Source organism: Lactuca sativa, chromosome 6 (genome assembly GCF_002870075.4).
Source record: "Lactuca sativa cultivar Salinas chromosome 6, Lsat_Salinas_v11, whole genome shotgun sequence".
Classification (NCBI taxonomy): Eukaryota; Viridiplantae; Streptophyta; class Magnoliopsida; order Asterales; family Asteraceae; genus Lactuca; species Lactuca sativa.
Genome location: NC_056628.2, coordinates 56,175,383 through 56,247,471, shown reverse-complemented (window position 1 = coordinate 56,247,471; position 72,089 = coordinate 56,175,383). Strand labels below are relative to the sequence as shown.

General features: G+C 37.6%; 1 protein-coding gene across 2 annotated transcripts; it reads left to right on the top strand.

The window, feature by feature from the left end:
- The first annotated feature begins 36,843 nt into the window (after positions 1-36,843).
- Positions 36,844-39,702, top strand: LOC111905388 (uncharacterized). Of its 2 annotated transcripts, none has more exons than XM_023901088.3 (5): positions 36,844-37,261; positions 37,368-37,692; positions 37,808-38,019; positions 38,097-38,358; positions 39,199-39,702. In XM_023901088.3, the coding sequence occupies exons 2-5, from the start codon at positions 37,387-37,389 to the stop codon at positions 39,535-39,537; spliced, it is 1,119 nt and encodes a 372-aa protein (XP_023756856.1). In that variant the 5' UTR covers positions 36,844-37,261; positions 37,368-37,386; the 3' UTR covers positions 39,538-39,702. The 2 variants fall into 2 exon arrangements, with proteins under 2 accessions (XP_023756856.1, XP_023756855.1); XM_023901087.3 differs by having other exon boundaries at positions 36,849-37,261; positions 37,385-37,692.
- Positions 39,703-72,089: the final 32,387 nt, after the last annotated feature.

Below are 72,089 nucleotides of genomic sequence, written 5' to 3'. Positions count from 1 at the left end.
TGATTGATTTCTATCTCAAGTTTGGCCAACCGCAGTACCTAACTTAGAATGCACAGAAGATCATTACAGTCAAGGTTCTCAAACCCTCACCTTCTGGGAGATTTGCAAATGTCAATATCAAGATCACTCGTGGTACAGCAAACACAGTGTCGACTATCTCTCTTGCAGATCTTCCTAATCTTAATCCCCATGGTTGGATTTTGCTATACAACATTCTGCTCACTAATCCGACGGAATATGAGCCGATTCTTGAACACTTAAAGTGAATGTTGGCCTCCTACATCTATGAAGTTGCAACTATGGATCAGGAGATAGCAAAGGTTATGAACAAGAAGCCAACAGTCAAGCCTAAACCAAAGCCAGGGGATGTGAACAGAATGAAGATGGGTCAAATTGATTCAACACATCTCACTCTGATGTTTACTAAAGGTGAAGCTCACAGATTTTTTTTTTGCTCTGGTAGATAAGCACTTATTCTCTACTGATTGCTTGGAGCACATCATCAACATAATACATCGGTGGAAGCAGAATTCAGAGGCGGACAAGAAGAATTTTACATACATGCTTCGGTGGTACATTACTTTTCGATATCATCTTTTGGCCATCATACAGAGGATGTTTAAGACTATGAAGAAGTCTTTTGTTGCTAAACAGAATTGAGTTTTCGGCTCCAAAGACGCAAAGGGGGAGATTGTTGAGTCCGTTTGTGTTGCGTCTTGATCCTTATGTTTTGCATCCGGATTGAGCCTGTCCATCCATGATTTTCTAGATTAGTTAGTACGGTTGTTATATATATATATATATATATATATATATATATATATATATATATATATATATATATGCATGCACGTATGCATTATATACAGTTGATTATCACGTTCATTGTTTTGTAACCCTAGAACACCTCTACAGTTGAAGTTCTTAATCGAGCTCTTCTGAGGTGTTGAAACATTAATCATACAACATATTCAAATCCATACTCGTGTTCTTTATTACGTTCTTAATTATTAGCTTGCTTAGAATCTATCGATCCTGATAGAACTCTGTTCTAACATCTTGTCCAGAGTATTTTAGGGTTCGGTTCGCGTTGAACCAGCTTCGCTTGGGAGCAAAGGACTAGTGGAAGTTTGTGACAATCAATTTTACTCCTGCAGATAATACTATAGTGACTTTGGAGAGGTTTACTTTGATGTTCCGAGATGAGTATGTTCCCCCGGTGGAGAGGGAACGGTTGGCCCAAAAGTTTCTATCTCTCAAGTAGAAGACAAAATTGATGATTAAGATTACACGAATGTTTCACTTGAGGGCGTTGTTCTGCCCTAGGCATGTGTCGACTGAGCAGGCAGGCATGATTCGGTATTTAAGCATTCTGAAGAGGGATATTCAAGAGTTCGTGGCGAACTCGTCCTATTGGACATTTTACGAGCTTCATGAAAATGCCATGGGGAGGGAGATCGAGCTGGAGACTCAGGCCAGGGAGGAGGCAGAGTCTCAGGGGAGAGACCAGAGGTCGACGTAGTCGCAGCCGGCAGCGAATCGGGCTAAGCCCACTGATACGAGGATTGGAGGCCAGAAGGGCCGCACTTATGGAAAGTGCGGCAAGAGTCATGAGGGGTCGTGCCGAGCAGGGATTTGCTACAAATATGGAAAAAAGGGACATATGACGAAGGATTGCCCCAAGGGGTTTGCAGTTTGCTTCCACTGCAACCAAACCGACCATCAGAAGGCCAAGTGCCCCTAGCTTCTTCAGGGATCAGTACAGGGATCTGCACTTGCTGCTTTGCATGCTACTAATAGTCGTCTGGTTAAGGTCGAGGTTCTGAGGGCTCATGGGAGAGCTTTTCAGCTGATAGCAGAGACACAGCACCTGATATCGTGGCTGGTACGTATTTCCTTATTTATCTATTTTGATATTTATTGTGCTTATTTTGTGTTGTATTTAGGTACATTTCTTGTGAGTTATGTACCTCCTTTAGTGTTATTTGGCTCGGGTGTGAGACGATCCTTTGTGACTTTAGATTTTAGTCATCACATCAGTATCCGACGTGAGGCGTTGAGTCGACCTCTGAGGGTTTCTATAGTTGACTAGCATGTGGTTTTTGGTACTGATGTATTTCGAGGATGTGTGCTGGAGATTTTTGGTATCGATTTTCCGAATGATCTGGTACCGATTGCGATGGGTGATGTATGTGTCATCGTGGGCATGGTAAGGTTGAGCCGTTTTGGAGTAGTGATCGACTGTGAGCGCTAGTTGGTGACTATACGAGACCCTAGTGGGGGAGTGTAACACCGTAAATTTCAAGATAAAATTTTGAAATTAAAATAATCATTTTAATCTTAGAACACTTGTTTAAAATCTCATTCATAATTGAATTACAAAACATAGCTTCATTTTCACTTGCATAGAAAACCAGGATCCTCCAAAATATGACTCTTTCTCTGATGTGTACAATCAAGCCGGTGCCGTCCCGTGATACTGAAAGAAACCTGAAAACAACATAACACAAAACACTGTAAGCACGAAGCTTAGTGAGTTCCCCAAAATACCACACACATAACACATATAAGCCACTCGAGGCTATAACTCTATGGGTCCGTGCACCCAAACACTGTGAACCCTCAGGTTCTAACTCTGTGAACCTTCCGGTTCTAACTCTAGGAACCCTTCGGTTCCAACTCTGCAAACATGCACAGCATAAATCACATAGAAATAATGCAGTACAACACATAACATGCATAGCATACAAATACTCTGTCACATAACTCTGGTTACCTACTCAAGGTAAAGTATAGTGAGAAAACTCACCTGGCAAGCAGAAAGCAGATATCTCCATACTTGAATCTCGAACTCGCCACCGCCTAACACGTAAGGCAAAACTCTCATGACTATAACTCTCGAGACTAGAATCAATCCTCTCAATGCACCTTCTTAAGGGTAAAAGAATATTTTACCCCTCTCTTGGCCCAAAGGCCACATCGCTGACCAAACCCTAAAAGTCAACGGTCAACCCTTGGTCAAAATCAAAGTCCTCAGTCAAAGTCAACCCCTGACTGACCCTACTCGCCGAGTCAACCCTATGACTCGCCGAGTTCCTATAATCAGAACTTCACTCAATCCGCGACCTAACTCGCCGAGTCACTCCGAGACTCGCCGAGTCCAACAACTCTGAGTCCACTCGCACACAACTCACCGAGTCATCCCTTGACTCACCGATTCTCGACTCAACCAGGGAATATCGGGACTTTTCGACAAGACTCGCCGAGTCCAAGAACAGACTCGCCGAGTCTAAGACTATCATCAACCTACTCGCCGAGTTGTTCATACAACTCGCCGAGTTCCAGGCCATCTTCATCCAACTCGCTGAGTTGTTCTTCCAACTCGCCGAGTTCCAGCTCATCTTCAAGCAACTCGTCGAGTCCACTCATGTGACTCGCCGAGTACCACCGGTCTGAATCCACTCAGAAGCATTCCAGGCCATGCAAATGATCCAAAACATAGGTCTAGTCTCATACAACTCATCCATCACGTAAAGTGGCAAACTTTACGTGAATCCAAAGAGATCTAGGCCTTATTCACTTATAACTAGGGTTTGGGACATGCAAGCTTCACTAAACAGTCCAACACAGGGACTTTCATGCTCTCTAATTCTTCTCCATTTCAGATCTGAGGTAGCAACCTCAGATCTAACCTCTAGACTTCCAATTTCATCCATAGGCAAGATCCCACAAACCCCAAAATGAAGAAACAACATACAATCAGTCCAAGAACGAGATATTACCTCCAATGGACGCCCCAACTGCAATGAAATTCGAATCCAAGCAAAGCCCCTTGCCCCAAGCCTTCAATCTCACAAGATTCCTTCAACAAACTCCTCCAATGCTCCAAATACACTCCAATCTTCTTCAATCACACTTTCTAGGGTTTCTAGACATCAAGAGGGAATAAAGAGGCTGGGGGAAGGATATAATGTTCTTTAAATAGGGCTCAACCCCGAGAATTAGGGCTTTCTCCACTCAGCGCCTACTCGCCGAGTCCATCTCATCGACTCGCCGAGTCGGCTACTTAACACGCGACCAAGCCGCGACTCTACTCGCCGAGTCCATCCATGGACTCGCCGAGTCGCTCTTTCCCAAATAACACTTTTAGCCCTTCAACTCTACTCTTGCTATTCCGGGATGTTACAGGGAGTGCTTATAGTGTATGGCGAGGATACCAGATGTGAGTTAGCCTTCTACTCTACTGCCAGGGCGAGGCAGAGTTTACAGCAGGGTTGTATGGGCTTCTTGGCATACGTGATGGATACGCAGGTTGTTTCAAAGAGGTTGAGTTCTATCTTCGAGGTCCCGATAGTGTGCGAGTTCCTGGATGTATTCCCTGAGGAGTTACCAGGTGTGCCTCCCGAGAGGCAGGTGGAGTTCCGGATTGATTTAGTTTCGAGCGCGGAGCCAATTGCGAAGGCACTTTGTCGCCTTGCACCACCAGAGATGCATGAGTTATCCTCACAGCTCCAGGAGCTGCTAGGGAAGGGATTTATCAGACCAAGTAGCTCGCCGTGGGGAGCGCCAGTCCTTTTTGTCAAGAAAATGGATGGTTTACACTAGATGTGTATAGATTACCGAGAGTTGAACAGGCTGACGGTCAAAAACTGTTATCCACTTCCGAGGATCGATAATTTATTCAATCAATTACATAGGGCATCTTGGTTTTCCAAGATTGATATGCGATCTAGATATCACTAGATCAGAGTATGTGAGGAGGATATGTTGGATTAGGTGTCTAAGTTCATAACTATTCTGGGATTTACTTGACCCGATAAGCATGGTCCATTTGGGTTGCATGGCATCATGCATTTGGATAGACTAAAATGAGAGAAATAACACTTAAGGTTTATTAATATATTATAAGTTCTAATATATTAATAATATTATTTAATTAGTATTGATCAAGATTTAATTTGGTATTAATTAACTGATCAAATAGAGACTAATTAAATATATGGGTTGATTATGTAAATCATCCATACTTCTATAGTGGGCTAATCCTCCATGGATTATCAAGTTGGGCTAAAACCCATAGGATGCTCCATGGATGATTCATGGTGTCTTTGAACCCATGGATCATGGAAACGAAGAGCCATGTCAATTAGGGTTTACTTGGTGTAACCCTAATTATGACACACTATATAAGAAACATGTTGTAGACCAAAATCGACACTAGTGTAAGAAACAAGAGGGCATAGCTGATTCTATGTGTGTGACATTTCTCTCAAGTTTATTCCAAGTGCATTTGGTGTTGTGTGAGACATTTGAGGCATCACACTTGGGGTGCTAGGCTCACAAGGTTCTCAAGCAATCCAAAGTACTACAAGGTATGTTTTCTTACTATCTTTTATGATTAAAAGTTCCCTTTTATGCTAGATAGGTTAAGAACCTTGGAAAATCAATTTTGCATGTATCATACATAAAAAAAAATAGATCCAAGGTTTCTAGGGTTTCATGTACACCATAGGAGTGTTAGAATGCTCAAAACCCAACAGTGGTATAAGAGCCTAGGCTTGTTTTCTTGTTATGCTTACAAAATTGGCTGAAAAATCGAAGTTTGTTGTTGTTTGCTCAACAGACTAGCCGAGTCCATGAAGGGACTCGACGATTCCAAGGCTAAACTCATCCAAATCACCGAGTTGGTTCATGCACTCGATGAGTTAGACCCCCAGACATCATATCTTCGACTATTTTGGCTGGAATTGGACTAGAAACATTACCCTAAGCTGTTTTTCAACTTATAAACCTGTTTTTGATGTGGTCATGTTCATGTTAATCCAATTTCAATGATTATTGTCAATAGATTCATGTTTTGTATTAGTTTAATGATCAGGCTAATTACATGAAAAAGTTTGATTAAATTATCTTGTTCTTACGAGTTGCTTAGATTATTAGAAAAGTTATGTGAAATTGTTGTTTTTCAATCCAAATTAATCTAAGAGTTGGTTCTAAAATGTGTTCTTGTAACTTGTCCTCAAGTTATATGAAAAGTCACATTTAAGATTCATAAAACTCATAAATATTTCCATAGGTTAATGAAAAAGAAAAGTCATATTCTTTTAATAGTTTAAAGTCTTCCATAACTTGTCCTCAAGTTATGGAACTTGAAGAGTTTTTTTGATTAAAACTACTTTAAACACATAAGTTATGGAATTGAATAGTTTTGAATAGATTCAAAACTTGCCCTCAAGTTTTGGAATTTGAAATTTTTTCCCTTATGAATACTTTAATTTCAAGTTAAACCCTTAGAATTTTAAAGAGTTAAAATTCAACCCTTATACTTTATAATATTATAAGTTAGTAATATATATATGTATAAGAGTAAAGTCAGTCTTACCGCTACTACGCCTCATTCACGAAGCCGGTCTATAAGGTGGGTATAAGGTTGTTGCCTATAAAATGGCAACTTAATGGGTGTCCACTCTCACCCACCGCTTGCTTGACTGGTGGAGGGTCGTTAGCCGAACGGGTAGGACAAGGACTAGACTTCTCCCTTCATTAAAATTATTAACGATAAATATAAAGCAACTAAATGTTTTTATAATTCCCAATCTTAGTTACTTTAGGAAAATGTGAATATGGTGCTAATCCATGAAATTACACATTGCACTTTGCTTAAGTCGGTTAGTGGAGCACGTGTGGTTAACCGGCACACTAGCTGGACTTAACAAGGTAGGCAAAGGATAACTTAGTATTTATCATAGTATCGGTGGAGCGCGTGTGGTTAATCGGAACATCGATTGAGGGGTAAATATTAAGGCTACCAAGTAATTTGCATGGTTACTTCACACCTTGTTTTTTGATCCTTGGCATCACAGTCACAAGAGCTGAAGGGCACACTCGAGATTGAAACATGCCATTGAAAGTTCAATGAATCTCAAAAGATCTAGGAGTTTCAAATCCAATTAAAACCTAATAATTTATTTCATTTTTCATGGTGGAAATTGGTGAATCGACATTAACCTACCTTCAAATATTATATAGCTTGGATTACAACATCCCTCTTCCAAGTTATAAAATATTGTGTTGGGTCCTAGCCTTCATATTTCATATTGGGTGTTATATTAAGGACTTTAAATCAACTAACTTGAACATCTCCCATTGTAGATGTCTGGTTCCCAAATTTCATGGAAATCATACTTCTCTACCTCCACCTCCTCTATTTATTCTCCCTAACCCACAAGCTCGAAGACTTGAAAAATTCAAGGTCACTCAAGCCCTACTAGCAATGAAACATAAATATGGAAGACATGTGTGCAGTCATGTCTTAGGAATGAAGTCACACTTTGACAGGTTAAGAATGTTGGGTGTCATTGTCCCAAGGAAGTTGGTTATTGACTGGGTTCTACAGTCACTTCATGGGTCTTATAGTGAGTTCATTAAGAACTACCATGCGACAGATCACGACATGACCCTAATAGATCTATCTTATTTGCTTGTTACTGCTGAGTCATAAATGATGTGGCGCAATGGTCAAGAAAATATGGGTGGAAGCTCTATTTCTCAAACTTCCATGCACATTGACAATGGTAACATTGGAAGTCTAGAAAAGCTTTCTCTTTCCCAATGGAAAGGGATCGGCCTTCGTCAACCCATTTGACCAAAAGGTAAAGGGAAAAACTAAGTCTGTGATAGTCACGTGTACCATTCCTAAAGAGTCTATATGTTTTCATTGTTAAGAGAAGGGGCATTGGTTGCGAAACTGCCCTAACTACCTGAAAGATCTAAGAGAGAAGGAAAAATCAAAAAGGATTTGACTCTGCTTCAGGTAAGTCCACTATCTAACTCTGTTAAGTTCCTTATTGATGATTCTTAATACAAAATGTGACTTAATTACATTTTTGTGTTTGGCAGGATCAAGCAAAGGGAAGGAAACTTAAAGAAAGTGTATGTCGAATCTGATCGCGAAGATGGATCTCAATCGCATGGTTCGAAGATCGGATTCTTGAGCTACTACTTAGAGAGTTATGATAGATTGCTAGGAAATATGTAATAGCATAGTTTCCATTAAAAGTTGCATTGTAAGGAAAAGTTTTTTCCACATTTTTAGAAATAAATAAAATTTTGATTTTATTTTAGTTTATATCTCCTTGCAATGACTTTTATTGAAAATTGATGTTTATATGTTTCTAGCAATAATGGAAATGTGAATTTGATTCTTTAATTTGTGGTAGTGTCTAAAGTGTCTAAATTTGTCAAATAAGAAAGATTCTTATCACCCAACGGTTCAATTGGACAGAAACCTGGAATCATGCAAGTTGTATAGCATGATGAATGAGAATTTTCACCTTTGGAAAATTAAGACTAATTCCTTGTTCACATTTATATGTGAGTCTAGTGAAGGACCAAGGGATACAATACACATTCTTGTGCACTGGTCAAGGTCCACCACAAAAAGATCGTTAAGAGTATTCGTCATGATTTACTAAAGTTGAGTAAATATGGTTATACTTACCAGCTTAAGTATAATTCTGAAACATTGGAAAAGTTTCGATGTTTTGCAGGACGAATGAGAAGAATCAAATTAGGTAGAAGGATAAAAGTTTCTCAAATCTGAAAAGATGGGAGAGTACTCTTATGATTAAGAAACCATATCATAATTGGTTCTCTAAGGACATCTTAGTGCATTCTTATGGCTAATAAGAGGAATCATGAATTGTTGAAATGGTTGAATCAAGAAGATGAGTCATACTTCATTCCAAAAACAAGTCTTAGAGTCATACTCCAAGATTGTGACTTGAGTGACATATCTTAAAGAAAGGTTTATAACACTTGTCAAATGTAAGAGTAAATGTGTCCTACTCTTGTACATTTGAAATTGGTAAGTTGTGATGTTTTAGATAAACCATAGACCAACTCAAGGCCAATTGTGTGAAGTGTTTGTCTTGATAAAGAATCTACATCATCTCTTGAATATTTGGCATGTGAGTATTATTAAAGAGGGTAGTGGGAGTCTTAAAGATCTTGAAAAACCTTCTAGATCTAATCAAGAAGAAAAACATATAGTTTATCACTAGCACACGACTTGATATTTATAACCTATCGTGTTGACATATTCCTATTTCTTTGTCCATTCCAATTAAATTTGGCTTTGCATATGAGTTCTGAGAGTTCTCAATTGGTTGCATAACAACTTGGAAGCAATGGCAGGCCCTTGTGCTGCCAAATGGAAAGAAGTTAAGACTGCACAAGTTCAATCCATAAGAGTTTGCATTTGTCACTAACCTTGTCTTGTGATTAATGTTTTGACAAATTCACATTGATAGGAACACATACACCAGAAAATCTAAGTGTCATAAGGTTTATCTCCGGTTCATGAAAATGATGGTGAGGAAACACTTTCACTAAGTAGATTTTAACTAGATAGCAATTGTGATATTTGCATTCTCAAAGTCGTTAGTGGAGCATGTGTGGTTAACCGACACACTAACATGGACTTGTGAGAAATGGCAAAGGTCTAAAAAATTGAGACTATGATTACGGCATCCCTTTTCATAGTTCTGAAATTGTTTAGACACACATATGTGCTATCTAAGGAAAGGTGTATGTTTTTTGATAAAGTTTTATCAAAGCATCTCGTATCAGAAATATCAACTTTGGTAAGAAGGTCAATAAAGTATTGATTTCTAGAAGTCATCCGGATTCTGAGTACATGTCAAAGCTAGTGGGAGCATAAGCTTCATGCTACTAATCATCATGCAAGTGGGAGCATGATAATTATAATAAGTGTTGCAAGTTAGCAATGTTAATTATAGAAAACAAAAGGTTTCAATTGGGAAAAAGTTGTTTTGCTATAATTAAGGGAGAGGAAATTATACTTCACTTCAATTCTAAAAGCTTAGATTGAGGTTTTAATCATATTTAGTCAAGGATATATATATATATATATATATATATATATATATATATATATATATATATATATATATATATATATATATATGAATTTCATGCTGGAATGGCACAACATAAGGAAATTCTATATATGGGTCCATTATTTGCGTTCTAAAATTCGATTATGATTACGACATCCCTTTTCATAATCTGAATTATGAGAACTTAGCAAATAGAAATAGAAATATTATAGCAAAACACGGGTCTAGTATCATGTCTTTATGAATCCCATATGCTGTGGATATAGGATCGATTGCATGTGCTATAATATTCATTTGTTCTAAATATTTCCAAATGCCTAGAGCATTAAGAGGGAAAAAGTACTAGAACTAGATATGACTAATTTGATTAATCAATTATTGAGGACAATCTAAGGTTTACCAAAGATTTGTTGCTCACGGACAGTTGGAAGTATAATGTTAATTTTGGAAGGACCATATTGACATATTCTGAAAAGAGGCAACTCTTGTTCAGGAGTAAAAGTCAAAGGGGAATATGGAAATGTTCCCATAGGGGGGATTATTCATTAAATTTGTGTAAGATTAGGAAACTTAATGCAAGGAGAATGTTCAAAGGCAATGAGCTTTGAATATGAGACTTCGGTTCCATGGAGTTGGTCTCCATTAGAATACTTTGTAATATCTGTTGACAAGTCTTTGTGACATTGTTCATAATCATTCCAAGAGGACCAATGCATATAAGTTTAGAATCAAACATATTTAGGTAAATGGCAGGAATTTGGAATTCCTGCATTTTTGGTAAGGATTTGGGATTGTTAAATGAGTATCATTGGAATTATGTTCAATCGATCTATTTCACAGAGTAAAGATCATAGACAAACTTAGTGTGCATACTTAGTGTATGCCATAACTATTGTTTGGAAAAACATAGTGTGCATACTTGGTGTATGGCATGACTAGTGTTTAGGAGAAACCATAGTGTACATGCTTGGCGCATGAGAAAACTATTGTTTTAATTCAAGTATAAAGTTGATAATTTGAAATGGTATGCAATGAGTGATGGTAATTAATATGGTGATAAATAAAGGATGTGTTATTTATATTCGTAAGTTCTGAGACAATATTAGATTCGATTATTCTTGTGTTTCACTTTGCATGTTTTGACGTCCATAATAACTTAGTCGCTCTTCCTAAATGACTAAGTTATTCAAACTATCCACAGTCGGTCATATGTTGGAAGTAGATATGAATCAAGACTGTCATGGGCTGGCTTGTAGAGGTCTAACATGTCGCACAAAGTGGTGCTACAACACTCATGAGTGCTCATAAGTTTTGAGTATTAGATTCAACCCACGCTCACTGGTATCACTTCATGGAATTTATCTCGAGTGATCATGAGACAGTAATATTATATAAGTCTTCAAACCTATAGATATGACTTTTTGCCTATGAGTTGGTTGTGCATTGATCATACAAAAACGTATTGGTAACTTGATGTTATAAAACGTGCTTTTGTGTGTGATTCAACAAGTAGTAGAACAAGCACATGACTCGAACAAGCACACGAGTCGAAGTTTATCTGTTCCTTCTTGGATTAGAAGCGATATCTGGGCCCCTCGATGATTTTGTGTTGACCCATGTACCGGACCCGGTTAGAACTAAGTTGATGTGTTCAAATAAGTTCTATGTCAAAAAATCGAAAATTGGGAAAAAAACTGCTAGACAATATGTAAGACATTGTTCCATGTATTTGTCCGCTGATATCTAGAACAGAGGATTATATGATCACTTATATTAAATGGAATATCATCGTCACCTTAGTTCTGCGAGACCTTGAAAGAGCTACGATTGCTGATCGGTTCCTGAAGTTATTCTTGCAGATATAGTTATTAGACTTATCCAAGTGGGAGACTATTGGATTAGGTGTCTAAGTTCATAACTATTCTGGGATGTACTTGACCCGATCATCATGGTCTATTTAGGTTGCATGGCATCATGCATTTGGATAGACTAAAATGAGAGAAATAACACTTAAGGTTTATTAATGTATTATAAGTTCTAATATATTAATAATATTATTTAATTAGTATTGATCAAGAATTAATTTGGTATTAATTAAGTGATCAAACGGAGACTAATTAAATATATCGGTTGATTATGTAAATCATCCATACTTCTATAGTGGGCTAATGCTCCATGGATTATCAAGTTGGGCTAAAACCCATAGGATGCTCCATGGATGCTTCATGGTGTTTTTGAACCCATGGATCATGGAAATGAAGAGCCATGTCAATTAGGGTTTACTTGGTGTAACCCTAATTATGACACACTATATAAGAAACATGTTGTAGACCAAAATCAGCACTAGTGTAAGAAACAAGAGGGCATAGCCGATTCTATGTGTGTGACATTTCTCTCAAGCTTATTCCAAGTGCATTTGGTGTTGTGTGAGACATTTGAGGCATCACACTTGGGGTGCTAGGCTCACAAGGTTCTCAAGCAATCCAAAGTACTACAAGGTATGTTTTCTTACTATCTTTTATGATTAAAAGTTCCCTTGTATGCTAGATAGGTTAAGAACCTTGGAAAATCAACTTTGCATGTATCATAGATAAAAAAAATAGATCCAAGGTTTCTAGGGTTGCATGTACACCATAGGAGTGTTAGAATGATCAAAACCCAACAGGATATTCAGAACACGGCCTTTAGAACTCGTTATGGGCATTACAAGTTTGTGGTGATGCCTTTTGGGCTCACCAACGCACCGGCAATGTTCATGGATCTCATGAACCGAGTGTGTAGGCCTATGTTGGACCGGTCGGTGATCGTGTTCATCGCCAACGTCTTGGTGTATTCAAGGTCCAGAGAGCAGCATGGGGAGCATCTACGAGAGGTTCTTGGGGTTTTGAGGTCGGAGAGGCTTTATGCCAAATTCTTCAAGTGTGATTTCTGGTTACCAGAAGTCCAGTTCTTGGGACACCTTGTAAATCAGAATGGGATATTGGTACATCCGGCCAAGATTGAGGCAGTTATGTGATGGGAGGTGCCGAGATCCTCATCCGATATCAGGAGTTTTCTTGGATTCGTCGGTTACTATCGGAGATTTATCAAGGATTTCTCCAAGATTGCAGTTCCTCTCACCAAATTGACCCGGAAGGGTGTTACTTTTGTTTAGGGGCCTGATCAGCAGGCATCATTCGAGACTCTTCACCAGAATTTGTGCGAAGCTCCGATGTTATCCCTTTCAGAGGGAGTGGATGACTACATGGTCTATTGTGATGCATCTATTTCAAGGATAGGTGTAGTGTTGATGCAGAGGGGTCACGTGATAGCATATACATCGAGGCAGCTGAAGCCTCTCGAGACGATGTATCCCACCCATGATTTCGAGTTGGGGGCAGTGGTGTTTTCCCTCAAGATTTGGCGCTATGATTTTTATGGCGTCTGGTGCACCATTTACATGGACCATAAGAGCCTAAAGTACCTGATGGATCAGCCTAACCTGAATATGAGACAGAGGAGATGGTTGGATGGAGTGAAGGACAATCGTGGGCTTATGACTTTCCATGGGCGGATTTAGGTGCCCTATACAGGTAGAGCTCATCGTGTATTGTTGGAGGAGGCACATTGTGACAACCCAAAATTTCTGTTTGTACAAACCCTACAGTCAAACACTTCAATAAAAACTCAAACTCATTTCTGCTAACTTTTAGCACTTTTAGTGTCCGTTTGAGTGTTCTGAGCTTTAATACATCAAATGATTAAGTGAATGAGTGTGTCAGTTGAACTTGTAACCTGTCAAACAAGCATTAGACCATCAAAAGAGGAGTTCACGGCCAGGCACTTGGGTTTACGACCATAAACTCCAAGTGGTCATGAACCCCTTGTATATATATGACTTTTGGTCATTTTCCATTCATTCTTCACATTCTAAGCTAGAGAATTCAAAATTCTCTCCCAAGGATCTTCAAGTTTCTTTTCCAATCTTAACATATGTAAGCAATCTCTTCCATCTTTGTGTTGATTACATCCTTTCTACTTGATTCACCTTTGAATCCACCCACAAATTCCATCTTTGTTCTAGATCTTTAAGATCTTCAAGAACACCAAGAACACTTGTGTGTTTTGGACCTTAAACACTCTTACAAGCTTCCTATAAGTAAGTACACTCCTCTTAACTAGTTATATGCTTATATTACTTGTTAAACCATTGAAAAACACCAAGAAAACTCAAGAACACATGGGTTTACGGCCAAGGCAATCTCCTTGGGCTGTAAACACCATAAAGTGGTGCATATGTGCCACCACTCCTTTCTAATGCTTGAATATTGGTATAGAACCCTTCCTACATGAACTAAGGACCTTAAACAACAAAATGGTAGAAGTTACCATGGGTTTACATCCATAAAACCATAAGGTCCGCAAACCCTAGGCCGTAAACTCATGGAGAGTTGGTCCTTGGGCCGTAAACTCTAAAGCAAATCCATACAACCCTTAGATGCAACCCTATGATCTTATAACACTTGAACCAAAGTGTTTTCCGTGTTCTAGGGTGTCTATAATTGCTTAATTAGTTGTTATAATCACTAATTGTAAGCAGATATGTGTCATTATATGTTAAATAGGATCTGTGTGTGCTCAAGTCTTCACTTGACACTTAGCATCCTTTACCGATCTTACATCCGCATCACTCACTTCAGGTGAGTTCATACCCCTTTAACTTATCTTTTAAATGATTTTAAATGCTTTTATGGGGGAATACAAGTAGAAAATGTGCTAGTTATATAATCAATCACATGTGATTTATAACTATGTTTCAAACAGGGATTTCATATACTTCAAATTGTGTTTCAAAAAAAAAACTACTTTTAAATCGTTTTATAAACTGACATCAAGTCATTATTTATTTATTTTTCAAAACTCTTTAAATGTATTACAAAACCTTTTTTAACTTGTATATTGTCAAAAGCATGTCCATATATGTATAGTTATATACATAATTTTTAAAGGACTTAGGACTACTAGACCGCTCTATTTCCTTTTCCTTGTTTGGATGTGGACTTAGGGTATCGGCCAGTTGTATGAAGGTCGTCTAAATATTAGATATATATTATGTATACATATGTAGACATAAAAGTTCTATTCAAACAGTTCAGTACCTTTGGGTAGCAAAGGCATACTTTCATCTATTCATATACATAACTTACTAGTAAACTATAATAGGTATAGTTTAGGAGAATACTATCATATACAAGTACTATAACAGAGAATACTATAACAGAGAATACTATACATAGAATACTATTACTATAACAAGTATACTATAACAAGATTCAGAGATAACATAATGTGAGATACTACTTCATGACACATCGACCATTTCGTTATGTCACGTTTTGTAACCAGAATCTCCTAGAGGGAGAGCATGAGTTTGTGTATAGATCTATACTGGATTAACTATCCTACACCTTTGTTTTTTGCAACAGTGGGATTTGCAAGTCTACGGGTGCCAAATGTCATTTCTTCCGACGTCTTTCATCGTTGTGTCATAGTCAGATTAGTATGGTAACAATCATATCACATTTTGCCTTAATTAAACCATTGGTTGTAAGGTAGTTATTACTTCAGTGATTAATACAAAGAATACTGCAGTACAGATATACATTTTCCCACTATATTCAAATTGTGATCTTCTCACATAAAGGGTAATATAAAACTATATTTTGGTATTTATAGTCATACTTGGGAAAAGCATTCACCTTTACAAAGGAACAAACATACGAAACAGTCAGGTCTTGGTAGAAGACTACTTTTTATACTAGTAGAAAATATAGGATTTTCTAGGAGTTTTCAAACATATACAAACATTTACATTGATCAATTATAATCATTTTCATCAAACTTATACAAACATTGACACTAAATACTTATGAACTCACCAGCTTAAATGCTGATCAACGCTTTCAAAATAACTTGTATTCTCAGGTCACCAATAGACAGGTATCGATGATCAGGTTTTGAGAAGACGGAGCACGTTCAAGACTCGTCTTTTATTTTGATTATTCATTTTTGGTGTCTTATTACTATTAAAGAACACACTTGTATGAAATTATACTATTAATGCAATGGATGATGTTGTTCCTTATTTACTACTTTGCATTGTTATGATATTGTACATGACGTCCTCCGCCCCAGAACGTTTCCTCCGTTCTTGGTTTTGGGGTGTGACACACATAGATCGAGATTCTCGATCCACCCAGGGCCACTAAGATGTATTTGGACCTGAAGAGAGATTATTGGTAGCATGTATGAAGAGGGACGTGGCATGGGTTGTAGAGAGGTGCTTGAACTGTCATCGAGTTAAGGCGGAGTACCAGCATTCACATGGTCCTTTTCAGCCTTCAGAGATCCCTCAGTGGAAGTGTTAATAGATTTCTATGGACATTATCCCCAAGTTGCCGAGAACTACGCGTGGGGTTGACGCGATTTGGGTGATTGTGGACCGGCTGACGAAGAGTACTCACTTCCTCGTTATCAGTGATAGCTCTTCCGCAGAGAGACGTACCATCTGCAGACAGATGGGCAGAGTGAGCGGACGATTCAGACGCTTGAGGACATGCTACGTGCATGTGTTATGGACTTCGGGGGAAGTTGGGACACTTATTTTCCCTTGGCTGATTATTCCTACAACAAAAACCATTATTCGAGTATTGGTATGCCTCCCTTTGAGCTTCTATATGGGAGGAGGTGTCGGACTCCCATTTGCTAGGGAGAGATAGGGCAGCGAGTGATGGGTGGAACTGAGATAGTGCTAAAGACGACCGAGCAGATTCATCAGGCCAGACAGAGGTTACTGATATCCAAGAGTCGCCAAAAGAGTTACGCAGATTGGCGACGATCCGAGCTAGAGTTCCAGGTTGGAGATTTTTTCCTCCTGAAGGTATCCCCAAGGAAAGGGGTGATCCGATTCAGGAAACGGAGCAAGCTGGGGCCCCAATACATTGGTTCTTTCAGAATGATCACTAGAGTATGTAGAGTGTCCTACCGGTTAGACCTGCCAGCAGAGTTGAGCCAGATTCAAAACACCTTCCACATGTCTCAGTTGAGGAAGTGTCTAGTCGATGAGACGACAGTGGTACCCTTAGAGAACATTCAGGTGGGATGTGAGCTTGAATTATATCGAGAGTCTGATTGTCATTCTGGATCGGAAGGTGAAGGTTTTGAAAAACAAAGAGGTTCCCCTGGTTCAAGTCCAGTGGCAACATCGAAGGGGATCCGAGTGTACTTGGGAGACAGAGTCCGAGATGCGCGAGCAGTATCCAGAGTTGTTTTCGGAACCTGACTTCGAGGGCGAAGTCTGACTCTAGTGGGGGAGAATGGTAACATCCTGAATCCCAGTTATTTCTTTTAGTTATTTATTTATTTCGGGTTTTATGAGTCACTCGACGAGTTATGAGCCTAACTCGTCAAGTAGAGTTCGATTCGGTCACGTGGGTTTAATGACCGACTCGACGAGTCAGAGAGCTAACTCGCCGAGTAGGCGTTGTGAGGTAAAACCCTAAATCCTCGGGGTTAGGGCCTATTTAAGAGAACTTATGTCCTCATTTCTGCCTCACCAGCTGCCCAACACCCCTGAGTGAAACCTTAAACGTGTGTAGTGAGCTAAGAGAGTTATAGAGCTAATCTTTAAGTATTCTAGTGCATCTTTTGAGGAGAATAGGAGATTATCTAGCAAGGAACGAGGAGGAACTATTGGATCTAGTGCTATATCAACCAAGAGCTTCTACGGAAGGTAAAAAGCCTACACCTTTCTCATCTTCTAGGTTAGATCACGTGATTATGGAAGATTAGGGTTTTTACCACCTTTTATTGGGACATTGAGTGCATTGAGTCTAACAGGAGGTCTAGATTTGGACCTTGTGAGGTCCATATAGTCCAAAGGTCCCAGCTTTATGCAGCCATATAAGAGTATTTGTACTTACACACCCTTGTTAGAGTTGCATTGGCATTTTGGAGAAAAATATGCCATGCACGAACATAAAGATCGAAGCTTTACATACCAGTGAAAGCTTTCGCGACAACTTCAAACAATTCATTCTCAACAATTATTTGAAAGTTTGACAAAGTGTGGATATTTCGTTCTCCAGACTTCAATAAATCTTTGGGATCAATAATACAAAACTGTTTTTTCTTCAGCTTGATCACCACAGTTGCAATAGCCTCATCATAAACCCATAATTGCATTGTATCCAAAGTACCTCCAGGTAAGCGTTTGGGAAGAGGAACCCTTTTAGCTTGCTTTGTGGGTGGCCACATGACATTCACCATGGTTTTGTTTGTGCGAGGATCAATTACATTCTTGGCCTTCTTAGTAAACGATGAAGCATTTTTTAAACCTTCAAAGTTATTTTTCACTTTAGTCTCAAGAAAATTCTTAAAGGACCAGGCCATGGTATCATTGGTTGGATTGTGGAAAGGTGCGTGGATGAGTTCAGAAATCAACTTTTTTCCAGGAAAAGAAGTCAACTTTCTTCTCATAGTATTCAATTCTTCCACTTTTCCGCTTCACAACCCACATCCTTTTATCGGCATCATACCCTTACATGATGATGCCAGAACAATCCCCATATTTATTTGTGAATTTCTTCCTAGTTTCCCTGAAAAACATTTCGGGGTGATCATCCGGAGCATTTTGATCAGAATGCATCATCACCAGCATCTTCCCTTTCATCTGCTCAATCCTAATTTGCTTCTCTCTTCTTTCTTCAGCAAAAGCAGGGCCAGAAGATAAAAATGTATCAAGATTAGCATTTGGAGCAAGTCTTGTAGCTCTTTCACTTGAAGATTAAGAAGTTGGATTGGCTGGACCAGAACTAGAAGCAATGATTTTTTTTCTCCTTCAGCGCTCAAAGGATGAAATTCATCACCGAACCTCTGAAATAGGCGCTGCCTCAGGTCAAAGAATAGAGCAGTTAGACCACCACGATTTGCTTGAAGTTTTGAGATCTTTGATGATTTTTTGGAGTTCTCTTTCTCAAGATCACTGATTCTAATTTCCTTCTTTCCAATAATCAAATCTTTTTCAGTAGAGCTTTGTTCAAGATCAAAGACTCTATTCTAAAGCATAACCACATCAACTAATTCAGAATCAGGAAACTTGCTTTTGCCTTTGGAAATTTCCAGCACAGGGGTTTCAAAAGAGCTTCTTGAAGCTTGAGCTCCTTCTGAAGGTATGACTTCTTCTTTAAAAATTGGGCTTTCAAAATCTTGATCCATAGGAATGGATTCAGTGAACGGGCTTGATATTTCTTGAATCACTGTAGAGGACTCAGTGAATGGGCCTTGTGTGTTTTTAGCCATAGAATCAGGCTCAATCGGTGTATATGTCTTTTGAACGGGGTCTGTGATAAGCACTCCCGACCTTGGATCTCTTCTTTTACGCTTCCTTGGGAGTAAAGCCTGGGCGGAGTCTTCTAGATCATTTCCAGATGGAGGTTCAGTATGAACAGGAACTGTTTGGGGAGGCTTCCTTGCATTTCGTTGAAGTTCTGCTATAAGAGAATCCATCTGTTCAGGGGTAGGTGACGAAGATTGCACCATTGTGTCCCTTTTCCCTTTCAGTCACGCTCGGAGGTGTAACAACTACATCCTCTTCTGGGAATAGAATACTTTGTTGAATGAAATTTTCAAAATCATTTTCTAACAATTCATTTCCTTGATCCTCTTGATCTTCTTCATCATCCGATACTTCAATCTCTTCAAAAGCGAATTGAAATTTTGGTTTGGACGCCACGTGTTCCTCGGTAACCTCAACATTTATTGAACTACTAGCGGTAGTGTCTTCAAACTAAGCAAACTTTCCAAATTTGACTAACTACTTCAGACCTTGATAAGCAACTTTGGAAGCCTTTCTTGATTGCTTCATGTGTCCAAAGGAGTTGATACCCAAAGCTTTTATATCCAAAGTATCAGACGACCTTTCGATTTGGGATATTTTTCATTAAAGATCATTTGAAGGAACCTGGGATACATCAAAAATAGGTGAGAATTAAAAACTCACGAGGTGATTAGTTGAAGGACGTCTTCCAGGGCAAGTGGCCATGACGAACGCAATGACATATCGAGCTCACGAGGTGAGAAATAGAAAACTCACAAGGTGAGCCTGAAATTTTTGCCCTATAAATAGAATTCAAGGGACAGCCGATTTTGGTTTCTCCACCTCTTCTCTCCCACTCCCGATACTCTCTCTAAGCCCTATTTTAACCCCTGAAGCCCCGATGTTCATCCCGAGACCCGAAGCAAGTCCCGAAGCTCGAAGATCCCGAGAATAAAAGAGTTTTCGAGCCGAAGCTCTGCCCGCGAGAAGCCCGGTTTGTGAAGTGATCCCGGTTTCACCGAAGAATACTACCATTACAAGTCGTAGTGCTATCTGATCGCCTTCTGATCATGTGAGTGTGTGGTTACTTTCTCTTAATACATAAATACAAAGTATTTACTATGAAATACGTGTTATGTGTTTATATACTGGTGTTGATTTGAAAGGGCTACATAATCTCTTTCAAATGCACGATTTTATAAAAGTATCGATTTAACGTACTAAGTATATGTGTTATGTGAGTGTATCTATGTTATCTTATAATCTCATAGATATGATTTATTCTCTATGAAATACATGTTATGTTTATGTGCCTCATCTTTTATCTGGAATGTGTTTTGAATGAACATACTATACAGGTTTTAAACTGTGTATAAAAATGTATATTTTATCTACTAAAATGTTGGGTAGAACATGGGTAGATAGTTGTCTTGTGATAAAATGATGAGAGGCCTCGATGTTTTTGATTTAGTCATCTACCGGAGTTTAGATGACGACCACAGACTTTTCTAGACAGTCTTGTGGAACGCTAGCAGGCTCGCCACCTGTAGGTGTTAATGAACTTGGGTGTTCATTCGCTGTACTCCATCCCCCTCATGGTTGCCTTATATGACATATATTGCTGGGAAACCCCCGAAGCATGTGTTGTCGCCCCGATGAAATATTCTTAGACTAGGTCCCTTGTGTTAGTTGTTTTAGGGACATAAAGTGAGAATAACGGGAATGGGTAATTGGGTTATGGTTGGTTAATGAAAATAAAGTTAATTACTTATTGTGGGTTGAAAACCCTATATGCTAACCAGGCTCCCAAGCCTGACCCACTCAGTTTCTTTGTATTATAGGTAGTGGCGCCAAAGCATAAGTTGGATGACTTGTCAAGTTATTTTTGGATTATAGACATGTTGTTTTATATAACTGTTGTAAGGTCTGTATTGAAATGTTTATGCTTTTGGTCTGTTTATCGGAACATGACATCCCTAGTATTGTAATATAATGAAAAATACATTTCTTTAAGAAATGCTTTGGTAAATCTTATCTTTATCATATTTCGTTTTGGGAACAAATTCTGCAACTGTTTTAATCAAAGGATTACTTTGAAATTATTTTAAAAGCATAAATTTAACCGTTCTTTTCTGGCCGTGATTTTGGGGATGTCACAGTTGGTATCAGAGCATTAGTTTAAGCGAACTAGGAATTTGTAGGATTTCTAGACTTAAACTTAGAATGATAAGTGAAATTGTGAGATGTGTGTCTGTTATATTTTAGACACGAGCACTAGTTTATTTTAGGAAAATTGCCTAAAATGCTTTTTTGTGCTAAATGTTATATGTTTGCCATATATGATATTGTTTGTTCGGATCTATGGTTTGTTGCTGACCGGATCTGGAAACCTTATGTGTGTAGGATTCTAAGCGTACGTCTACGATATTAGAACTAGCATGTAAACGTCTCGGAGTGATAAGGATGATTTGAATATCTATCGTGAATGAGGATCTAATTTCACCTTATTCGGTGTATAGATCAAAAATGGTGAGAACGAGGAGTGGAGTTGGAAATGCTGATGAAACAGGAATCAACCACCAGTGATTGAGCAAATACATGTTGTAGCTGCAGCACCGGAGCCAATAACAATGGCTGGTGTGCAAATGATGATTCAAACAATGTTGGATCGTAAAATGGAGGAGACTAGGCGGTTGCTTCAACAGAATCGTGAAGAATTGTCAATTCAAGTTGAAGAGCCTGAATTAAATGAAGGGCACTCAGAAGGTGGAAACTTCAGTGGATCTGTTGGTCAAGCCAACCCACCGATAGTTAGGCAAAACAATCAGGATGGAAGAAATGATGGAATGGGATGCAAGTACAAGGATTTTTTGACTTGCAAACCATCGACCTTCACTAGAAAGGAGGATCCGATCGGAGTCATGGATTGGATATCAGAAATGGAGCTAGCCTTCATGACGTGTGGCTGTAGAGGCAAGTTGCAGACCACTTTTGCAGTACGTCGGTTCAGGGGTGGAGCTATTCGTTGGTGGAACACTTTAGGGAAGACCCTAAGCCCTAATTAGCCACTACAGTTGACATTGGTAGAGTTCTTGGCGCAGTTCCAGCGCAAGTTCTGCTCGGCTCAAAATCGGTTGGAGTTGGAGAACAAGTTTCTGACATTGACAAAGGGGAGCATGTTAGTTGATGAATACACAAATGGTTTCACAGACAAGATGGAGTTTACTTTGCACATTGTGCCAGATGAGCTGACAAAGGTTGACCGATATGCAAAAGGACTCCAATGGGAGTACGCGGTGCCAGTTCGTCAGGCACCTACTATGGAGGTAGCTATTTGGGCTGCCAAGTCTGTTGAGAACATGATCAAGGGAAGAACCGCCGACAAGGTTGAAGTTGGTGAAAAGAGAAAGTTTGGCAGAACTTCAGGTTCCAGTAAGAAAAGTAAATTTTCGAAGTCTACTTCGAAGAAGTTTGGAGGAAAAGGAGGCGAAGCAAAATGGTGCGAGAAGTGCAAGAAAAAGCACTTTGGGAAATGTGGTGAGGAAGTAACCTGCTACAAGTGTGGAAAAATTGGGCTTTTTGCCAATGAGTGTCCGTCCAACAAAAGGATGTGTTTTGGTTGTAATGAAGAGGGGCACATATTGAAAGACTGTCCGAAGAAGAAGGAGGCAGCTAAGCCCAACATTCCACCAAAGCCAAAGGCAAGAGCCTTCCAGATGATAATTGAGGCTGCGAAGGATGAAGCTGATGTCGCTTTAGGTACCTTTCTCGTAAACGAATTATCTGCTCAAATTTTGTTTGATTCTGGAGCCAACTACTCCTTTATTTCACATAAATTTGGTAGAAAACTAGCTTTGCCTATTGATAGACTAGATAATGCTTTATTAGTTGAATTTGCTAGTGGCAAGTTTGTACCTGTTAGCCATCATATGAAAAACATCTTAATTGATCTTAATGGGAATAAGTTTCATGAGGAATTATTGCCTATCGAACTAAATGGTTTCGATGTCGTTCTAGGAATGGATTGGCTTAGCGCCAATGATGCCGAAATATTATGCAGAAAGAAGATAGTAAAAGTAAACATGCTAGGGAAAGAGTCATTTATAGTGTACGAGGACAAACGGCGAGTAAATTCTAGAATCGTTTCCCTAATGAAAGCCAGAAAGTGTTTGACCAATGGATGTACATCATATCTAGCATTCGTGATCGATGCTAAGAAGGAAAAGAAGGTGATGCAGAGTATTCCAGTGGTGTGTGATTATCCCAAAGTATTTCCTGAAGATCTTCCTGGATTACCACCTGATAGACAAGTGGAGTTCAGAATAGACTTGTTACCAGGAACCACACCAATAGCAAAAGCACCGTATCGATTAGCACCGACGGATATGAAAGAGCTGATGATGCAACTTCAGGAGTTATTGGACAAAGGTTTCATTAGACCTAGTTCATCACCTTGGGGAGATCCGGTGTTATTCGTAAAGAGGAAAGACGGGAGCATGAGAATGTGCATTGATTACAAAGAGCTGAATAAAGCAATGATAAAGAATAGATACCCATTGCCAAGGATTGATGACCTGTTTGATCAATTGCAAGGTTCGAGCTATTTCTCGAAGATCGATCTAAGGTCAGGATATCATCAGCTAAAAGTGAGAGAGCAGGATATCGAGAAGACTGCATTCAGAACACGATATGGACACTATGAGTTTTTGGTTATGTCATTTGGACTAACCAATGCTCCAACAGCGTTCATGGATTTAATGAATAGGGTTTTTAATCCGTTCCTTGATAAATCTGTGATAGTGTTCATAGATGACATTCTGATTTACTCAAAAAGTCAAGAGGAGCATGGCAGACACTTGCAAGCAGTGTTAAAAGTCTTGAAGAAGGAGAAGCTATATGCTAAGTTCTCCAAATGTGATTTTTGGTTTCGAGAAGTCCAATTTTTGGGTCACGTGGTCAACCAAGAAGGGATAATGGTTGATCCAGCAAATATTGAAGCTGTAATGAACTGGGAACAATCGAAAAGTCCCACGGAGATCCGAAGCTTTTTAGGATTAGCCGGATATTACCGAAGGTTTATCCAAGGCTTTTCTTTGATTGCTACTCCATTAACAGCTTTGACCCACAAAGGAGCTACTTATGCTTGGAGCGAGAAGCATAAGGAAGCATTCGAGAAGCTAAAGAAGAAGCTATGTGAGGCACCGATTCTTTCTCTACCCGATGGAGTTGAAGACTTCGTTGTTTATAGCGACGCGCCTGGTGTTGGGTTGGGTTGTGTTTTGACCCAAAGAGAAAAGGTGATAGCATATGCGTCTCGAAAACTGAAGGAGCATGAAAAGAACTACCCCACTCACGATTTGGAGCTGGCAGCGGAAGTTTTCGCTCTAAAAATATGGATGCATTACCTCTATGGCACAAAGTGCAAACTTTTCACTGATCATAAGAGTCTCCAATATCTCTTTAATCAAAAAGAGTTAAATATGAGGCAACGACGCTGGCTAGAGTTACTCAAGGACTACGAGTCTGAGATACATTACCACCCCGGTAAAGCTAATGTTGTTGCTGATGCTCTCAGGCGGAAAGTCAATGTTGAGAGAAAAAGGCCAAGAGCGTTGAGAATAGAAGTTGTCTCAACAATTGTGGAGAGTATAAAGAAAGCTCAAGAAGAAGCTTCTAAGAAGAATGACCGAAAGGGAGAACGTTTGGGCAAAACGTTGGTGTTTGATACAAACGGTCATGGACTAAAGGTATTCCAAGATAGAATTTGGGTGCCTAAGTCAGGAGGAATAAGAGATCTTCTGCTGGAAGAAGCTCACAAAACCATGTACTCAATTCATCCTGGCAGTACTAAAATGTATAGGGACCTGAAACCCTACTACTGGTGGCCAACGATGAAGCTTGATGTTGCAAAGTATGTGGCCGAGTGTGTGACTTGTGCGAGAGTCAAGACACAACATCAGAAACCATATGGGAGTTTAGAACCTTTACCTGTGCCTACGGGTAAGTGGGAAGACATTGCTATGGATTTTGTCACTAAACTGCCCAGAACGAAAAGTGGTCACGACATGATTTGGGTGGTCGTTGATCGCTTCACTAAGAGTGCGTATTTTATAGCAGCCAATGAGAAATGGTCTATGGATAAGCTCACGAATTCTTATGTGAAGGAAATTGTGAAGCTTCACGGTGTTCCGTTAACGATTGTATCGGATCGTGATAGTTGTTTCACCTCAAGGTTTTGGAAAAGTCTACAAGAGGAAATGGGTACCAAGTTGTGTTTAAGTACAGCTTACCATACACAGATTGATGGTCAGAGTGAAAGAACAATACAAACACTTGAAGATATGTTGAGAGCATGTACCCTAGAATTCTTAGGTAATTGGGATGAGCATTTACCTTTGGTAGAATTTTCCTACAATAATAGTTTCCACTCGAGCATAAAGATGACACCTTATCAAGCTTTGCACGGACTGAAGTGCCGTACACCGTCTTGTTGGCTTGAGGCTGGAGAAAAGCAGTTTATGGGACCCGAGATGGTCCATCAGACTGCTAAGAAGTTGAAAGTGATCAGGGAAAGAATGTTAGCAACTCAAGATCATTAAAAGAGCTATGCTGACAAGAAGCGAAGACCGATAACTTTTAAATTTGGGGAGGTTTTACTTAAAGTCTCACCGTGGAAGTGACTTATAAGATTTGGTAAGAGGGGAAGTTGAGTCCAATGTTTATTGGACCGTTTAAAGTTCTTTAGAGAATTGGGAACCAAGCTTACAAGCTAGAATTACCTGAAGAACTTAATGGAATTCATAACACTTTTCATGTGTGTTATTTGAGGAAGTTCACGAGAGAAGTTCCTGACATAATTCCAATTTCTGAATTGAGAATAGATGAAAACAAGAGGTTAATTGAAGAACCAGAGGCAATTGTTGACCGAAAAACTAAGAAGCTTCGACGCAAGATGGCCGAATTAGTGCTTGTCTGTTGGAAACATTCGAATGGGCCAAATCTCACCTGGGAAACGGAGAGTGACATGTTGAGTCGCTATCCGCATTTGTTTGTTGATGTGTGATTCCGGGGATGGAATCATCCTAAGGGGGAGAGAATTGTAACGCCCGCGTTTCCAGGCAAGGCATTTTTGTTGATGTAATAGTCTAGGTTAACCCTTGTAACTTTTTTTGAAGTATTAATGATGAAATATTTGAGTATTATGTGAATTATGTGTATTTGTGTGCTTATTACTTAATTATAAAGAGATAGTTAATAAAGAACAAAAATAAGCGTCAAAACTAAAGTGTGAGATAAGCCCGATATTTTTACATAAAGTTGTAGTGGTTGAAACAAGGATTCCGGAGATATAAAGAACGCCGAAATCCGAGTTATAATGAAGAAGTTATGACCTGTCGAAGTTTCGCGACAGAACCGGCACGACGCTGAATGACGTAAAATATGAATTTAAGATAGAGTGATATCTAGCCTTAGCGATCTAAACGAAATTCATAGGGTTCGTTAAACCGATAGCGTGCATAAAAAGAACACCCAAATCTGACTTCGTATGAGGAAGTTATGATTTTCCTAAGTTTCGACTTAGCAGTATGCAGCCCGAATCCTCGATTTGAGATCGAGTGATTTTTAGCCGAAACAATCTAAATGAGACACCAAGATCTCATCTATAGTAGTGAAACGATAAAAAGATAGGCGAAAACGGACGTCGGATGAAGAAGTTATGATTTTCTAACTGAGTTTTCCTGTCCCGACCTATTAAAAATAATATATTAATAATATATTAAAATTAAAGTCAAAATTAGCCAATGGAGTCTAAACGAGAATTGTAGAGGATAATCTCACCTACACGTGGGTATAAAGAACGTCAAAAACGGAGCTCTTATGCGAAAGTTATGAATTTCTGAAGTTCGGGGTACGAAACCCAAGGTGGTGTCAGAGCTCACGCGGTGAGAATTGCAAAACTCACGAGGTGAGTATTTACGGACGTCTTCCAGGGCAAGTGGCCATGATGAACGCAATGAAATATCGAGCTCACGAGGTGAGAATTAAAAATTCACGAGATGAGAATTAAAAAACTCACGGGGTGAGCCTGAAATTTTTGCCCTATAAATAGAATTCAAGGGGCAGCCGATTTTGGTTGCTCCATCTCTTCTCTCCCACTCCCGATACTCTCTCTAAGCCCTATTTTAACCCCCGAAGCCCTGGTGTTCATCCCGAGACTCGAAGCAAGTCCTGAAGCTCGAAGATCCCGAGAAGAAAAGAGTTTCCAAGCCGAAGCTCTGCCCGCGAGAAGCCCGGTGTGTGAAGTGATCCCGGTTTCACCGAAGAATACTACCATTACAATTCATAGTGCTATCTGATCGTCTTCTAATCATGTGGGTGTGTGGTTACTTTCTCCTAATACATAAATACGAAGTATTTACTATGAAATACGTGTTATGTGTTTATATATTGGTGTTGATTTGAAGGGGCTACATAATCTCTTTCAAATGCACGATTTTATACAAGTATCAATTTAACGTACTAAGTATATGTGTTATGTGAGTGTATCTATGTTATCTTCTAATCTCATAGATATGATTTATTCTCTATGAAATACGTGTTATGTTTAGGTGCCTCATCTTTTATCTGGAATGTGTTTTGAATGAACATATTATACAAGTTTTAAACTATATATAAAAAATTATATTTTATCTACTAAAATGTTGGGTAGAACATGGGTAGATAGTTATCTTGTGATAAAAAGATGAGAGGCCTCGATGCTTTTGATTTAGTCATCTAGCGGAGTTTAGATGACGACCACAGACTTTTCTAGATAGTCTTATGGAACGATAGCAGGCTCGCCACCTGTAGGTGTTAATGAACTTAGATGTTCATTCGTTGTACTCCATCCCCCTCATGGTTGCCTTATATGACATATATTGCTGGGAAACCCCCGAAGCATGTGTTGTCGCCCCGATGAAATATTCTTAGAGTAGGTCCCTTGTGTTAGTTGTTTTAGGGACATTAAGTGAGAATAACGGGAATGGGTAATTGGGTTATTGTTGGTTAATGAAAATAAAGTTAATTACTTATTGTGGGTTGAAAACCCTATATGCTCACCAGGCTCCCAAGCCTGACGCATTCAGTTTCTTTGTATTACAAGTAGTGGCACCAGAGCATAAGTTGGATGACTTGTCAAGTTATTTTTGGATTATAGACCGGTTGTTTTATATAACTGTTGTAAGGTCTGTATTGAAATGTTTATGCTTTTGGTCTGTTTATCGGAACATGACATCCCTAGTATTGTAATATAATGAAAAATACATTCTTTAAGAAATGCTTTGGTAAATCTTATCTTTATCATATTTCGTTTTGGGAACAAATTCCGCAACTGTTTTAATCAAAGGATTACTCTGAAATTATTTTAAAAGCATAAATTTAACCGTTCTTTTCTGGTCGTGATTTTGGCGATGTCACATTATTCAAGTCATGTATTATTAAAAAGGAAATGTGAAATAGTGTAATATATTTCATTAAGTGTTTAGATAACTAGAAATGATGACCATAGTATGTAACATAAGGTGGACCAGGGGCACCTTGGTAGTTCTTGTGACTGAGTTGGTCTAGGGGAACCCTGACAGTCTTGTCAAGATTGGTTAAACGATGTGAACCCTAGCAACTTTTATTGGTCACACAAGGTGGACTAGGGTAATCCTAGCACTCTTTTTATGTTCTAAATGTTTTCAATTACTATGGGTATGATTATTCATGTATAAGAGGATAAAGAGAAGTGTTATAGATTTTTACAAATTCATAAAAACTATAATACCTTATTGTAATATTTTAGTAATGGTTAGAATGTTTGACCGCATGACATATCAGATCAATAGAGCATGTATTAGTGTAAGTCTCGAGACATGAAATATGAGAGTAAGAACAAATGTAGATAGTGTTTGAAACATTATGTGCATACTAGTTAATATGAAAACTTAATGTAATAAGTTTAATGTTTTACCATGACGAAATGTCCTTTGGACATGTTCTAAATTCCATATGTGATTGGTATAAAAGGATCAAGAAATGACCTCAAGGGATATGGCAAGGATGAATGGACAAATGATAAATAAATTCATGAATGAAAGATTTATAGAAAATGCCCCGAGTCTTCTATTAGTTGCATGAATCATACCACACATTTCTATATATTACATTTTGATTGGTTGTAGGAATATATTTTAGTTAATGGGTTGAATTTCACTCCCATGAGTTATAACTAGACTTATAAGAATATTTTGGGAATCTGAAAGATTATTGAATGTTACGAGTATTTTTAGTCCTCTAGTGGTTTATTTCTATCTCATTTAAATTGTGATTGAAAGAAATATCATTGAAAGAAGAAGCATATTTAATGGAAATATAAGATATTATGAATGGCAGGCATCAACGAATGGGTCTGTCTAAGGACAAGTAGATGGGCAAAAATGGTAAATGGAAAACATTAGAAGCAAATAGTAAATATTGAATGGAATCATGAAGAAAGAAATAAGGATTTGTAATCCACCTGAAGAAATAATGCAAAAATGATTATTACTACATAGATGTATTACTTAATGGAACCTTAAAAAACACCCATCATTTTCTTTTAAGGTAGAGATAGGATGGGACAAAGATATTTAATCCTACAAAGTGACTAAATGGTATAAGTATATCTAAATGTTAGAAGTAATATTGAAGAAAGAAAAAAGAAACGTCCAATGCATGCCTTCCTATGCAATAAATTGTAAAGTCCATCGAAGTCATGATAACTTAAAATATTTGAGAAAACCAAGTGAGAAAGGATGAGAATCTACAAGAAACTATGTCTAGTGACAAAAAGTAGTCTAATAGTGATAACTAAGTTCATAAGAACAAAAAATCAAGGAAAGATAAAGTTCAAGAGTTTCTAAGGAAAAGAAAGTGTAGCCAAGTATATGAAGATTCAAACGACAAGGGTATACATGTTACAACTTGTTGAGAAAGATTTGACAACATGAAGAATACAACAATGGGTTGAAGTTTACAAAAAATAATATCCACTTTAAATGAAAATTAGATAATGATGTGAAACAATATTAAGATAACCCTCCTAGTTAAATAACAATTGAGATCAAGTTTGATTTAAGAAATGAATCTAAGATCAAGAAGGAAAATTTATAAGTAAAGAAGTCTTATAAAAATAGAGGTTAAAGGTATTTAGAGATTAACTAAAGAAAGAACATGGGAAGTAATACTTGAATACAATCATGATTTGACTCAAACTCATCTATGAGAATTGAGAAAGGGAGGAATAAATTATGACTATAAAGGAATAAAGTAAAAGAAGTTGATTGACCATGGTTAGTGCAATCCAATAGTTAGTCAAACGAAAAGAAAGATTTAAAGAAACGAAAATTTTCAAGAATTAACCATGTTTGGAATAATAATGTTTTTGTAAGTGAATCTTAACTTCGTTTAATTTATGTTAGTGATTTTGAGGACTAAATCCTTTTAAGGGGTATATATTTGTAACAACCACAAATTTCTTATATCTAATAATAAACAAGTGGGTAATAAGCATCGTTGTCTATGTTAACATACCATTTTACCTTAAGGGTAATTTGGTCAAGTTATGAGTATTATGAACTTTTGAATTCTCGAGTCCTTTCAATGTGCTAATGTATGTTATAAAATCCTTTGTGACAAAGTGAAATATGGAATTAAGAATTTTGCAATGGAGTTGTGTATTTTAAATATAAGGGTAAAATGGAAATTTTATAATTTTGAACACCAACTTCATGTATTAATAGATTTAGAATTATAAATGCTTATTTAAAAGTGTCTTAATGGAATTGTTAAGCTCTTTCCCATCTTCATGTGGATATAAAGTTCATGAATTTTGAAGTTAACACAGTGCAGTTACAATATTGTAAACATGAATATAAGTTAGTGCGAAACCTAGAAATTGATGTAGTAATGGAATTTACCTAACTACAAGTTACGCTACTAATGGAGGTACGTGACACATTGAGTAAGTTTTATGTAGAACAATGATATACATTTCCATTTCTAAAATAGACAATATGTTATTCATGAACGTGACATGTTCACGTTTAATGAAGAATGCCACTTATACAAGTCATGTACGTGACACACAAGCTGCAACTCTATATTATGTTGAATGGACTAATGGTTGGCCTTTTATCTTTTATCCATACACACACTCCCATTTTAGAAGTTATAAGAGGTGATTTTTGGATGAGGATCCATGATTAAGGCTTCTACTAGGAGATTGTAAAGAATCTAGAGCATTAACATATAGAAGGTGAGTTAGGGTATTCTCCTTCTTATTCTTCTTTAGGCTCTTTAGTTCGTTCATGATGGATTGGGTAAGAAATTCTAGAAACGTGTTTGAATGCTATAGAGATTTAGTGTGATGTAATAGTAATTGTCTTAACTATGATTCCAAGCTTTAAGATTTTATGGATAAATCTTTGAATTGAATATAGGGGTTATAAACCCTAATTGATGAAAGGGCTGGAAACTTGAAATTGATTTAAGAACTCAATGAATTAATTCATATATAAGTAATATTGAATTAATTCATATATAAGTAATATTGATGAAGTATGATTAGGTCAATTGATAAAAGTTGTAAATGGAAAAATTGTTATAATCAATGATTATATTGTGTAAGAAATGGAATTAAGCTCTTAATGGGTTAAGTTATGTTATTAAGAACATTATGTGTTGAATGAATATGAATTGAATGTATTTTGGTCAAAATGACCCAATTGAAGGACAAAGATTATAATTAGTTTCCACTACCTAAAAGGGAATCAATTGAAAGATACGGGGTTATAATAGTTTTCACTAACTAATAAGGTGAGTACATGTGGGTTTTTGTGGGTACATAGCAAAGCAAACTTTTTTATATGAATTTGTTTAATGTCAAGTGTTTTAATATTTAAATCTTTATGCTCTAAGTTTCATGATTTAAAGGGAAATACAAGTAGTTTAACATGAAAGTTTTAGCATGTCGTATGTTTATTGTCTTATAAGGCGTTGTTAATTATTTTAAAGGGCATTTATAGAGGTTTAGTTATGAAAGTTTTAGCGTGGATACATTTATTAATTGATGATTGAATTAATCATGTTTTGAGTTTTATGTGTTATGTTATGAATGCATTCATGGTTTAGGACATGCCCCCCATAACGACATGAATAAGACACTGTTAGTGTCACAACTAGCATTCTAGCTAGGAAATTATGTACTCTTGTAAACATTATCTACTGTAAACTCGTAACCCTAATTCATGTTATGCTTGAAGCTCAACCTATGGAAACACATTCAAACCTAGATTCATCAAGTAAAGTTGAAAACCCTAGAAATCCCGGTTTAAGTCCTATATGGACTAGGATTTCCTTATTGGTCCTAATGGGCCAATAAGCTTCCAATTTGACTATTTTGGACTTAGAACTCTTAAACGGGCTCTCATTGGACCCACTTTCACGAGACTTAACCTTTTTGGGCATTATAAGCCTAAAATGGACTAGTTTATCTTTAATGGGCCTTATTAGGCCATAACTAATCCAATTAGCTTTAATGGACTCAAATCTATTCTCTTATACAAAAATTGGGCCGTAAGCTACCCTAAGGTCCCAATGGGCCGTAATTTTTCTTTATAGGCCTCATGAACTCGAGCCAAGGCAAGAATGGGCCAAAGTGATTCCTTCTTCCTTCCTTAGCCCATTTCGGCCCAAGTAAAACAAAAAATATATAAAAGAACGGATAAATGAGGGTTGACAATTGTAGTGCCACCTCACAAACATACATAGGGTATCCATGCATGTCAACTCATCTCACTATCTCCTCTCTCCCCTTTTCTTGTTTCGGCCGAAGACACACAACACACACACTACACAAAACAATTCTCTCCATTTCTCTCTAAGGCCATCTCCTTCCTTCCTTCAAGGAATTCTCGAAAATTTGGCTTGGATTCAAGAGTCTTCATCAAGTGTTGTCAATCTTTGGTAAGTCTTTACACATCCAAGCTTCATAACTTCACTCTCTTTTTTGATCATTCCTTTACACAAAGTTTTTGGTGTTTATACTCTTAGAAATCTTCTTGAGGTCGAGATCTACTCAAGGAAGTTGCTAGGACCAAACTCTTCCATTTCTTTCTTCAAAACCGAACCCACAAACCTAAGGTGAGTTCATACCCCTCTATTTCCGGTTTTCATATGATTTATGTGGGAGAATACAAGTAAAATGTGAAGATCTATGCGTATTTGTATGTTATGTGTGATTTCTTGTGTTTATGTGGTAAATATGTGCTAAAAATGTAATATATTTCAAGATCTATAGCTCAAGAAGGAAAAATATGTGATCTAGGTTATATTTCACTTAACATGTCAAGATAAACTACCATACAAGCTTTATAATAAACACACTACAACATAAAATTTATTATTGGACCATTTTTGATAAATAAACAAAAGTTGGGGAAAAAGATGTCATTCACGGTTTCTACAAGGATCAAAAGGTCACAACAGCTAAAATAAGAGTTTTTATAAATATTAGGCTTTTTAAAGGACTAAAAATGTAAATTTTAGTTTAATGGGCTAAATTTTGGACTTTTCGGCTATTTAGGCCCAAAAATGCGAAAAAACAAATTTAAGAGGGCTGAAATGGAAAGTTTTCTCCAAACAGGGGCTATAAACGTAAATAAACCCATTTCAGGGATTAAAATGGCCTTATTTATAACAAGGGACTAAAAATGCAAAGATTTTGGATTTTGGGTAAAAATTGTAAAAATTGCGAAAACTGTGGATTTAAATGCAAATCTTTTAACTAAGGGGATGAAACTGTCTAAACAAAATTTTGGGCTTAAAACATCATTTAACTAAGTGTTTTGGTCAAAAATGTCAAGAAAAATGGTTCAAGGACCTAATATGTCATTTTTCATAAAAATGGCTCAAAATTACCAACTTTATCAAACTTAGGGGTTGAATTGGTCAAACTAATATTTTTTTTGTCAATTATGTTAATAATGAAATAATTGGGTCAAGATATATGAAACTTTATAACTTATGGGTTAAATAGAAAAATATTTTTTTTAAATCTATGAATCGTTATAAAACAAGTTGGTGATTATTACGACATATCGATTAAACAATTTCGCAACACTAATACTATTCAAAACCAGTAAACATTCTAATTGATGGGCTTGAAAGATTCTAATCATGCTTATTGGGCCTTCGTGACTCGTTGACATGACTTTTGGGCCTAACATAAATAATACATGTTATTGAGCCTCCTGTGACCCAATTACATGCTTAAGGGACCCACAATGGCTTTTACATGTTGTTGGGCCTTAGTGGCCCATTAGCATTGCTAGTAAGGTCCAAATAAATCTTATGCGAAATAGGCCAGTGCATCTTTCGTATACCTGATAGCCTTAAATAACATACGTAATTAGTAGGGCCTAGTAGTCCTCTTCTCCTCGTCTGTTCGGCTTACCTTCTATTCAAGTAAACAAAAATCAGGCCTTTTATCAAGGTTAATCAAATTCATTTGGAATAAGTGAGTAATAACGGGCGACACCAATAAGTGTCAGTCGTAGTCTGTAATTATAATCAAAGTCTCCTGGAGGAAGAGCGAGAGTTTGTGTATAGATCTATACGGGGTTGACTCCTCCACGCCTAAGTTGTTCGCTACAGTTAGACTCGGCCAGTCTAGGGCGACAAAATCTTAAGATCAATTTCGGTGTTCATTAGAGTGCCAAGACAGACGAACTAGTCATTATCATGAATGGTTATAACGACTCACATGGAGATCCAAATTCCATCTAAGTAATCATAGGAAATCATATTCATTCGTTGTGACGATACAATAATACAAAACAATCATAATATTTTATCGGAAAACATCGGGGTTTTCCAGGGAAACCAATCTTGTTCACTTGTACTTTCAATAACTATAATGCAAAACTTCTCATTTATACACGTTTCAAAATCATTCACGCATATACTTATAGGATCATCACAACATTTTCATGAAAAGTCTTACTATAGAAAATATCGGATTTTCTGGGTTTTACAAACGACATAAACTATTTTACATCAAATATACTTATGAACTCACCAACATTATATATGTTGACCGTTTTCAAAATAACTTGTATTCTCAGGAAATCGTTAGAACGACGAAGCATTCCAGTGTGTTGAAAGTTTCTTTTGTAGTTGCTAATCATCAAACACTTTATATTTTGGGATCATGTAATGTAAACCATGTACTTGATATAAACAATGCCAGATGTACTATGTAATGTTTGGTGATGAATGTGTTATGTTTCATATATACTCATTGTGATGATATTTCAATTTAAGTCACGCGAGCCCTCGGACGTTTCCGCCGTCTGGTTCGGAACCGGAACCCATGTTAGGAACCGGAACCGCTTTTAGAGATCAGAACCGGTTTCTGTGAAACGTTAAAACATGCATATCTCATTCGTTTTAAGTCGGATTGACATGCAGTTTTTTTTTCCAATGTGTAGTTTAGAGTTTGTACATGATATTAGACTATAAATTTGTTATTTTTAGTTTTATATTCATTGATTTATAGTCCCCCGAAGTCGAGATATCAAAGCTGGAAGTTTTTACTTTTTTAGCTTTTTTGTATTTTGTGATAGTTTTAAAATATGCGTATCTTATTCGTATGAAGTCGGATTGACACACGATTTTTCCAACTTGTAACTTAGAGTTTGTACATGATTTTAGACTTTAATTTTGTAATTATTGATATAATATTCAATGACTTACAATCCCCCGAAGTCGTAATATCAAAGCTGAAAATTTTCAACTTTTCAACTATTTGTTTTTGTACTTTGTATTATGTGAAAACGTTAACACATGCATATATCATTTATTTAAAGTCGGATTAACATACAGTTTTTTCTGGAGTGTAATTTAGAGTTTATACATAAGTTTAGACTATAACTTTGTTAATTTTGGATTCATATTTATTGACTTACAGTCCCCCGAATTCGGGATATCAATATGAAAATTTTCAAAGTTAACCAACTAAGTACTAAGTAATTGCCAAAAAAATTCTTTTTTTCGGGTTTTCCGATTATAAACTCACTTTATCCGATTCCAACCTACCCACTTTAATGTTTCCGGATTTTCCGGTTCTAGACTCATTTTACCCGGTACCGTACCCGGAACCGAATCGGAACTGGTTCCTATATACCGGTTCGGTTTCCGGTTCTACAAAATTTCGTTAAACGGTTCCGAGTTTTCCAAGTCCGGATCCATTCGGTCTGGGTTTGGGTTTGGACCCACTTTCATCCCTAATAGATACCATGGTACCATAATAATATGTTGTGATCAATACATGGTCCATAAGTAGCAAGTACGGTGAGTTCCTAAAAGAATAAAATCTCAAATCGTTAGTAAGTTGCAAACAAGCAATAAATTTAAATTTTTGAATGATATAATGATTCTCTTGCCATTTTCTGACGCAATATTGGGCAAATTTAACATGTACGATTTCGAACACAAAGTTGCATGACATATTTCATATCTATTCCGATTTCTAATAAGATTTTTCCATGATCTCATCGTAAGTCCTCTTCAAAGACATAAATACTTGCTAAACCAACTCATTTTAGATCACCCTCTTCTGAAAGCAATCATTATTCGCATATCATTCAACTTGAATATCCACCGCTGTCGAATAGAATATGCCTTCAGAATCGCCATGTGCTGGCTGTTGACCATTTCGAGTTTAACTCAGGCAAGAAATTAACTACAAAAACCGAAACATTACGACAAAAAGCATCACCAATCTCAGCTGTATATATCCACGTAGACTGTGTGTGTTTGTGTGTGTATTTTTCCAATTCGTTTTATCAAATCAAGTGTGTCAATTTGATTGCTGCAGCCGTCATCAACAACCCCATCTGAAGATCCTTTCTCTTTCACTAAGGTAAACCCTAAAATCCAAAATCTAAAACTCAGAAGTCTTGTAATATACGCTTTTGAATTCTTTATTTCAATGGATATAGACATATGATGATATGGGTATTATAAAGCTTCGATCTTTTTTCAGAAATGGTGTTGAAGAGAGTTGTGGGGTTGATGATGGGGTGTTTAGGAATGAGTTGTTTGCGAATATCAGATCAACCAACAAGACCAGTAACTTCAGAGTGTGATTCACCTACTTCATCAGATATTATCGATTCAATTGATCCGAAAAATGAAAAGTCATCGTCTTCTTCATCAGGTAGAATCAAACTCAGTGATGGAAGATACTTAGCTTACAAAGAACGAGGAGTCCCGAAGAATGAATCGACTTACAGAGTCGTTATTGTTCATGGATTCGCTAGCAACAAAGAGATGAACTTCATGGCTACCCAAGTACATATTGATAAACCCCTTTTCATTTCATACCTTGTCTGTGTTGAATGTAGATCTATGTGTATTTTTAACAGTTTTTGTATCGAAATTGATACCCAGATGTCGTAAATTTCAGAAACTAATGGATGAATTGGGGATTTATCTTGTACAATTCGATAGAGCTGGATATGGAGATAGCGACCCAAATCCAAAGCGTTCGTTAAAGAGTGAATCATCAGATATTCAAGAACTTGCAGACCAATTACAGCTTGGATCTAAATTCTATCTCATTGGTGTCTCGATTGGATCGTATCCCACATGGAGTTGCATCAAGAACATTCCAGAAAGGTCACAATCTGAGAAGAATTCGAAGTTAATTTGAATGTTGTGTAATTTTATTACTGAAATGGTGTATCATGATGCAGATTAGCCGGAGTTGTTATGGTGGTTCCGTTTGTTAATTACAGATGGCCGTCGCTTACTCGTGATCTGATACAAGATGATTACCGGAAAAAGCTTTCACAGTGGGCGGTTTGGGTGGCGCGTCACACGCCGGGGTTGTTACACTGGTGGTTGACTCAGAAAATGTTCCCGTCTTCTTCTGTTCTTGATCGGAACCCTAAATTTTTCAGCAATAAAGATTTGGAAGTTCTTAAAAACACTCCTGGGTATCAATTGCTCTGTAAGGTAAGAAGTAATCGCCTCTTGTTTTTTAATTTCAAGATTTAGTTAACAAAAAAAAAAAAAAATAAAATAATGCATTGATCTTGAGTTGAACTCGTCTTTAATTTTCATGAGTTAATTAACGAAAAAAAAACAGAAAGAAAACGATTATTGATTTTGGGTTTACCTTGCCTTTAAATTCCTAGATTTGACTAACAAAAAAAAAAAAAAATCATTTATCTTGAATTTAACTCGTGTTTTTTAAGATGTAAATTTAACTCGTGTTTAGATTTCAAAATTTAAATTTAACTCGTGTTTACATTTCAAAAAAAAAAAAAACAGAAAAAATGACCATTGATCTTGAATTTGATCGGTCTTAAAAGTTTAAGATTTAATCAATAAAAACAACTCAGAAAAAAATATAATCATTGATCTCGAATTTGACTCTCTTTATATTTGAAGATTTATACTTTGACGGACTAACCGTTAGCCTAAAACTAAATATATAAAATGACATAAAAATACATTTAACATATTAAATGTTTTATAGTTAATCAAAATCTCGATAAATTCTTGAAACCTTAGTCTAAGTAAATAAGTAAATTTTTTAATAAGCTATTTTTTAATTTTTAAACCATAACAAGGTAGAAATATGAAAAATAAGCTCACTTTAAATAACATAAAAAAAATAAAATAAAATAAAACTGACCATTAATCTTGAATTTCTCACGTCTTTATATTTCAAATTTTAATTAACATAAACTAAACATGGACAAAAAAACACCATTGATCTTAATTAACTCATATAAATTTCAAGATTCAATCAACAAAAAAAAAAATAATCTTTGATCTTGAATTTAACAGAGCAAACTGAAGGAACAGCCGATATTTGATAGTCTTCGAAAGGATTTCATTGTCGCATTTGGGAAATGGGATTTTGATCCGTTGAATATGAGCAATCCATTTGGTGAAAATCAATGTCGTCTTCATATATGGCAAGGTTATGAAGATAAAGTTGTGCCTGTTGAACTACAAAGGTATGTTTGGAAAAGGTTGCCATGGATCAAGTATCATGAAGTTCATGATGGTGGGCATTTGCTTGTGTATGATAGTGATGTATGTGAAGCTATGTTGAGGTCTCTTTTGCTTGGTGAAGATACTCCATTGTATAAACCTAAACTAGATTCAACTAATGATTCTTGAAGTAGATTAGATTATTGTTTGCGAAATGTATCATATGTTTGATTTGATTGTTGTTTGTTTGATGTAATTCTTGCATTCTTCCTGGTATAACTTAGATTCAAAAAAGTGGCATTGAACAATTGTCTAGGGATTGATATTGTAAATATGAAAAAAGAATCTTGAACATGACCCATATAGATACGAACACTTTGCTTTTTCGGTACAAGGTGTGCTTTGTTTCATCTTTTTTCATACTCGTGCTCCTTTTTGTTGTTAAGTAATCAAGATTCCAAAAGCAACGAAACTTTGGTCATTGTTTTTACCTCATTTTTGAGTCAATTTCTTAATTCTTGAATAGGCTTTCGCAAATTCATAACTATATGAATTGGTGGTAAAGGCATCTAATAGAGTCTAATACGTAATGGACCACAACACTCAACCACTCAACCGATGACATTATATGAAAGAAATAGAAACGGAAAATTGAATCTTGAGGGGGGACAAGACATTCCTTATAAGAATGTGGATGAATACCCTTTAAGACATGTTTTAAAGCCGTCAGGTTGTAATTTTTAATGTTTTTGTATCGGATTTCCCATTTCTTTGGAGTAAATGTACAAAGAATAAAGTACATGGGTTGCATAATGAAAGCTAAGCAACATGCCTATCTAATGTGAAACATAATACGTAATGATGTTATTACGCCCCACAATTTGAACCGGAGGTCAAGAACAAACACATAAGTTGTTGTATGAAGTTTTTGGAGAGATAGACCCCACTAATGTTTTCATAATAAATGTTGGTTGCTTTATTGAGAGGACAGTGAAGCTGGTAGACCGGCAAGAGACGAGGCCCTCCCCCAGTCGGCGGTTGGGTTTAATTTTGACTATTAGTCAAAAGTGGTGACCGGTTCAAAGCATACGGTTTTATTAGGAGTAGTTTAGTCTTTTGCTTAGAGTATGAATAAGTAAATGGCCATGTGGGCACTAGAGATTTTGTAACATCCCAAAAATCTCAATGAATTTTAACTTTTCAAAAACAACTCATTTCAACCATAAAGTGTTTATAAAACCACTGTTTCAAAAGTATAAACATAATTAAAGTTTTTCCCAAGATCCAATATCATAAAAACAAGAAGATGTGCACGATCAAGCTTTCACTTTCTCACGATCATCTGAAGTACCTGAAACGATAAACTAAAATTGTAAGCTAAAGCTTAGTAAGTTCCCCCAAAGTACCACCACACAAACGTATAATCAAACAAATATTGGGTCCACAACCAGCTGGTTGGATTACCCCTATCCCACAACCTTTCGGTCGGAATGCCCTGGCCCACAACCTTACAGATGGAATGCCCATTACATAACAGGCCCACAACCTCTTGGTTAGATTACCCATGACCCACAACCTTTCTTTTGGAATGCCTCAGCCTACAACCTTTCGATTGGAATGCCCCAACCCACAACCTTTTAGTCGGAATGTCCTGGTCTGTTGACTGTCAGCACAAAGCAGTAGTCTCAACCCCAACATAACATGTCTACATATAACAAATAACAAACATACTCAACAAGCAGATACTCATACAACCAGAAATCACATGTAGTCCTACAGTTCTACCAGTCTAATGCCTATCATCAACTATCATATAATCATACAGATCTACCGCATACTCAACATATCATTGATTAGTATATAACAAGATATCAGACCAATGGGCCGGCCTTAGTGCCTTCAACCCGCAAGTATAGTGAGGAAAACTTACATCCCAGTCTGAAAAAGATCGTTGAAAAGGTCACAACTCCGAAAATAAGCTCAAACGGTAACCTAATCATCAAATAATAACTAGTCTCAATTACCACTCAAAATATCCAAAATACCCTTTGGTCAAACTTGGTCGAAACAGGTCAAAGTTAAAAAGTGAAACTTGGTCAACACAACTGAGTATGCCCAATGTACTCAGCTTGACCAGAAATTGAGTTGGTTGACCTCGAACGCCTGGCGCTCCTGGCAAACGCCCAACGTTTGCGTCTAAGTTATTTCCTTTCCATTAAGAGCTTAAACCTTAAGTTATTTTGTCCATAATCCAATTCCAACCCTAAAATGACGTCCTTAACCATAAAGTTTCCAACTTTATGGTCTTGCATGGCCATTAAGTACCCAAACACAAAACCCCAACTACTTAACCCATTAAAACCGTGTAACCCATGAATGGAAGGGAAATAATGATCAATACCACATTTTTATGCTTGTAAACACCCCAAAACGTCTGAAAGGACAACTTAAATTGATTGGAGTAGCTCATACTCAAGATACCAAACTAATAGGACCAAAAGAGCACAAACTTCTTGGCTAACTTAGATCTAAGCATAGCATCATAAAGTTCAAAGCTTTTTACCTCCAAAATGATGCCAAAATAGATTGCTATTCTGGATCCAAAGATTCCCACTCCTCCAAGATGATCTTCTTTTCCTCCTATTTCCTTCAAGGTTACCATAACACACACAAAAGCTTAAGAATGCTCAAAGAAAGGATTAGGGTTTGCTTGGGGACGAAAATAGGTTGCAGGCTGATGAAAGAAGAAAGGTTTGGGAATTAAGGATGTTTAAATTGGGTCCAAACCCTAAAAATTAGGGTTTGCACTCTGGCCACTTACACCCAGCGTTCCCAGGGAGTGCTCAATATTTGCACCCAGCTCCCATAATTTATGAAAATGCTATTTTGGTCCAGTTTTGCAATTAATTCACATCCAAGGTCTAAATATAAATAATGGCAAACGGAAGACTTGAGTTTTATAAATAACATAATCATTTTATCACCCACCAAGTATCAACTTGCAAGTAATAGAAAGATTTAAAGCACAACCATAGAAGGAAGAAGAAGCAACAACCTTTGATGAACTTTGGATCCTGTAAGGGAGGCAAGGAAGTTGATGGAGACAGGTTGAACCATTTAGACACCAATAATGATCCAACTTGATTAGAATGCTAGTTCTTATGTTAACTCTTAAGCTTAGAACAAAATTCCTAAGTATATGTTCCAAGAGAATAAAACAAGTAACAACTTCTTCAAAGTGCAAGACTAGAGAAGAGATGGAGAGGGGAGTAAAGAGCTCTCGGATTTTCGGAAAGAAAGAATGAACCAAAATGCAAGAGTGCAATCTATTTTAAGCTTACACTTAATATAAAGATCTTTATCCAATAATCACTTTAGACAAGCTTGTCCCATGCATGCACCATGATTTGATTTCTGTAGGGTCCATTAGGTGTTGCGTCTTGGGCTCGGTTCATAGTCCAATTTTGTATCCGGATTGGGCCTGTCCATCCGTGATTTATTTGTTAGGGTTTAGTATTTATAGATGCTTGCATGCATCTTTGTACGTAAGATTTGGGAGTCGATTATTCACAGCGCATATTTTTATCGATTGTAACCCTAAACAGCCTCTACAGCGGAAGTTCTTAGTCAAGCTCTGCTGAGGCGTGAATATATTGAATCATTCAGCATATTTTGATTCATTCCTGTGTTTGATACTTCTGTTCTTATTATTGTGATTAACCTGTTTGAGATCTAAACGATCAAAGAGTTTTTCAACTCATCAATTGGTATCAGAGCAGGAGACTGTGTAATTCATACACATCTCTTTTGTGAAAGAAGTGATTAGGGTTAATTCCGTATTCATTGATATTTATTGAGCCATCACTCCATAATTGACGTATCTCATTAATTATTCATCTTGCCCTAATATTACATATTACAAAGTCTGATCTTATAATAGGTTACACGATCAAGCATGGACAATTCTCAATCCAATCCCATCAACATCTCTAATAGCATCGGATCAACCACCAATATTCCAATCCTTTATACTCAAGACTATGAAGCATGGATGCACCACTTTGAAGATTACGTTGTTGGATCTGAAGATAACGGGTATTTGATATGGGAAGCTATCACATCTGGCCCTTTCGCTCATTCAAGCACTTCTAGAATCATTAAAACTCAAAAGGAGTATAATGATCTATTAAAAGATGTGAAAGACGTCACTCAGGACGAAAAGGAGAAGTTCCAATGCAACATTAAGGCATTGAGACTAATTCGATTCGCTCTTCAATCTGACACGTTTCAATTGGTAAGTTCTTGTGGTACAGCAAAAGAAATATGGGATCGGCTGCGAGAGTTGTACTCCACAGATGAAGATCTAGAGCACTCAATTCAGACCCTACTTCTCTATGAATTTGGAGAATTCAAGCAGATGCCAGAGGAGGTTGTTACACAAACATTTGATCGGTTCAATCATCTTCTCAGCAAGATGATCAAGCATGACATTGAAAGAAAGCTCATCGAACAGAAGGTAACCTTCTTAAATGGCCTAAGACCCGAATGGAGGGCAGTTGTGTCGATGGTTAAAGCGCATGAGCAGATCAAATCGTATTCCTTGGCAAAACTAGTGGGGATTCTGAAATCCCAGGAAAAGATTGTGTTACAAGAGAAAAGTGTGGTTTCAAACTTGGGGTCTTTGGCGCTTCTGTCCAAAGGCAAGAATGCAGAAGAAGAAGAAGATTTGAATCTAGGAGATTACGATTTAACAGCTGAAGACTATGCTACCATGGTATCAAATCCCTGAAGGTTCATTAAGAAGAAGTTCCCTACCAACAAGAACCGAAATTGGCAGGGAAGCTACAGCTCTGAAAAAGTGAAAGAGGAGCCGAAGGTTGAAGAATCAAAGAAAGAAGCGAAGGGTGAAGCTGACTCTGGTGTCAGTTTCTTTTACTGTGGTGGGAAAAATCACTACGCAAAGGATTGCGTGTTGAAGAAGATGGCAGAGAAAGATGAGGAGAAGGATGAAGAAGCAAGTCTACTGAAAAGACTGGAGGAGATTAAGAGGAAGAAAGTTGCTGCTAATCCCTCTATGAATGCTCTTGTTGTGCAGGATTCGGTAGATGATGATGAGTTTGGTGGCGTACAGGTGCGGTCAACCGACTCAGAAGATGATGAAATAAGAAAGCCTTCTCATGGAAAGGCTTATGTGGCGAAGAATGGTGATGCTGGTGGAAGATGTTTGATGGTGTCGGATGTATCCCAGATGATAGGATACAACACTGATGGTGGAAACGAAGAGGCTAAGGAGCGATAGGACGTGTGCTTCACAGCCAAGCCTCTCAGTGTGCAGATAAGTGAGCTAGATGAACTGATCAAGAAGGTACAATTTATTTTTATTTTGTTTAAAATTCCACAAACATCATATGAAAAGGAATTAAATAACTTGAATTCAAGAATTTCAAATCTAGATAGTTGTTTAACTCAAACACATGTCACAAATTCTAATCTAACTGACCAAATAAGCTGGGTGTCATCCAAGAGTGAGGAGCGAAGGATATGGATAGAGCAGAAGGAGTTGGAGTTGGTTAAGTCTAGGGATGAGAATATTTATTTGCAAAGAGACAATCTTAAATTATTAAAACAGATGGATGTTTTTTGTTTAATTGCAAAAAGACTTTATACTTACATTACTCAGCTGCATTTAAACTGTGAAATAGGCCAGAAGATATATCGCATGGTTCTGCCCTTCCTTGAGTTAAAGGAGGATGAAATTGATGTCGAAGCATACAACTGTAAAAGTGTTGTATCTTCAGATGATGTTAATCCCACCTATATGTATGGTCTGGACAAAATTGAATCTTTTATAAAGTCCAAAGACCATAAGGACATGCTTAAGAATCTTTTGGATGAAAATGATAAGTTGAAACTCAGGGCCGAAACTATACAAAAATTTGACTCGTTGAGTACCAAATTAAGTTCAAAAAATAAAATTGATGTTGAAAAAACATCTGAACTTAATGAGGACGATGACATGAGTGAAATTTCTGTAGAGGATGAGGTTGACTGTTCCGAGTTCATTAGGAGCGAAACTGAAAACCACAAAAACTTGATTTCCGAAATTTCTGTGGAATTCGCTCGTTTGTCCAAACATATGTCCCCAATCCTTAAAGAAAAAGGTCGTTGTATACCAAAAGGTTTGAACCACTCCCAATCAGGTTTATAAGGTCACAGGAGTAACCGAACATCAGACAGTCGAACTCACTGCCATAGTGAATGGAGATAATGCAGATGGCTGTGATGAGTTTTTCTGGTCTGCACCGATAGACAACGCAGATGAAACAGTTGGTTTGTCGGAGTGAACATCATGGAAGGCCAAAGGTAGATACGTGGCAGAACCACTGAATAAACCTACCAACTTTGACGTGCCCAGTTCCAGCGGCACAAAAGAGGTTCCAGTGGAATATGTCTCCTCAACGAGTGAAACCTCTTCCATGAGAAGTGAACATGTTGCTAAGAACCCGAAACAGAAGGCAAATATTCACAGACAACCGAAACAGGTGAAAAATCAAAAGCAGCAGAGAAATCTGAGATACAAGAAAAATCTCTCAGAGCAAAAGCAATTTTGGCGCTCCCAAAATCCCCACTATACTCACTTTGACAGAAATTCCAAGCCAAAAGTTGAAGAAAATAATAGTAAAAGGAGCTTCGGTCCATCAGATCAAAAGAACCAGAAGAAGACTTTTGGGCCACAGAAAGAGCAAAACCGGAAGGATAAGTTCGGTCCCGAAAGTAACAACAACCGAAAGGCTGGTTTCGGTCCCCCAAACAACAACAAACAAAGACCTAATTTCAGCCCTTCTAGCTTTTACAGTATAAGACCCAGCTTCGGTCCAGCTACTCACAACAACCGGAAAAACAGTTTCGGTCCATCATCAAACGGCAACCGAAGGTCCAGGTTTGGTCCCTCAAATGATCTCAACCGAAAGGGTCATTTCGAACCTCAAGTCAGGAAAGATTCTCATTCTAATTTCTTTACTTATAATTCTTCTCATTCTCATTCTTCTTCTAAGCCTAATTCTCGTCATACACCAAATTCGCAATCGTCGAAGGATTTGAAATGAAAGAGGAAGATTTCCTCAGCAAATGAAGACTGAAAGCAGGCTAAAGTCCAAACGCCCGAACCTGGATCCAAAATACCTGCATCTAACTCCAATAAAATCAAAGTATTTACCATTAAGAGGAAAGATGAAACAACCTTAATAAAACGAACATATCTGGTTGATGTTTCTCTTACTATTCCTGTTTCTATAAAAGGCTCACGAGGACCCAAGAAACTTTGGGTTCCTAAATCTGCTTAATTTTTGCAGGTTATAAGTGACGAGCAGTTCGACGAAGAATGGTACATAGACAGTGGCTGCTCACGTCACATGACAGGAAGGAAGGAAGAGCTAAGGGAGTTTCGGTCACTTCAAAACGGTGGCAATGTCAAGTTTGGTAACAACTCTTATGGAACGATAAAGGGTTATGGGATGATAACCAATGGAGATTTTACAATCAGGAAGGTGGCGTATGTAGAGGGGTTGCAGCATAACCTCATCAGTGTGTCTCAACTGGTGGGAGGAACAGGTCTCAAAGTCTCATTTGATGACAAAGGTTCAGAGATAATAGAGAAGAAATCCAACAAAGTCATTCTCAAGTCTGAACGAAAAGGTGAAATGTTCCCTCTGAATCTCAGACCAATCAAAGGGAATCCAGTAATATGTCTTTTGTCCAAAGCTCATTCAGACGACAGTTGGTTGTGGCACCGAAGGCTCTCACATCTCAACTTCAAAGACATCAACAAGCTAGTCACCGGTGGTCATGTTCGGGGACTTCCATTGCTCAAGTTCGATCATGAACACTTATGTGTTGTGTGTGAAATGAGGAAACAAAGTCTCCAAAGTCACCCAACAATCATAAACACCAAAGTTGTTGAACCACTTGAGTTGCTTCACATCGACTTATGTGGTCCATCATCAATCGAGAGCATTAGCAGTAACAAGTACATCCTTGTTATTGTTGATGACTTCTCACGATTTACTTGGGTATTCTTTCTGAAGCACAAATCTGAGGCAACTCTCAAACTGAAGATCTTTATCAAGCAAGTCGAAGTGCAACTGAGAAAAGTCGTTCGGAACATCAGGAGCGACAATGGACTGGAATTCAAGAACAAAGAATTCAAAGATTTTTTAGCAGAAAAAGGCACCAGTCACAACTTCTCAGCCCCCTATACACCTCAACAGAACGGAATTGTCGAAAGGCGAAACCGATCCCTGCCTCAATCGCCAATCTCTTTGACCAGTTCAATCGCCAATCGAGAGCACTACCGAAGAAGCAATTGGAGAGATTTTCTCTCAAACAAGTCAAGTCACAGCCTCAATCGCCAATCTCTTTGACCAGTTCATGGATCTATTTGATGAACCTGAGAAAGTTGCTCACTTTGAGGCCACGGCAGCAGACAACAAGATTGATCACCTTAAGAAGATTGTCGAAGATGCAGCCAAACAAAAGGGAGCAGAAGAACCAGTTCGAAAAGAACCTCCCCAGAGCGATACTTCGGTCGAGGGGGAGAATCTATTTTCTTCAAATCAACAGGACTCACATATTCAGGGGGAGAATCCAATATTTGACGGACCCGAAAGTCCTGTAGCACCCGAACTCGAAAGTCCTATAGCACCCGAAAGCCCCGCTACACCCGAAAGTCCAGTGACAACCGAAAGTCCGGATCAACCCGAAAGCTCAGTTGAAGAAAGACTTCTTGGTTCATCATCTATCGAGGGGGAGAACTCAGATATGCTCTATGACGATGATATTCAATCAGAGTTGGAATAAATGGTAAATGTTGAATTGGATCCATCCTATGATCCAAATTATCCTCCTCTCACCAAATGGACCAGAGATCATCCTGTGTCTTAAATAGTGGGTGATGCATCTGAAAAGGTTCTAACTCGATCTCAATTGAAGGGGAAGCAAACTGCCTTATTCTCCCAAGTAGAATTCTGCATGTTTAAGTCTTTCATCTCCAAAATAGAGCCGAAGACCGTCAATATTGCTCTCGATCATTCTGATTGGGTTCAGGCAATGCAAGACGAACTCAATGAGTTCGAAAGAAATAAGGTCTGGAGACTCATTCCAACACCAAAAGATGCCTCGATCGTAGGTCTCAAATGGGTGTTCAGAAACAAAATGGACAAGAAGGGTAATGTGATTCGAAATAAGACTCGGCTAGTGGTGAAAGGTTATTGCCATGAAGAAGGAATCGATTACGAAGAGACATTCGCTCCGGTGGCAAGGCTGGAATCCGTTCGTATATTTCTTGCCTATGCTGCACACAAGAACTTTGAGGTCTACCAGATGGATGTAAAGTGCGCCTTTCTGAATGGGGAACTTGAAGAAACCGTGTATGTGGAGCAACCTCCTGGCTTTGTAAATGAAAAGCATCCAGGTCACTGCTATATCTTGGATAAAGTTGTTTATGGTCTGAAACAAGCACCTAGGGCATGGTATGAAACACTAACTAAGTTTTTAAAGATGTCTAAATTCAAACAAGGTTCGGTTGACCCAACCTTCTTTCGTAAAAAGGAAGGTAACCACCTTATGATCGTTCAAATCTATGTCGATGATATCATCTTTGGCTCAACGAATCCTAGCCTAACAGCTGAATTCAGAAAGCTGATGGAGACTAAATTTGAAACGAGCTCAATGGGTCCAATTAACTTTTTCCTTGGATTAAATATTAGACAGGGACCCGAAGGCATCTTTATCAACCAGGAAGCATATACCAACACTCTTCTTGCAAAGTTTGGCATGATGGTAGACTCAAAGGTCAAAGTCCCTATGGCGTTTGGTACCAAGCTCACACCATCTTTGGAAAAACCGGCGGTCGACATAACACTTTATCGCCAAATGATTGGTTCCCTGATGTACCTCACAGTTAGCAGGCCCGATATAATGTTTTCAGTGTGTTATTGTGCCAGGTTTCAAGCAAATCCTCGTGAACCACACATGCTAGCAGTGAAGAATATATTCCAGTATTTGAAGCGAACCACCTCTCTCGGTCTTTGGTATCCCTCAAACTCCGGTTTCTTCGTTCAAGCCTACTCAGATGCAGACCTAGGAGGATGTGGTCTAGACCGGAAAAGCACTACAGGAGGTTGTCAATTCCTCGACGGGAAGTTGGTGAGCTGGCAATCTAAGAGACAAACATGTGTTTCTCTGTCTACAGCCGAAGCAGAGTACATTGCAGCCGCCTCATGCACATCTCAAGTGTTTTGGATCCAAAGCCAACTCCGGGATTATGGACTCAATATGAAAAAGATCCCACTACATTGTGACTCAGAAAGTGCAATTAGGATATGTCATAACCCAGTGCAACATTCCATGACGAAGCATATAGCATTGAGGTATCACTTTATTAAGGATCATGTGGAAGAAGGAAACGTATAAATTCACTTTGTTCGAACAAATTATCAACTGGCCAATATCTTTACCAAAGCCCTTCCTGAAGCAAGTTTTAATAAAATCCTACAAGGCTTAGGTATGATGGAATCGGAGTCAGTACCAAAAACACCTTCTCAGAACTAAAAGTTGGAAGCGAAATGAACCGAACGCTCGGTCTATTTTGGGCTCGGTTCACATTGGAACCGAAATGAACCGAACGCTCGGTCTATTTCGGGTTCGGTCCCACTGCACTTATTTTCACTTATCTCTAAAAGGTGATATCTTTGGTTGTATACTCTTGTACAATTGTTTTTCAAAAATCCAAAAATATTTTTTTTAGGAACCGAAATGAACCGAGCGTTCGGTCTATTTCGGGTTCGGTTCAAATTTTTTTTGTTTGGTTTGTTTTGTTTTTCTCTTTACAAAAAGTATCAAAAATTCCAAAAATATTTTCTTTCTTTTTGTCTCTACTTCTGTTTATGTTAACAGCTTATGGAATATCGATGGGGCAGGTATCATTCTCACACTTTTTACTAGCTAAGTGTCCCTAGAAGCATGTTGCTGCATGTTGTCCAAAGCCTCAACTGATTTTGAATAAAGCCTTATTGACTTGGTATATACAAACCTTGTCTTCCCAATTAGGCTGCTACATTTATTCTAATCAAGAGCTACCTTACTCCTTTCTCATATGAGTTAAGAGTTTTCTGCTTAGTCACTAATTTTATAGCAGAGGTACTTTGGTTTCCTTACACCGTCTCAAATATTTTTCTCCATCATATTCACTTCATACAAGTAACCTTTGAGACTCTCAGAAATTACCACTGAGGTTTAAGGTTACACAATCTCTGTGTTTGTGATCTTAGCTTCGTGTCACTACGTGCTAAGTGAAACCCACAATTCAATACCTACTATGCATTGACGGTGAACAGTTAAATTTGCTCTAGCTTTCACTTATGAATTAACAAATCCACCCACGTGGTTGTACCATGCAATCTCTATTTTCCTTTTGTGTGATTCTTATGAAATTGTTACATACCATAACATTTCTTCCCATAGAATCCAGTTTTAAATTTTCTTGAGTTTTCACATCAAGCTTTCCAACAAGTCACTAAAATACGATCCAAACCTACTTGTTCAACAGACCACATTGGTCTCACAAGTACTTCATTCAGTTTCTATCTTATGTCAAGATCTAGAATTCTGAACTGAAGCGAAAGCCACCCCTTTAAGCCTCATTAAAAGATGCCTTTCAACACTTCTTAACAAGTGCTTGATCGTAATTTAACGGGAAACCACACAAACACTTTAAAAGTTTCTCTTGACTTTGAAGGAAGAGATTCGTGCCCGGGATCCACTGTTTCGTGTCTTTATTGACATCACGATTTCCCACATATATGTTGCTTTATTTCTTTATCTTTGACACTCTATGCACGAAAATCTTTTTGATTTTCCAAAAGTCTGGTTTCGTTCACTACAAGCTATTTTTATAGCTCTGGTATTTAATGCTATATTTTCAACGGGAAATTGTGGCTTATTTACGTGATTGCTTTTATTTAGTGAAGAAAGCTCATTTTAAGGATAATTTGATGACTTAGCCGGGAGACTAAGGGGCTATAGGAATTCAAAAAGGTATTTGATGGGGAGCGTGCAAAATGGAAACGGTTTTCTCTCTCATGCATAATCATAGGGGTTGCTACCTGTCACGCGTCAATCAACTCCAGAACCGATTCGTTTTTCAAGAAGATTTGGGGGCGGATTTTTCTCTCTCTTCTACACACGGTATAAAGGGTAAACCCTAAGTTCTTTTACCTCTTTACTGCACCCAATTTTCTGAGAGCAAACAAAGATACTTCTCTACTACTGTTCATCATCTTCTTCGAAGCACTCATCAATGGCGGATTCCTCCTCTGTTCACGAAACCTCCTATATTCTCCTAATCCGGCCCCAACAAAGCTTGGTCATTGATCTCACCCCATACTCGTACGATGGCTTCTTGTACCCCATAGTGGAGTGTCTTAAACACTCTCCACTGGTTCTCGCTTTGACCAAGGTCGAAATCGTACCTATGGAGTGTTTATCCCAGATTTTCTCCACTGCCCACTTCGACAAGTCCGTTGATCGAATTTTCTTCGATATTCTTGATACTAAAACCTCCATCTCCAAACAGTGATTCTGCTCGCTTCTAGGGTTTGAACCTGATGAGTCGAGGGTTAACCCTGAGTCCATTTCTGTGGGACAGTTGTTCTCTATGTTTTACAACATGGGTTACACTGAGATTCTTACCGCAGTCACCAAGTTCAAGAAATCGTGTCTTCCTCCTCAGTGGAATGGCTTCTTCACGATACTATTCAAGGGTCTATCCGAGCAAAGTGCAGGTTCTGATGGGGCTAGTCGTCTGTTCATGACGATTCTCTACGGTTTATATACGGGCGTCAATCTCGATTATGGCTCTGTTTTATGGCAGCAGTTGATCCAAATCCTTGCCTCTACCTCTCGACATTCTGAAATTTCATATGCAAGGTTCTGGACGCGCGTCACCAAATGGGCAATGGACAAGTACCATGTTCCCATTGTGGCAACATCTCCACTCTCCTCTATTGGCACTTTCCACACTACGAAGATCATTGTGACGGATCCTTCCAAGTTTCAGTTCGTTGGCTCAATTCCTGAGTCGATGTATGCATGTGTAACAGTGGCGAGTCGCATCATCAAGACCTACAAGGAGTTTCTTCCTTCGGGTCCCAGAGAGCTCACTCCAGAGATGATTCAGTCTATCCATGACGCTGACAAGCCTGCTCCCAGGGGCAAGAAACCAGACAAGAAGGTGGTCAAAGGGGAAAAAGGCCCTTCTCCTAAGAAGCGAAAACCTACGAACGCAGCCCAATCACCTCCACCGATGAAGAGGAAAACCCAGCCCAGGCGGAAACTCATTATTGCCTCTTCCTCCAGTGAATCAGAGGATGAGAGTTCAGACTCAGAGGAGTCATTTCGTGGTGACACTCCTCCCCGTTCACCTTCACCTAAGGTACCAGTTTCAACCAAACCTATCTCTCCTCCCCCAATCTCTATCTCTATTTTCATTCCCCCCATAACCTCCACTACTCATATTCCACACACTTCTATTCCCATACCACCTCCTATTTTCTTAGACGCTACAACAACAACAACCACTGAAGTTCGAACCAACGTATCTGATACGGGGGCTCGCACTTCAGCACCCAAACACACACCTGCAACCGAACCCACCTCCAAACCCAAACCTACTACCACAACCGAACCTCCACCTTCGCCTTCATCTCCCAACCACTCAGCAGATACAGAGACCTTTCTTGGAGGGGAAGACATGACCTTTGACTCTGTCTACTACAGTCCCTACCAGGTTCAGAGCGATGATGACGATGATGCTCCTGTCACTAAAAATCACATCAAGGAACTTAATGAGAAACTTGATAATTTCATCGCTTCCTCCTCCTCCTCTCGGTCCAATATCTTGGAGGCTGTTATTCAGGGGCTAGTTGATTCTTTCACCAAGGCGCATGAAGCCTCTATCAACTCTGCCACTGCTGCTGTAGAAGCATCTACAAAGGTCTGTGCTGCTGCGACCGAAAAAGTTGAAAAACTATTTCACGATGCTAACAATTTGTTACTGTCTTTACAGGGACCACTGAATCCAATGCAGCGAAGGTCAATTCCGTTGTCGAGAAGCTGGCTACTTCATTCGCATCAGAACAACAATCCTTTGCCAGTCTTCATCAGTCTCTTGAAGCTGACAGTAAATCCTTCCAGGCGACTGTTGAGGAGCGCTTGACAAAGCTCCAAGAAGATCTCGCTTTGGAGAACTCAGTGATGGATGCGCCTGCTCGTAAAACTACTGCTCTAAAGGTTAAGAGTCTTCAACTTTCCCAATCAGAAAAGGAGTTTGCGTCTCTCCGTTCTAAGCGAGCGGTCATTTCCACTTGTGTTTTGGATGTCCACGCCGCCCTCTCCAATATTATTGAAGCCCACAACCTAATCCTGAACTACTCAGTGAGGCGAACTCTAGCCGAGAAGCTTGCTCCCGCTCTTGACCTGCTCAGCAAAATTGAGGGGCTTCCTGAGTTCGTGGCCCATCCAAAACAAGGGGGAGAAGGGGTTTCAAAGGGTGGAAATCAGCCTCCTACTTCTACATCAGCTTCAACTAAAGCAACCGAACCTCCAACAACTAGTCAGACTTCAGGTTCGGGTTCTCAAGATAAAGGAAAAAGGCCTATGGTTGACAGTGATGGTGATGATGACAAAGAGACCATTGCTGATCTCTTGAAGAAACAAGCCATGGATAAGGATTCTGACATGAGCGCTCGTATTTCTAGGGAGGCATAAGCGAACGAAAGGAAGATGAAGGAGGCTCATGATCTCCTTGAAAGTCGGAAAACCCTATTCCCTCTATGGACTCTCAAGAAGCTTATCAAAGAAGCTATCGACACCCCCAACATCCTCAGGCTCGAACCGGTAATTTCCTTGGACCGGGTTAATTATGTCGACTCTCAGTTCGACATGCCCTTGACCCGAAAGGCCTTCGTATTTCATGCATTTTCCCATGTTGCTGATGTCCCTCATCCTCACCCGAAGGTTGATAGGGAGCTTGTTGAGTTCTATCTGAGGTCTGCTCAGCCTCAGTATCAGACATGGAGTGCGCAGAAGATCATAAACGTTCGGGTGCTCAAACCCTTTCGGGAGGGTAACTTCACAAATGTCAGGTTTAAAGTTTTGAGGGGATCAGCTAAAACAGAACATGCCATTTCACTCGCTGATCTCCCTAACCTGAATCCACATGATTGGATCATTTTGCATAACATCCTCCTCACCAACGAAGTTGAATATGGGTCAATCATAGATCACTTCAAAAGGATGTTAGTTTGCTACATCATGGAGGTCGCCAAGATGGATCAGGAGATTGCAAGTGTCTTCAAGAAGAAGTCCACCATCTCTCTTGTTGGTTCTGCAAGTGATTTGAATATGATGCAGATGGGGAGAATTGATCCAAAGCGAAACTCAGTCATGTTCACCAGGAATGAAGGCCAAAAAATGCCTGTTCGCCTTGGCAGACAAGCATTTATATACCACTTCATGCTTGGAGCATGTTCTGGAGATCATCAATCGATGCAAGCAGAATTCAGAAGATGACAAGAAGTATTTTGATGACATGATCCAGTGGTACATTCGTTTCAGACAAACCATCATTGCTATCGTCTGTTCGACACCACGAAGAAAGTTCCTGCAACTGGACCTAGCAAGCCAAAGTAAAGTCTCGCTCCAATTGACGCAAAGGGGGAGATTGTAGGGTCCATTAGGTGTTGCGTCTTGGGCTCGGTTCGTAGTCCAATTTTGTATCCGGATTGGGCCTGTCTATCCGTGATTTATTTGTTAGGGTTTAGTATTTATAGATGCTTGCATGCATCTTTGTACGTAAGATTTGGGAGTCGATTATTCACAGCACATATTTTTATCGATTGTAACCCTAAACAGCCTCTACTGCGGAAGTTCTTAGTCAAGCTCTGCTGAGGCGTGATTATATTGAATCATTCAGCATATTTTGATTCATTCCTGTGTTTGATACTTATGTTCTTATTGTTGTGATTAACCTGTTTGAGATCTAAACGATCAATGAGCTTTTCAACTCATCAATTTCTTTTGATTAAACTAATAAGAAATCCATGCCTCTCTTTTTCCCCATGCATGGCCGGCCATGGAGTGTAAAAAAAGAAAAGAAGAGTTTATATTTTATAAACTCAAAGTTTTATAAGATATAAACTTTGTCTTTTGCTAAACGAGAAAAGGGCTTTCCAAGTCCAAAATATTGTACATGACTTATTAATCCATACCTTATGGAATAATGTGTTACTTGTATTGTAAAATAATTATTTCCTTGAAATAAATATTTTCCCAAGTTATTATAAGAGTTTATGAATATTTATGAAAATCAATTTCTAATAAATAATCAATTGTATCAAGTTGTTGTTAGTATGACCATTAGGATCATGTGTTATTTAGCAATATCATTTTAATATAACTCTTGAGCATATTAGATCTTTCACTAAAATGAATAAAATCTCATACGTAGGGTTTAAAACGAAAATACCTCAATGTTAAGGTGTTATAGATTTAGTAGGAAATAGTTGCAGTCTTTTTAGGATAAGTAGTTTAAATTTGTGTTATTTAAAGTACTCTTGTATTCGTTGATATATGGACATGGAAAAACACAGAAAAGTTAGTCCCAAAAACCTTTGTTTCGTTTCTCATCTTTTACCAGCAATTATGTGCTTTGTGTTGGCAGTCTTTTGTGCAGATTTTGTTCCTACACTTGGTATCAGATCCCTAGCCTCATGGGATCATTGGAAAAGGTTCTATGTGAACCATAGAGTTCAAAGAAGGTCGAAGCTCTATGGGATCCGATTTCAACCAATAAATATGTGTGATTGAGTGTTGTGAGAGTTGAAGGAAAGTTGTGTGTTGAATCCAAGTTATGGATGAGCCAAGAAGAAAAGGAACCTGTGTGGAGTAGCATGTCAAGATGAGAAGAAAAAAAATAGATATGTGTGATCAGAAGATGAGAACTTTGTGCACATGCAAGTGTGTATGGGGGTTGAATAAAGGAAGAAGATTTAAGATAACCCATATCTTTTTGATTTGTGATGGTTGGTATGTACGAGAGAAAAAGGGCCAATACGAAATAGATGGCATTTCATGTTAGTTTTTATGTCTTGATGAAGGAGGTTCTCGAGTTTTCTGACGAATTAGACGGAGGTGATTGTTGCGATGATGAAGAATCCAATGGCGATGGAACTTCACTAAAGAAAGAAGAGAAGCCGAAGAAGACAACTACCAAGGTGATGATTGGTAGAGGTTGTTCTAACTGATGATTGGTCAAGATTCCTAAGGGAATGGACAAGTCAGAATTAGGGGTGATAAATCTACACATTGGCGTCCGAGTATGCAATGAGACTGGTGGTAGTCGAGGCATGAAGTATTAAGTCGAAGTCCAGGTTCACCCAAACAAAACACAAAAGGAATGTGAGGTTTGTGTGGGTAACCATATGAAAGTTCTAATATGCTCAAGAGACATATTAGAATGATATTTCTAATTAACAAATGATAGTAAGGGTCACACTAACCACAACTTGATATAATTGATTATTTATTAAAAATTGATTTTAATTAATATTCATAAACTCTTAAAATAAGCTAGGAAAATATTTATTTTACAATACAAGTAACATTAAAATTCATATGGTATGAATTAATCAAGTCATGTACAACATTTTAGATTAGAAAGGTTTTTTTTGTCTTTTACCTAAATGTTAAGGTTTATATTTTATAAAATAGTTTTATAAAATTAACCAAAACTTGACACTTTTTGTGCCCAAAACAGTGGCTTGTCCTTGGATTGGGAGGGATGGTCTTTGATTTAATTAATCAAACGAACATTCCCTAAGGAATCATGCTTGCGACATGATAATGAGCTAGAGTCATAAAGCTTATATCTCTTGGTTATTAACTATGTTTTATGCTTTAAGTGAGGCTTTCATCATTGGTCTTCCTATTTTATAAAAACCGTAGATGCATGAGGGAAAAAGGCTCTCTCAAAAGCTTCTTTCTTTCATGCATTAAGAGCTTATTAAGTTACATATTTTCATGCTCTCTTGGATCAAATACTTGGGTATTTGTGTAACACCCCGTTTATTTATTAGTTAAATAAAAAAATTAACGAACGAATAGTAGACCTAAAATAAATAACTATATTTCAAAGGTTGATATTGAGGAGCTAATTGTCACAATTTTAGAAGTCGGGGGTTAAAAGTGTAAGTTTCGGATGGGTTCCGTAAAGAATTATGAGGGCAGGGATTACTTGGTAATTATTGAGACTTCGTCTGAAAAGAATTTGTAGAGGAGGGTATGTTTTAGTAAAAACCGGACCTGAATGGTAAAGGATTTAATGATGAGGGTTTATATGGTAAATATAGGATCTATTTTGAAATAAATGGGAGTTGGAGGGACCATTTTGGTCATTAAGGCAAACTCGTATATGGAGCCGATATATAAAGGTTATGAAACCCTAACCCTCGAGACCCATTGCAGCCGCCAACCCTCTACCACCTTATACCTCCCTCATCTCCAACGACCGTTCCCTCCTCCGTCGATATCGTTAACCACCGATTGAGTGACTCCGGCGACAAGCGTGAAGGCCGAGACCGTGGCTGCTGTTGCTATTTCCTGAACGTTGTTCTCTCTCTCCCTCTCTTTCTTCCGAGTTGATCCTCATTGGGCTGCGCCGCCACCATTAACCACCACATGTGGCATCGTCGTTGTTGCTACTGCTATCATGGCTCGAGTCGCTGCTCTAGCCATCATAAAATGTTGTCATGAGCGTCGTTGTCGCCTCCATTTGGCGTGTTTCATTGCTCCGGTCACCGTTGGCACCCCGAAGTGTGTTATGTTTGTGTGTATGGTCTCTCCGTCGAGTAGGGTCATGAAGAACCACCATGGCAGGCGCCCATGGTGGCTACAACCGTCCACACCACCGTTAATTGATGTTTCCGCCATTCGTGTGTATGTTGTCGCCACCTTTAGCCGCCACTGATTTCATTGCCACCATGTGCCGCCGTGTAGGTGTGTTTTAGTGTGTGTGTGTGTGTGGGTGTTATGATGAGTGTGATATTGTAGGTATTAGCGGGTTGGCTGTAAAACTGAAAACAGCCACCACCACCACCGTAAGGTGGTGGCTGCCGCCACATGTCACTGCCGGCCACCACAAGGGTGGTTGCGGGTGCATGTTTATTTAGTATAGTGTGTGTGTTTATTTCGTGAGTTCATTGTAAATTGTAAAAAATTGGAATAATGAAAGGAAAATCAAACCACCACCCTAGGGTGGTGGCTGCCGCCACCGGCCGTCGTGTTGGGCAGCGGTGTGCTTTGCCTCGTTGTGTTGATTCGTTTGGGGAGCTTGAAACCCTAATGGGTCCAATGAGACTTAATGGGCTTAATAAACCCTAATGGGTCCAATGAACCTTAATGGGCTTAAGGACTTGATTGTGGGCCTATTGGGCTAATATGGGTTGGAAACCCTAATTAGGGTTTGGAAAACCCTAATGCAATGAAACCCTAATTCGAGACTTATCGGGACCGCATCATAATTATTTAATGAACTTAAAATATTAATTGGCAATCATTGCAAATTAACCTAAGGCCATGTGGGACTTAATGGATTAAGTCATTAATGGGTTAAGTAGGAAACTTAACCCTAATCATCATTTTATGGGAAATCCTAATTTCACTTGAGTTTATTGTTAGGCCTCTCTAGTGGGCCTTGATGATTGGGTTATTAATGGGTCATCCAAAGTCAAGCAATTAGACTAGAATAATTTAATGGGCCTAGGGTAAGGCCGATGTAAAGGGTTTGGCCCCAATTTAGAAAATTGGGCCATTGATGGGCCATAGTTTGGGGCTTTAAGATTATGTGATATTGGGCCATTAGAATGTCGAATGTTTGGACTGGACTTTTTGGTTGGGCCTTAGAATAAGACCATATGGAGGTATGGGCTCAATTTGGAAAATTGGGCCATTTGTTGGGCATTGAGCCATGGTTGGACTTTTGGGCCCTTGGATTGGGCCTTGGGCTTGAATCAACCCAAGTTACGGGTATATTAGTCTCTTACCCTAATAATGGACTTATGATTATGAGTTGGAACCCAATTATTAATTGGGTGATGCTTTGTTATTGGCAGTTCGGGAATTTGTCATCCAACAGCCGGGATTGTGTCTACGGGACTTCAGCAGTGCAAGGTGAGTCTCCTCGCTGTTTGTATGGGTCTAAGGCACCAATGTCGGCCCAGTTAGTTCATGTATGATAGGAAGACCCGGGGGTTATCCCTAGGCATTATGCATGAAAGACCAGGAGGCGGCTTCTGGCACACAGTATGTTATTATGTGTGGTAGGAAGACCCAGGGGTTAGCCCTAGGCAATATATATGAAAGACCAGGAGGTGGCTCATGGCGCACTGTATGCTATTATGTATGAAAGACCAGGAGGTGGCTTCTGGCACACTATGTGCTGATTAGCTAAGTAGAGTAGTATGTATGCTAGTTGTCTTTGTGATACTTGCATGGAAGACCAGGAGGTGGCTCTCGGCACTTGTCTGTGAGACCGAAGGGGTGGCCCTCGGCTTTGCAAGAAAGACCACGTGGCGGCCCGTGCCATAATGGAAAGACTATGTTTGGCACATAACACCTTTACTGATTATGATATATGTATGGCTCATGGTTATGTATAACAGTACGCGAGTATGTATTTATATGATAGACAGTATCCGGTTGAAAGAGACCGAAGGGGTAGGCCAGCACCCAGATATGCTAGGCAGTATGTTGATATGTCACACCCCCAAACCAAGGATGGCGGAAACGTCCGGGGGTGGAGGACTTCATGTACAGTATCACAACAACGTGTATAATAGTTCTCAAAGTAAATACAACCATCATAAATATAATTGAAAAAGTTACACCAAAGTATATGTTTACATGTTCCAAAATCAATTACATTATGATGACAAAAATAAATTATTGACGGTTTAACGTCCCATCTTCAAAGCGCTGAAGTTTTCCTGTTTCACTGATTTCCTGAGAATACAAGTAGTTTTGAAAAAGTGTCAACAATTAAGTTGGTGAGTTCATAAGATTTTGTTTGAATTAGAAACCGTTTTCCTTGTAAAATCGATAGAGTTTGATTTCCAGAAAATCCAATATTTTCTTAGTTAAGTGTAAACAGACTATTCCTATATGATGCGTTAATGAACCCTGGAATGACCCGTAGATTTCCCCTATAATCGTCCAGCGTATATAAGTTATATAAGATTTAAGTTAGATAAAACGTTGAATATAATGGGTCTGCCCTAGGTCCACAACCCAACGAGAACTTTTGAGAGAGATTTGGGAGATATTTCACCTTTCTTGGAGAGATTTCTCATACAAAGAGATATTTGGGAGAGATTTCACATTCTTGGAGAGATTTGGGAGAGATTTGACATTCTTGGAGAGATTTCACATACAAAGAGATATTTAGGAGAGATTACTTGGAGAGATTTGGGAGAGATTCTCGATAAGAAGAGATAGAGTGAAAACAATTGAGAGCGGTTTCGTGTGTGACAAATGTGAGTGTCCGGCTTCGTAATGCAAGGTCCGTAAACCCCGTTAAGCCATGTTTAAGGATATTACACACTCCCGATGAGTATGCAACATTTTTTTTATCGGTTTGGTTTGTTACTTACCACAGTTAGGTTAAGGAAATTTAGATGTACGAACTTTTCAATTTATGATTTCTCATTAGAATAGCGAGTTGTATAGTAATTACCTATCGGAAGCCCTAGTACACAAGGGTTAGTTGAGTTGACCGGTTTGACTTGTTGACTTTATTTGACTTTGACTTGACCAGAATTTGAGGGTTGTCACATGATATGTATGGTATATGGTATTTGGGGAACTCACTATGCTTCGTGTTTACGGTTTTCAGTTTTGGTTTCAGGTACTTCGTTTTCAAAGGAAAGGAGCCAACGTGATCGCAGTGCATCACACTATGGTTTTCTGCACATGAGATCTTTGGGATTACACTCTGATATTGTTTTATGATAACATGTTTCGATTATTTCTACTTTGGTTTTGACATGACATGATATTATGGATGTTTTATTACACTGTTGGTTTTATAATAACGTATTTAAAAATAAAATTTTTGGCCTTGGATTTTGGGACGTTACAATTTGTTTCCAAGCTTAAGAGTTAACAAAAGAACTAGCATTCTCTTCAAGTTGATCAATTGTTAGTGTCTCAAAGTTCATCCATCTTCTTCAACATCCAATCCTCCCCTAGAGGACCTAAAGTTCTTCAAAGGTTGTTGTTACTTCTTCCTTCTATAATTGTGTTTTTATCTTTCCATTTCTTTCATGAAGATCCTTAATGGGTTGTAAATGTTATCATGTTCAAAAGATTTAAGACTTTCGTTGCTATTTTTTGAGTTTTTTAGAAACTAATTTTGAACAAAACCCAACAATTGGTATCAGAGTCACCTTGCAAGTTTGGTTAGATTTTTTATTTATGGAAATCTTGGGTTTTAGAGAATATGGATGACTTGGTTATGTTTAAAAACAAGTTCATACATATTTTCTTTGACAACTTTTTTAACTGTTATTTTTTGTGACAAAAACTTACATGCATTTTTTGTCACTTAAAGTTATCTTAGAAAAACAAAGGTTGTTTTTATGTTTTATGTACTTTAGAGTACATAAACAAGCCTTGGACCATTTGTGTTGTTTTTTGTGTGATTTATTTGAAAATGGTTTGTAATATTCTTTTATTCATAAAAGTATGTAATAAAAGTAGATAGTGTTTATACTTGTTATTTTTACGTAATAGATTAGTTTTAGACTAGATTTATTTTATAAGAAACGTAACAAGATGAAGATGGAGGCCATTTTTGAAGACTTCAAGTGGAGGCCATGTTTTTATAAAAGTTCATAATTTTATAAAGATCTTATAAAATTGCAACGAAGTTGGTTGTTATTGCAAGTGAGAGCTTGAAGATCACATGAAGAAAAACTTGTATTATTTGGTCCATTTTGTCCCTTAGGAAGGACTTAACACTTTTGTGTTGGCTCAGAAAAGTGTTAACTAGTTTAAGGCTTGTTTATGTCAAATGTATGTTTGTATTGTTTATTTTTCAATTAAAAATTTTATGTGGTTGATAATTTAGCTTTTCATAAACTCAAACTATTTTTTGGTCAAAATAAACATCAGATGGAGTTTGGTTTTCAAAATTTAAAAGTTGAACTTAAGATGTAACAAGTTAATGCTTTAAAATGAAAACAGTTTTATTAAAAACATTAATTACGGAAAAGTTTGAAATAGTAAAATATAAGTCTAAAAATTGTGATTTTGAAACTTATACAAACTCCAAATATTTTTTTTAATGAAAGGAAGTTTTATTAAACAATACTAAAAGGTTCTATAAGGCTCAAGTTTGAACTTGATATTTGGATATTATCAATTAAATTGAACCAGTCAAAATATAAAAATCGGGTTTTATATTTGAACCTCAAAATTTGATTTTTTTTGAAAATTGATGCCATGATCAATTAGATGCATGCAATGATCATGATATCATATGTTTTAAATAGAATAATAAAACATCCAAAACCATTTTATAAGGCAAGTCTATGCCATCCAACTTTAGAAACATTTGCACATCATTTGTATAATGCTTATGAGATAAATGATACCTAACAATCTGTGTTATATGTTGGTGGCCAAATTATTTTTGCAAAATCTATAACCAAGTTATAGACCAATTGTACAAGTTTCTTCACTTGGATGACTTGATTGGAAACCTCTTGTGATAAAGGTCACGTAAGCAAGAGAGTTCCAAGACATAGATGAGACCAAACATGTCAAATTAACAAATGGATTGTTAAGGGTATCATATATCTAGGAATTACAAGTAGTGTCATTAATAAAAGCTATTTACCTTGTTAAAATGTAGTAAGTGGGATAAAAAATACCTAACCATTTATTTAATTTGAAACTTGGATCCTAGACTTTAAATAAATAATGTTTTTTGGAAACAAAAGGGTATTATTTTTAAAGAATTACATACTAAATAAAACTTTGTTAAATTTTGTAGATGGCTCCACCAACTAATATAACACATCATCAACCCCATGAACCTTCGATCCATGCTTGAAAAAGAAAAACTGGGCCACTCCAATTTGTTGGATTGGCACAAAAATTTGAGAATCGTTTTGAAACAAGAAAAGAAAAACTATGTCCTTAAATCACATGTCCCGGATGAACCACCTTTTGTCCCAAAGGTTGAACAAGATGCATGGCTTAATAATACATATGATTCACTTGATGTGTCATTCCCTATGCTTTCCATAATGATTCCAAATCTTCAGCGTCTAGAACTCTCCATTGCCTTTGACATGATTGAACATCTCAAGCAAATGTTTGGTTAGCAAGCTAGAACTGAAAGGTTGAAACAGTTCAATCCATTCATGCTTGCAAGATGGAAGAAACCGAAAATGTAAGCACCCATGTCCTCAAGATGAAAAGGCACTTGGATCAATTGGAGAGATTGGGCTCTCCATATCCGTTAGACTTGGCCACAAACATAATTTTGAATCCATTGCCCAAGTGCTATGATACTTTCATCATGAACTATAATATGAATGAGTGGGATAAATCAATTTCTGAGTTGCATGGGATGCTCAAAATTGTAGAGAAAAACATCCCAAGGAAAACCCCCCAAGTGCTTATGATTTGGGGGGGGGGACAAGTCAAGAATAAGAATCAATGCAAAAACTCCAAAGGGAAGCCACAAGACGGCAACAGCAAAGGGAAGAAAGGTCCCCAAAACCTACCACCCAAAAAGAAGGAAAAGGTTGCTAAAAATGACACATCCTTTGAGTGTGGTGTCGTGGAGCATTAGAAAAGGAACTATCCTAAGTACCTTGTTGAGTTGAAGAACAAGAAGGTTGGGGAAGGCCCTTCAGGTATATCAATTTTGATGAGTGAAATGGGACTATTTACGTTTTCATCTAACACTTGGGTATTTGATATAGGTTGTGGAGCTCATATTTGTAATTCGTTGCAGGGGTTCAGAAAGAGTAGAGAACTGAAGATACATGATATGGTATTGCATCTGGGCAATGGAGCACGGGTTGCAGTCCAAGCAATAGGACATTTTGATTTATGTTTACCATGTGGTTTGTACTTAACATTAAACAATGTGTGTTTGATTACTTCTATCACTAGAAATATTGTATCAGATTCCCGTTTAAGAAAATCTGGTTTTAATTTTCAATTTGTTGATGATAATATCCATTCCTTCTTGAATGGAATATTATATTTTGAGGCTAGACCAATAAATGGAATTTATGAATTAAATCTATATGACACTTCAAATGATAAGTACCTTTATCATGTTAACACCAAATGGATCAAACAAGAGTTGAAACAAACATATCTATGGCATTGTCGCCTTGGACGCATAAACAAGAAGCGCATATTCCAACTCCAAAAGAGTAGAGTTTAGGGGGAAAATGACATTGAGTCATTTGACATATCAGAATCTTGTTTATGTGGGAAGATGACAAAGGCTCCTTTCTATGGTACTAGTGAAAGGGCTAATGTTTTGTTGGGCATCATACACACAAATGTATGTGGTCCTTTCAAAACATTGTCAAGATATGGTGAAAGATATTATATCACCTTCACTAACAACTTTAATCGATCTGGCTATGTGTATTTGATGAAACATAATCATGAATCATTTGAAAATTTTAAATTGTTTCATAGTGAAGTTGAGAATCAACTCGATAAAACAATCAAAATCCTTTGTTCGGATAGAGATGACGAGTACTTGAGCCAAGAGTTTCAAGATCATCTTAGGAGTTGTGGGATTATCTCACAACTTACTCCACCCAGAACACCACAACTTAATGGTGTGTCTGAGAGGAGAAATCAGACCTTACTTGATATGGTTTATCCATGATGAGCAGAAGTACTATCCCTTTATCATTTTGGAATTATGTCTTACTCACCATAACGCATATCTTGAATATGGCACCAACTATGAAGGTAGACAAGACACCTTATAAGATATGGTATGGAAAAGCTCCATCCCTATCTTATATGAAAGTTTGTGGTTGTGAATCTTATGTTAGACAAGAAGCTTCCAACAAACTCGAGCCTAGGTCTACTAAATGCATTTTTGTTGGATATCCCAAAGATTGTTTAGGATATTATTTCTACATCCCTAGTGCGAATAATATCTTTATCTCTCAAAAGGTTGAATTCTTGGAAAGCAAGTTTCTAATGGATGAAGCAAGTGGGAGCGCGCGTGGAACTTGAAGAAGATCAAGAACCACAGTTTGATGCAACTCAAGTTAGCACTAGTACAAAACAAGAGGTTGTAGAAAATGACGAGATCATTACTCTTCAATTTGTTGAAACACAAGGAGTTGGCAGATCCGATAGAATTCGTCAAGAACATGAGAGATATGGATTTCTCTTTGATGAATGCTTCATGATTAAGAATGTTGACGAGCCTATCACCTACTGAAACGTAATGGAAGATCATAAATATGATAAATGGCTTGAAGCTATGAACGCAAAGATGCAATCCATGAGAGAAAACCAAGTATGGGATTTAGTTGAACTTCCTCCCCAATGTAAGATTGCAGGGAGTAAGTAACTCTTCAAGAGAGAAGACTGAAATGGATGGAAATTTACACACATTCAAAGCAAGACTTGTTGCTAAACGATTCACTCAAAACCAATGGGTTGATTAGAAAGAAACCTTTTCAGTAGTTGTTATGATTAAATCTATTAGGATACTACTTTCCATAGTTGCATATCATGACTATGAGATATGGCAAATGGATGTCAAAACCGCCGCTCTAAATGAACACTAGGAAGAAGATGTCTATATGGTTCAGCCCAAAGGTTTTTTAGACCAAAGGCGTCCTAATAAATTGTGTAAGCTCAAGAGATGCATTTATGGCTTAAAGCAAGCATCTCGAAATTGGAATCATCGTTTTGATGAAGAAATCACAAAGTATGGTTTTGTTAAAAATGAAGATGAATCTTGTGTTTACATGAAAACTAGTGGGAACTCGGTGACCTTCTTGGTCTTGTATGTGGATGACATACTTATCACTGGAAATCACATTTCGAATTTAGAAGGTGTAAAGGCTTGGTTAGGAAAATTTTCTCAATGAAGGATCTAGGTGAGGCTAAATATATTCTTGGAATCAAAATCTATAGAGATAGATCAAAACGATTAATAGGTCTAAGCTAAACTACATACATTGACAAAGTCTTGAAAAGGTTCAAGATGGAAAACTCTAAGAGAGGATGTGTACCAATGACGCATGGAACAGTACTAAGTTCATCCCAATGTCCTAGCACAAAGGCTGAGTTAGACAAGATGAAAGATATTACATATGCTTCGGCAGTTGGATCTATCATGTATGCCATGAATTATACTTGACTTGATCTTGCTTATGTTATGAGCATGACAAGCAAGTTCCAACAAAATCAAGGGGGGATTCATTGGATAGCTATGAAGAACATCCTTAAGTACTTGCGTAGAACTAAAGATATGTTCCTCATCTATGGAGGCATTGATGAAAGATTAACTGTAAAGTGTTACAATGATGCTTCATTCACAATAGATCGAGATGATTGTAAGTCACAATCAAGGTATGTGTTCATTGTCAATGGGGTGTAGTGTCTTGGAAGAGCTCCAAGAAAAGTATTGTAGCATAGTCCACTATAGAGTCCAAATACATTGCCGCTTCAGAAGATGCACAAGAGGCAGCTTGGATGAAGAAATTCATTAGAGATCTGTGTGTGGTTACCAAAGGGCTTATAGCCCAGCAATATCCGGTGTTGTCCTCCCTCCTTGAGGTCTAGGGTTTAAGTACTGTGAGGGGCATATGTCGAGATTTAGGAGTAATGTAGGTGTAGAATATAGATTTGTCGTTCAAAAAAAATCTGGGTGTGGTTCCTTCCATTCAAGACCCCCTAGAAGTCTTCTGTGATAATAAGGGTGCAATTACTTTGGCAAAAGAACTTAGATCACACAAGAAGACCGGAATATAAGCCGGAGATTCAACTTCAATCGTTATAAAGTTGAAGATGGTGAAATCAATATTTGCAAAGGTCACACTGATCAAAATTTGGCGGAACCTTTCATAAAGACCCTTCTTCAAGCAAAGTTTAAAGGACTTGCTCGAGGGATTGGACTTTGCTATTCTAGTGATTGGATTTTATCTATATATTAGTATTGAATATTGGAAGATTTTGTAACATCATTTATTGTAATGACTATGATATATATGGCATGTGATCTTTTCATTAAATATTTGTTGAGTTTTTTATTAACATGTTTAATCCTTAAGTAAATTTATTCACTCTAAATCCATAGTTGGTTATTATTGTGGGAGCAATAATGAAATAAGGCTAATATGAACTGGAATGGTTGACAAAAAGTTGTAACTAGTTTCATAGGTACTTGATAGAGAACAAGTATTGGATTGACCTTTTCAAAATCACTTCATGGATCGTTGTCATGAATGATACTTGATAAAAGGTAATATATGTATATCCTTAACACCTGGATACATATATGGGTCTTGAGTATGGGGAATGTTGTGATTTGATATAGTCAGCCGTTGTTCTCTAACCAAGCAGTTATAAAATCTATTTTCAAGTATGATGTAAACCATGCAAGAGGCGTATGTAGTCAAGATGGGATTTGTTCTCTTATTCGTTGAGAGTTAGACATCTAAGGCCTGATGTAAAGTTAAACACTAATATGGGATTAACTGCGATCTATATCTCATGTTCAACATGATGTATGTAGCAAAGGGATAACTGATAAACTTACCTTACACACCAATTTTAGCCTTGGGCTTCTAGGAATTGGACATTGATAGAATGGCTCAAAGTCGTATGTTGATGGAGATAGTCAAATATTGCTAGACATTCACCACTGTCTATATCAATCTAATATGAGTCTTGCACAATTGGGAGATTGAAAGATCTAATATGTTGAAGAGTCATATTAGAATGATATTGCTAGTTAACATATGATACTAAGGGTAACACTAACAACAACTTGATACAATTGATTATTTATTAAAAATTGATTTTATTAAATATTTATAAACTCTTAAAATAAGTTGGGAAAATATTTATTTCAAGGAAATAATTATTTTACAATACAAGTAACATTAAAATTCATATGTTAGGAGTTAATCAAGTCATGTACAACATTTTGGACTAGAAAGGTTTTTTTCTTTTACCAATGTTAAGGTTTATATTTATAAACTAGTTTTATAAATTAACCAAAACTTGACTCTTTTGTGCCCAAAACCATGACTTGTCCTTGGCTAGGGAGGCGTCTTTTGATTTAATTAATCAAAAGAATGTCCCCTAAGGAAGCATGCTTGACACATGATATCATAGAGTCATGGAGCTTATATCTTTTGGTTATTAACTATGCTTTATGCTTTAAGTGAGGCTTTCATCTTTGGTCTTCATAATTGATAAAAATCGTAGATGCATAAGGACAAAAGGCTCTCTCAAAAGCTTCTTTCTTTCATGCATTAAGATCTTCTTAAGTTACTTGTTTTCATGCTCTCTTGGATCAAGTACTTCGGTATTTGTTTCCAAGCTTAAGATTTAATAAAAGAACTAGCATTCTCTTCAAGTTGATCAATTATTGGTGGCTCAAAGTTCATCCATCTTCTTCAACATCCAAGCCTCCCCTATAGGACCTGAAGTTTTTCAAAGGTTGTTACTTCTTCCCTCTATGGTTGTGTTTTTATATTTCCATTTCTTGCATGAAGATCCTTGTGTTGGATTAGGTGTCTAAGCGCATAACTATAATTGGTATGTACTTGACTCGATAGTAGCATGGTCCTTTTGGGTTGCATTCACTAGGGCAATTTGATAGGATGGATATTTGAGAAAGAGGTTATTTGTGATTTATTAATATATTATAAGTATAATATATTCATATTATTTAATTAGTATTGATCAAGAGTTAATTTAGAATTAATATAATGATCAAAAGAGACTAATTAAATTAACGGGGACTGATTAGGTAAATCAGTAATACATATAGTTTGGGCTAATGATCCATGTTGATTAGAATGGACTAAGAGTTAGTCCAAAGGGCTTACCATATGGATTATTGGATTCTATGCCCAAGGAAGTGAATTAGGGTTTACAATTTGAAACCCTAGGAATTCCACACTATAAATGTAACCCCTAATGCACCAAAAATTTGTCCAATGATTCCTAGTTGAACCCTAGCCGATTTTAGTGCTTCATAACCTGTCTCTCATTATCATCCATTTATTCATGGTGTCTTGTGATCCCATTAGAGGCATCACACTTGAGGTGATAAGCTCTTTAAATGACAAATTCTACAAGCTATAATACTGAAGTATTCATCTAACTTGATTTTATGTTGCAAATATGAAATTGTATGCTAGTTGTAGGTTTCATGCTTTGGATAATTTTATTGCATGTATAACTAGAGAAAACTTAGATCCAAGGCATTAGGGTTGTATGTGCACCATAGGGATGTTAGAGTACATAAAACCCAACACCTTGGTGGGTTGTAAATATTATCATGTTCAAAAAATTTAATACTTTCATTGCTATTGTTTTGAGTTTTTTAGAAACTATTTTTGAGCAAAACCCAACACCATATTTGGCCATTCAATATTGTATGTTTCATATATGTGTTGACCAAAATAAAGAACATTCTTTGAGCGGGTAGTTCGGATGCAAAGAATATATGATAGGTCGCCAAGATTGGTCATGGAAAATTCATCTGCCAAGGAAGATATGATCGATCATAGTAAAGTTGTAGAGGACGTCGCTAGTATAATTTCTTATACATAAAGAATAAGATATGTTAAATATTTCCCTTTCTAATATATAAAGACGAGTTGATATTATTGTATATGAAGCCAATAAGTGTGATGAAAGAAGCAAAATGCTAAAACCAAGCATGTGGTGCTTTTTTCATACCATATAGGGACTTTTGTAGATGATAGAAAAATTCAAGATGAGTTTTCTCACGGATGCTTGACGGTTGATGCATATAGATCATCTTACAGAGTTGCCCAAGAAAGAACACATGTTTAAGTTCGAATAATGGAAAGGAGAATTGTGTGACATAACAAGGCTTAGAAACACCGTATAGTGATAGTTTTGATGGGTTTTATATGTTACAAAAATATATTTTTGGTGGGAAAACATAAACCCTAAGTTCACATGCACCCAAAAGGATCTATGTTCTCACTATGATATGCGAACAACTATCGAACGTCAAGAACCCTATAAGTACATTGATATTTCCGTAATCACTAAAGGGTTATTAGAAAATGCATACCTTAGTTTATTATAGCAAACAAACTAGGAATCCTTCATTGTTGGTCTTCAGAAATCAAGCACCAGAAGTCTCGTGCCTCTAATGGCTCACACCCAAAACCGAACAAATTGGAGGCTAAATAGGAGAGAGAATGAGGAAGGAAATTTTCAAAATTCTTTTTGGAATGAGGTGAATTTCGAAATTCATAACCCACTACGTGTTAGGGAGGCTAAGGATAAGGCATGTTTCCTTTTAGATAACCATTTCCCATTGCTTCCTCCATAAGGCATTCCAAGCTTTCCTAGAGCTCAATAATACCTCTAGAAACCTTATAACCATCTAGAACTTCGTCCCCCTCCTAGGGAGGCTCTAGAATTGGTCAATATTCAACTTTTGAACATTGTCACCTTTAGTACTTCCACTTTTAATTAATCCAATTAAATCCAATTATTTTATGATTAATTATTAATTAAAAAATACTATTTCTTATTAATATATTATTATTATAATATATTAATAAATCATTTATTTTTATTTCTAATTAATTTATTAATCATATAATAAATTAATAAATCAGTCTCTTTCTCCAAAAAGCATTCTAGTCAATTACCTGGTTTGAGGGCAACCCAAAAGGACTTTGCTAATAATTCAAGATTATACTAATTTAGTTATTCACTTAGACACCTAATCCAACAGTCTCCCACTTGGATAAGTCTAAAACTAAATTGTTGTATAACTTCTAAATTAAACAACAAAGAGTTCTTTCCAAAGCAGCTGTCGAACTCTAATCTGATAATATGTTTGTCCTTTAGAGAAGTGATCAAATATTCCTCCGTTCTTCTAGATATCATATGGATATGAGACATGGATTGAAATCAATCTCATTGTCCAAAATTTTGTTTCTCGATTTCCTGATTTATGACGATTGAATTCAGACTACTAATTGATCACATCAATTCAGTCCAGGCTTGGCCAAGCACTTCAGATGTCGACAACAAATCATCGAGGGGCCCAAAGATATCGCTTTTCCCGTTAGGGCAAAAGTAACAAATAAATTTCGACTCATATTCTTGTACCTATTACTCACCAAATCATGCATGACACTACGTTTTATAACATCACATTATTGATGTGTTTACGTAACACCAATGCACAACTGACATGTAAACTGCAACTTATATATCTCCATTTCAAAAATATAAGATATTATTGTCTCATAATTACTTGTGATAGAATCCATGAAGTAATTCTTTGAGTGTGGGTTTATCCAATACTCAAATCTCCATTTTCTATATACTCA

Excerpts from the sequence above, each read along its gene's own strand:
- LOC111905388 (XM_023901088.3), top strand. The coding sequence starts at position 37,387 with ATGGTGTTGAAGAGAGTTGTGGGGTTGATGATGGGGTGTTTAGGAATG. Across the intron at positions 37,693-37,807 it reads TGAACTTCATGGCTACCCAA|AAACTAATGGATGAATTGGG; the intron begins GTACATATTGAT and ends CGTAAATTTCAG. Across the intron at positions 38,359-39,198 it reads GGTATCAATTGCTCTGTAAG|AGCAAACTGAAGGAACAGCC; the intron begins GTAAGAAGTAAT and ends TGAATTTAACAG.